Source organism: Anoplopoma fimbria, unplaced genomic scaffold (genome assembly GCF_027596085.1).
Source record: "Anoplopoma fimbria isolate UVic2021 breed Golden Eagle Sablefish unplaced genomic scaffold, Afim_UVic_2022 Un_contig_9152_pilon_pilon, whole genome shotgun sequence".
NCBI lineage: Eukaryota > Metazoa > Chordata > Actinopteri > Perciformes > Anoplopomatidae > Anoplopoma > Anoplopoma fimbria.
The window spans coordinates 15-72103 of NW_026553805.1; the positions used below are offsets into that span (position 1 = coordinate 15).

Here is a 72089-nt window from a genome sequence, read left to right on the forward strand (position 1 = left end):
ATATGCACACATACGCCACATCAACTTCCAACTTTGACTGCTTTTGATCACCAAGCATCATGGATGCCCCACACTTTTGGCCTGCCGGTCCAGGTTTACACTAGACTGTTTTTTTTTACTTACGGTCAATATAGCTGTTAATATTCCCAAATTCTGGTCATGAAGAACACTACTGGACATATGTTTTAAATGGCCATATACTAGTCTGATTCAAAGAGCAATAAAACATAAACACTATCTAAGTTCCAACAAATATATTTCATTAAAGAAAGTCTGAACATAAAATAATAATAAAACATAGCAAAAAGCCCTACTCTTCTGAATTAAAGAAATTTTGCCTGTTGCAGGTTTAATTATCCTCAATTATATGGATCATCACTGTTTATCCTGCTTTTATAGCCTATTATTTCCAGTGTCAGATTTGTCAGCTGTTTATTCTAAACATTGCCGCACACATTTATGTTTCCAGTTATAGATATATAGTTTAAAAGGACATATCAGTTAAACATTTCTTTTTGACTGCTTTAGAAAATGGACGGTGGGTGAGAGCATGAAACGTGTTAATTGCGTGAGTCACAGAGAGAAAAGCGTGAGAGTTGGCAGGCCTCCATGGCATTCTGCTGCATTTAATCCAAACCTCACACTTCATTTTCAAAGACACAGTACTTCTGGACCTAATGCCAGGCGATTGATCGTCACCTCATTACCTCTTTCAAACGATTTATATCCCAAATTACTGAACACTTAATATCATTAGTGACTAAGACAAGTACAACTGATCCAGACATGCTTTTCATGACTATTCACAGTTTAAATCATATCTCTTTAATTGTGTTTATTTTAGTTTACTTTAAATGGACAATTTCCAGTTGGTTACTACAGTGATAACATTGTACCCAGGTTTTAAATCCAGATTATCTCAACTACATTATCAGGAGATCAAACCAAAAGTGGAACGCATAATAAATATCAGAAATAAACCCATCATTGCAGGAAATCTGTAAACACAATTACAAAAGTTCAAACTCAAGTTCAACAGACAATTTGTATAATAATTTTACTGTTTGTCACCGTTTTCTCTCAAACATGGAGTTTTAGTGATGTTACTTTGTTTCCAAATCTCAGCTTTCAAACTGTAACCAATCTTTTTTTTTCTAATAAATGGTATAAGATTGAGATTAAAGTTGTAAAAATCATGTTTCAAATGTTTAAAATAATCTTCATTAGAATGACTGGCAGTGCCTTGATCAGAGATTTTGTCTCGACTGTCTTTGATAATAAATCCACTGACCCCGCCCGCATTTGACCTCACACCCAAATCCTTTTAATAATTAACTACCCAATGGTAATGGGATGGCACTAATGGTTCCACTCAAATCTTTATTGTAATCTGTGTCAGATTGGGCTACATACATTTGTATGCATGTCTAAGAATAAGCTGGTCAATGAATGCTCTCAGGTTATAAAAATGCAGTATAAACAGAGGATTTTCTTACACTGTCAATGAACAGGTTATAAAAACAGTATAAAAATGTTGTACACACACACTTTCTTTTTTGTTATTTATAATGTATTGTATATCATATCTTGTGTATATTCTTTATGTATTCGTTATAGTATTGTGACATTTTTATATTATATACGTAGGTCAGTGGTTCTCAAATGGGGGTACGTGTACCCCTGGGGGTACGTGAAGGCACTCCAGGGGGTACGTGAGATTTTTAAAAAATATATTTAAAATTAGCATCCATTCAGAAATCCTTTAAAAATTGTTATTTAATAAATATTCAATAAAATATAAGTGTAAGTTCATAAACTGAATTTAATGCAACAATGCAATCGTCAGTGTTGACAGTTTAATAAATCAGACACTGATGGCAGAGAGCTGTGTATTACATCTTTTTTTCAACCAACAAATGCTTTGCGCTGGTTAGGGGTACTTGGCTAAAAAAGTATTTCACAGGGGGTGCATCACTGAAAAAAGGTTGAGAACCACTGATATAGGTGGAGGCTTCAAATAAGCCCAGAGAGCTTTCTGCCTCTTCCTGCACTGTAATATGATTTATCTATGTTATGTTTTTATATAATAAAATATACTAAAATATATATATATAATAGGAGAAGTGTCCACGGCAGACAACATTTGAAAACTAGTTGTCTATCCCGTCTTGTTTTAAGAATAGAAGGGTCTTAATCGGAGATAAATACTTAAGAAAAATATATATTTGTGTTGCACAATGTATATCGATCCTGATCAGAGCCTACAATCTGGATAAATGAATTTACAGCACTAACTCTATATAGAAGAGTGAGAGTTGAAATCATACACATTAAATATACAGTACCAGTCAAAAGTTTGGACACACCTTCTCATTCAATGGTTTTTCTTTATTTTTTTATTATTTTTTTCTACATTGTAGATTAATATTGAAGACATCCAAACTATGAAGGAACACATTTGGAATTATGTGGTAAACAAACAAATGCTCAACAAACCAGAATATGTTTTATATTTTATATTCTTAAAAGTAGTTGAATGAGAAGGTGTGTCCAAACTTTTGACTGGTACTGTATCAATACTGGTACACGCACATATTAACACAAACACACACACACACACTCACCTTGGCATGTAGAGAACCCTCTCCGCTACAACAAATCCCACCCTGAAGAAAAGGTTACTGGCAGGAATGAAGGGGAAGACCAGAAACAACATTCCAACCAACACCTGTCTGCTCTCCTGTCTCTGCAGAGAGAGAGAGAGAGAGAGAGAGAGAGAGAGAGAGAGAGAGAGAGAGAGAGAGAGAGAGAGAGAGAGAAGAAATACATATTACATTTTTGAATAAATTAATTCCTAGAGAGCCAGTATCTGAGGCTATTCATCTTTCATAGCATACAGTCTCTACCGTACCTCCCTCTGTGTCTATTTTAACAGACATGCCTTAAACAGGCTGAGACAGAAGGCCCTCGCGGGTTCAGAGGTCATGCTCATTATCAGTTATGAGACCAAGAGACGTGTCTCTTACTGTGGACAGGCTCATCGACAGCTAGTTATACCATCCCTGACTGGAGGAGACCATAGACTGTATATAAGAAGTGGACGTAGTTGTTGTAGCGTCACCTATTCAGCATTTTGGCCATCACCATCTTGGATTTTGGCTGTGTTGCAACCAGTGGACCCAGGCGCAGACCACATAGGCGATTTTTCCCTATGCTTATGCAATTTGCCTTACATATTAGGATATAATGGGAAATTAAAGACTTAATCCAACAGCGGAGGAAGAAGAATTAACTAATTTAATAAATTATATTGAAGGGACTGCGTTGATGCGGGGTTGTGTCTTCAGTCCCATTAAGATGATCAAATCAGATCTTCCAATTTTCATCCTGAAGGTTTTGTCCTGAAGGTGTTACTAGAGGAGAGTTCATTGGAACATTAAAAAAAACAATGACTTGGGACCATGAATATCCACTGCAAATTCCATGGATGTCAAGTGGATAGTTATCAGGTAGCACTTACTTGTCAAGAACCACTGTCATGAACAAATTGTTTATCACGTTGAAACTTCGGCCTGATAGTGGTGCCAGACATAAGGTCAGGGAGTTAGTAAGCCTTGTGTTCAAACTGTGAGGCCCTGAATATCCATCTATCTGAATGTCTAATTTCATGGCATTTTGTTCAGAAGCTGTTGGTGTATCTTACCCGGGACTTAAGTGTGGGAGGTAGATAATTAGACTGAAACAATTTAACCCATTTCAAATAAAATGCGAAGCTCAACATTTCCCCAAAATTGATTGATACTTATTCTTCTCTGTGTTCTATAATGTCTAATTTTAGGGTATTTGCAATGACTGATAGATGCACTGCTTGAGATTTAATGGAAAATGCCGAGTTTTTAACTGACACTCCTTTGTGATGTAACCATGGGGTTTTTATGTGAACAATGTTACGAGGTTTACACCTCTTCAAATGATGTAGTTATATTAGTTACATGATGCGAGGAGGACAGAGGGCATCAGGAGGCAACAGAGTTCATGGGAATTGCATTCTTAGGCCCTTCCCATCTACTTATCATTTTCTTTCTCTTACCTGCAGTGAGAAGACGCAGTGGAGGATTAGAGCAACCATCACGACGGCCAGCAGCGGTGGCCCCGAGGCGCATGTCACACAGGGACTCCACCAGGGGAATGCTGCCCACCTGCCAGTCGTAACACAGCATGACGGGGGCCAGCAGCAGCCAAGCATTGAAAGACAGTAGGTAAGAATAGGTCAAAATCCTGAGGGGAGGGGATAGAGATATGGAGGATGAGGAGAAAGAGAGAAGGTGGATGTGAGGCACGTAGAGGGTTGAAAGAAAATAGATAAAAATTGAATCACACAGTGAACAATAATCAAAAACAACTAGAGTTACAATCAATCATTTTAATAATCCTCTTTATCTCAATACTAAACTACCTGAGTTTAAAATGAAAAGGAGGTTGAATATTGATATGGAATAATTCTCTAGCCTGACATTTAGAGCCCAATGTGCCAAGTCAGTGTACTGAATGATAAAAATGTTGCTGAGTCATGTCATCGATCGATATGCTTCTAACTAGTTTGCTTTTCTGTGGCTGTTTTTGTCTTCTCCTTTCTCTACATGTCTCTCAGTGGGTACAAGACCTGCATGGCTGTCTAGAGTATTGATCTGTCTACAGTGTGGCAGCTCCTGTTTAGTTAAGACAGCTGGCACAGGGTCGGATAGAACTGCACCTGGTCGGAGGAAGGAGGTGGAATGAGTAAGGGCAGAAAGAGAAGGAGCATGAGCAAGCCCCTACACACACACAACACACGGACACGGACACACACACACACACACACAACACTTAACCCCAAATTGCTCCCGCAGGAACTGTTCCTGCAGGCTGTTCCTGCGGTGTATGAATGTGTATGAATGTTAGTTAGAGTTAGAGTCATGATGGTCAGGTGACACCTTATCAGTGTATGAATGGGTGTGAATGGGTGAATGATGATATGGAATGTAAAAAGCACTTTGAGTTACCACACACAGACTGCTAAAAGTAACCAACCTGCTTGTAGTGATTACAGCATTATTAAAGTTGTTATGGCTATGTTCAGGCACCAACAGTACTGGGTTAGGTATAGGGATGGTTCTCGGTCTGGTTTAATCCAGAAAGCCTCTTCCCCACCAGATATTCTCTCCTGTAGAGCTCCGTCTTTAGTCTGAGAAACAACAACACCCAGAGTGTAGGTGTGGTTTGAGTTACCTTCCCTGAAATCCATAACTGCCATTGTCAGTAGGCCTGTGCACCAAAAGGGTTCACCCCACAAACCCCAATTAAAAAAACAAAAACCTAACCAAAGTGCTTTCGGTGCCTAAACCTAACCCTAAGTAAGGATGTGAACCCAGGACTCTGAAGTCATAGTCCATCACTCTGTACACTCCCAGTCCGTCCCTACCCCTTTCCTGTGCCCCGGCGTGTTTCATAATTGCAGAGCTTCATTCGCTCTAAAAAAACATTGCTTCTTGATATGATCCAGCCAGCGATTCCTTTTTTTATCATAATGTAAATGGGAAAATAATTTAATTCTAAATGGTAAGGCTGTGAAGACCTGCTGCAGGCTAGGTATTGATTTCCTCCACGACAATTTAGCAGAAGAGCATGAAGCTCAACAAGGCTGAGAAACCACCTGCTGACGGGCTGGAACCAGAGGGCATAATGATTAAAACATGTCAGACAGACAAAAAGGAGTGCTGCTCCTCCCTCTTCCCGATCCCTCGGCCGTCTCCCTGTGCTCCTCTAACTTCTGTTCAGATTGGCTATTAAACAGATTGATGGGGGCGAATGTGTCTAGACTAGACTGTGTCTAGTCCATGTGAAATAGGCAAGACTTGTGCCATCGGTGTATGAATGGGTATGAATACTTAGATAATCATGGCACCTTGCATTGTAGCCCCTGTCATCAGTGTATGAATGGGTGTTAATGAGTGAATGATGACATGAAGTGATAAAGTGCTTTGAGTGGTCGGAGACAAAAAGCGCTATACATGTACAGTCCATTTACCATTTATTATTTACGGTTGGAGAGAATAATAATGTGAAATAAACACAGGCTTGTGTCAATAGGCATAAAGAGACTTGCAGAGTTTGTCTTGCGCTCTCACGCACACACAAACGCACACACCCCAAGGCAGCCCTCCAAGGTGCCGCTGACAGCAGAATGTTCTCCACCAGCAGTCCTTCTGATGGGTCTAGGCCTTTTAACCACAAATAATCACACACCTACACACACGAGCGCCTGCATACATACACTCTCACACTGACCGAGGCTCACATACAAGAGAAGAAACAGAGGGTAGAGGGGAAAAAGGAGTGAGGGATCAAGAAGCAGGAGAAAATTAATCAGTTGTCTGGTGGCGCCAGGCTGTTCTGCTCTCCTGAGCCTCATGTGATGGGAAGAGGATCTAGGCTTCAGGTGGGAGGCAGCGCTCTCAGCTGTTCAATACCTCTTCACACACACATGCTTGCAGCAATACAATGAAGCAAATATGTCAAATGAGCAAAATGGCTTGGAGGAGTTTTTTAAATTTATTTAAATAAAAAGCATCAACATTTTTGTCTTGTTTGAGTCTCCAAGGATGAGTGTTTTATACTGTGAGGGTTTGAATCCGACCCACACCCCTTTGCTGCATGTCTTACCCTCCCCCTACCCCTGTACTGGCTATCAAATAAAGCCACAAAAGACCAAAAAATATTCTTAAAACCTGACTGATTTTAGTCACAACTAGACAACAGGAAACAGAGTTGTAGGATAAAAAAGTCTGCTCTTTTCAAAAATGCAACCAGGGTGCCTGGTCTGATACATTTAGACCATAAACATGTTCTGTTAAGCTCATTTATCTAGAGGGGAAACCAACATCGGAACCAGAATAAGCATAAGATAGAGCATAGCCAGAAAACGGCTACAGGTGCTTGATTAAAAATAAACTGAAGGCAAAAAGATGAGCAAACTGATTTCTTCCAGGATATCTAATTCAACTGAAAATTGTTCCATCTCACAGGTACTTTTGTCATGCGTTATCAAATAGACATCTCAAAGCAGAACAAGCAATATCATTATTTTGCACAAACACATTTATCAGTTAAGTGGTTGTAATGGGGGGCGGCTGTGGCACATGAGGTAGAGCGCTTGTCCCGTAACCACAAGGTTGGTGGTTCAAACCCCTCTACCGGCAACATGCCGAGGTGTCCTTGAGCAAGACACCTAACCCCAAGTTGCTCCCCGGGCGCTTCATTGCAGCCCACTGCTCCTCCGGGATGGGTTAAATGCAGAGAAATAATTTCCCCATTGTGGGACTAATAAAGGATTGATTATTATTATTATTATTATTATTAATCTGCATCATAGAGAGTCCATCTGCTCTTAGACTAGGCCAATCAGAGCAGAGCTGGATAACACTAACTGATACTCCCATATATGGGACAGAATGTGGCTCTATAAAGTGTAAAAATCGTAAAAAGGAAATTGAGAAACATAATATTAATGAAAATAAACATTAAATCGAATACATCAAAGATTCAGGGGTAAATGTAACACATGAATCAAATAAATCATCCGGAAATAAAACAATGATTATACACTGATTTAAGTCACAGATCTTATCGTACCAGAACTAAAGAAAAAAGAGAGCAAATTAAGTTTTTAGATGTGTCCTGATCCCATTTTTGCCGCAGATACCAACTGCCGATCGTCAATGATCCCTATTGGCACATACAAATTGTTTTTGTTGTGTTGTTTTTTTGTTTTGTTAATGCAGCTGGTATATCAGGCTACACATTTATTTTTCCCACCAGGGTCCCAAATATCTATACAAGCTATGAAGATAGCAAACCATCGAAAACCTAAGTAGATAGAATTTAATTTTAATGATGTATTATAGGCTGCTTGAACTAAGGTTGAAAGGTCATAATTCCTTCTCTAATATTAATTTAAATTACTGTTAAAACATCTCCGCCAAACAACTGTATTTCTCACCAAATTTACAGATGACAAGATTACATTTGAACACTTCATGATAACATTATGATTTACCTTCGCCCAAAACAATTTTTTACTGAAAAGTGCCTGAACAGGTCATAATGTAACTGAATGGAACCTCTCTACTTTAGCCATTACATTAGCCATTAGCAGTGCTGCAACCGTTAACAGCTCTCCTCCTGTAAACACGGATTTGTTGTTCACTTTCTACATTATTAGGGATCGGCTACTAGAGAGCATTAATGCACATTTCTGATCGCATATTTTCTCACTAGTGTTAGCGGATAACGATTTTCATTAAAACTTACTTCACACTATGGTGGTTAAACTGTGTGATTAATCCACAGTTCAAATGCGTTCTGAACCGCGAGGAGGGATCCGTACAAATCACAGATCTAGAGCGGTCTGTAAAAAAAGAATGTGCCATAATGGCTATATTTTCTGTATTGTCTTTAATTGTTGACTTGTTCTAAGCAGGCTAATGGCACAGTGGGCATCATGACAATTCAGTGAGAGAGCTAAGTAAATCTGTGTCATCTGCAAAGTTATATGAATCTTACTGTCTTGAATGATCTAGCATATAAAAAGTATACAGGTTGAATAGTAGAGGCCCCAGAACAAGTCCTGGAGAAAGCTGGGACCTCATGATCAACATTAAAAAGCCATTTCATTTTTTTACCTGCACACTGTAAATGTCGAACGGCCAGGACTAGAGCAGGATGGATGGAGCAAGGACACACTGACAGACAGACACACAGAGAGGTGATGAGGGAATACTGGAGGCTCAGCCAGACAACAGGGAGTTGAAATAATGAGACAAAAATGAAGGTGAGCTGCAGGGACAGAGAGAGGCTTATGAGAATCCGTTATAAATTTCCCAGGTGGCCGAGGGAGAAAAGAGCTTTTTTATCTGATGCTGTGCTATTGACTGATTCAATGATATGCTGTCTCACAGACGATGGCGAAGCGGTATACCAGTTGATTACTGTCACCGGTGTCACGTCAGGCCACATGGATTTTAGAAAACAGTTTCACCGTAATTAACACACACATTTTGGTTTAGCACACACACACACACACACACACACACACACACACACACACACACACACACACACACACACACACACACACACACACACACACACACACACACACACACACACACACACACACACACACACACACACCTCATTTTCATTCTTATTTGGATCCAATAAACACATCTGGTAAAGAAAAGGAAGAAATATATACATATCTTCAGAAAATCTTTCTTTCCCTAACAGTGCCAAAAAAGTGAAAATTGTTAAAATGATGTTTCGATTGGAGAATCCCTTTAATATGGTTCAAACCTCCAACCTTTTGATTAGTGGTTAATCTGTCTAACTCGTGAGCCATAGCCACCTTTAGGTACAAATGTGACTGGAACAACAACACAGAAACACAAGACTAAAGAGTCTACAGCTATCCTAGTGGCTATGCCAGGCTGTATTGTAGTGGCATAGCACATTGTGCTTACCATATTAGTTCAGCGGGACAGCATGCTAATATATGCTAATTATTAGTAAAAACACAGTACAGCTGATAGGAAATTTCATTTGTTTAGCAGGAATTTAAATTAAATTTATTTGTGTAGCCCAAAATCACAAATTTGCCTTAGAGGGCTTTACAAACTATACAAATGCATACAACATCCTTTGTACCAGGACCCTCCCATCGGAACAGGAAAAACAAAAGGCATTTGAAAATCATGTATACACTGATCGCTTAACTTGTATATGGTTTGCTTGGCCTCCCAAATTAATACAATATACATTATATATACAGAAACAGAATGCATGAAACAGCTGCACAATGTAAACAAATATTATTGTGCAAAATGCAACATAACAAAAAAAACTGATCATCAAAATAAAAAAGTTAGATATGCTAAACAACTTTGTTTTAAACTAAATATTTTAAGATAGTTGTATAAGCACTATAAACTGACCACAGGTCTGTCTGTTGAAAAGCGGACGACTGTAAGACGGCATTGTTGGTATAATGTTGGGGAACCAGTTTGGCGAAAGTATTTTTGCACCTGTAAGATCTTGAATGTAGTTTTTACGGATTTTGCAGTTTTCACAGATAAAGCAAGTCAGCACAGGGGCCGCCTACCTCATAGGGCGGGACACATTGGAAACACAATCGCATCTTAGCAGCCTCAATCTGGCAACAGCCTCGACAAGAGCACTCCTCTTCAAGATAGGTTGTAAAGCATGACGTGTTCATCTTCCTCAGAAGATCATCATCACGATCCGTTATGTGAACGTCATTGAAAGTGCTCGCTTTGTAATTGGCACAATTGCACAGATTCTCTATAAATGTGCATATGATGTGCTGGTGGTGTTTCGGCTGCAGGGCTACCCGCTGTTCACTCCTCCCTCTGAATTGATCTGGTCTTCTGGTCATAGCAACCATGGCATTCAATCATGTCATCCGGATCATCTCAATTCATTCAGATCTTGCCAGCAATTTTCATATTCCTTTGTTTTTTATTATTTTATATTGCTCCGGAGGGTGATTCATTTTCATCTTAATCTGATAGATACTTGCATATTTGTCATCTGCTAATGACTACATTTTCATTGCCCTGCATTTGCTTCATATTTGCTATATTCTGCTCAATTCACTAAATATTTGCTAGAAATCCTGACACTTACTATGAACTGCTCTTGAAGTCACACGAACTCTTTATTAATGGAGAAAGTTCAGTTATTTGCAATAATTGCATAAGTTATCAATATTAGTGTAAGCATGATTGTCAGCTAATAACATTTCCAAATCTGCCATGTCTATTATTAAATTATTATTGACACTTCCGGTGTAAAAACAACAAAATTAGATAGTAATCTGTAATAATAAATTCTTAGTTGTTTAAGGCAAAACTCCATCTTCTTACTTACTCCTGAAAGCCAAATACACTTAAAGGCCGATGGTAAAGTGTCATTGATTATGTATGGCTCAGTATATAATAATTAATAAGCAAAGATATCTCAAAAAGAGGTGAATTTGAATTCAGTTAAAATATAAGCTGTCTTCTCATCCGTTGCTTTGCTTTTTTTTGTGTGTGTGTGTGTGTGTGTGTGTGTTTGTTTTGTGTGTGTGTGTGTGTGTGTGTGTGTGTGTGTGTGTGTTTATGTGTCACTGACCTGGTGAGCAGGTGTGGTGAGAAGGAGGCAGGGTTGTCCTGTTCAGAGAAGAGGGGCATGGATCCCCCCATCAGCCACAGCCTAACTGACATGATGATCACCACCTGGAGGAGGAAGGGGGAACATATGAGTACAGTTACAAGGACAAGTTCTGTGCCTGAAATTTATTCTAGAATGGGGAGAAGAGGAGTTCACATTTAATTAGTCGAAAATTGTCTATTATGTGTTTTTTGACAACTGATACAAATAAAAAACAATAACAAATTCAGGGCTTGACAGTAAGGGTTGCCAGCTTGCCATTGTCAACCATTTTGAGAAATTTGCAACCAATTCTTTGCTTTGGCAGCCATCGATTGCAACTACTTTTTTAAATGTTATAAGTATTGATTACAAACAGCAAAACGTTCCACCAAAATAATACATTTTTAACATTAGTGATATTGAAATATTGGAAAAAGAACCAGATCCTGACAATGCTGCACGTGACAACACTGCACCTGCGCTGGTGCATCTATTTTACTGAAAATGTCTGTGTTCAAAATTACAAATTATAATGCCATTTCCCCATTTGTGCTGATGTCCGAATGTATAGTTAGAATTATTTTACCCTTTATATTAGAGTCAAATATCCCACACGTCAAAGTTACGATTAGGGGGAAACGAGGAAGAGTACGCTAGATTTAGAAAAAATCATCCCGTGGCAGTTGGCATGGTCTGTGCTCAGTTGCAGGGGAGCGATGTGTGGGAGTGAATCAGGGAAACAGTGCCATGGTGAGTTTAATTGGCACAGCTGTAACGTGTTGCTAATTATCCCTAATCCTTTTAAGCAGTAGCAGGCTGGAGTTCTGGTGGGTGGGACACACGAGGAAGACAGAGACGGGAACACAAGCTAATATTGACAATTCTTTTTTCATTGAAAGTAGCTGCAGCACTAGCTTTAAAGTCACTTTTAGCAAGAGATTCGCCAAGTCAACAACACTGACAGCACGTCCATTCAGGTCTCGCTTTAAAGCCACCACCCCAGAATTATCATTATGAACGACCTGCATGGCTACTATTAGTACTTATTATTAGTACAGCTATCAAGTTAGCAGGTTGTGGAAGACTCCAGTGATGGGTGATGAGTGCACAGGCGGGTAACCAGTCAAATGGTTTGATTCAGGCCCAATGAAATTATTGGACAGGCTATTATAAACAGCCACAGATACCTGTTCTTTTGTTGTTTTTGTCAGAGCATTCTAATTATTGATTGCGGTCAGGATTTAGACAGACATAACAAAAAATGTTTACCCACCCCAGCTTTAATTTGAAAGCATTATCTGCTCACTCTTTCCTTAGTTGGAAACCGTAGTCTGGTCATTGTATCCATGTTGAAGTATAACTTTCAAAGCCATATAGAATATCCAATACCCCCATCTTTCAAACTTTTCAATACTCTTTCCTCAACTTGTCTCTAAACAGGCAACATAGGCCCACAATTGCCAAATTAGCTGTCCACAGCGGTATATTACTTTGCTCTCCTCTTGGTAGTCCTTCCCGTTTCTCTAAACTAGTCTATCATCTACATTCAGTAATACATTGACTATGGAAAAGTACCTCATACAACCCCACTTCAAACACACTAAGAGGAGCTATGTTTATGACAGCTAAATGGCCTCGAGTTGACTATTTACAGTGTACCAATACAATAAACAACGAAAAATGGAAGCAAATATAAGTATTATTATACATAAGATGAAAAGAGTAATACAACATTTCAATGTAATAATTAGCAAACGTTTTTTTCTAACCAGTCAGAATTTTCAACTGTATTCACATGCAATAATAATGCAACTCCCCAAAAAGTATAAACCAAACTGTAGAAAAACCATATACCACTATGTATCAATCTTAACATCTGTGTTTTACTTTGGAAATTGCCAACAGTCATGGTAAGTTTTACAATTGGTAGGCAATTGACTTGCATGCGGAGCCACCAGTATGGTACTTTTAATGTTAATGTTTTAAAAAACTCACATAGCCAGAGATGAGGCAGGCTCGTTTGATGAAGGGGCTGCAGATGTGGTGGAGGTCCCTGAATCTGGAGCCAGACAGGTGACTGAGGGACACAGAGACATACAGAAGATCAGTCAGACTTTTTCTCTGGGCTTAAGTCAACGCTGTCCTCCAGTCAGAAGTGCTTTATGCACAAATTAGCTGTCTTTTGTGGCCTTTTAAATGCTCACCTCCTTCATTGTTACTGTGAACACACAAAATTCTATTTTAAATATTGTATAACAGAGCAGAGCCCTCACAGATATGAAAGGGTTGGAGACTGAATATGAGACAGAGTTGTGCCGATGCTGAGCAGGTAGCGGAGGTAGTCACAGAGCAGAGGCCGCCGTCTGAGTGAAATGGGTTGACGTTGTAATGACTTGTGTGCCTCAACCACGAGAAAAACACAAGCAGCAGTAAACAGCTTATCCTCCGAGCATAGGACGGCTTCCAGCAGCATATAACAGTTAGCAGAGAGCCACGAACAGGAAGTCAGAATGTTTTGATGAACACATTTTGGTCTTTTCATGGGATTTGTTGACAACCATAGTCTTATTCTTTAAAAATACCTGGCTGCACTATATTAGAAAACACCAATTATTCTTACTGGTTTAAAATTTATTTTTTCACAAGTCTGTCCAGGCCATCAAAATTCTCTTACGTTGACGAATCAGGCCATAGATCCTTCCACATCTTGAGTTTCGCATTTTAAATTTGTGAATTTGTGTCATTAATTAACATCCAGTTTAACTGATACATTCCTACAGTTTTTGTAACAAAGTCTTCAAAGTCACCATCCATTCACCAATTTAATTGATCCAGCCATTCAGAAAATGTCATATATGAACTCTCCTCCCAGACCACACAGTCCCATTCATTAGCCTGAGGTAGAAACTAAAGAAGCTCAAGAGAATAAGAGGGATGGGATCAGACAGCAGGTAGTGAAAGGAAAGCATGGATAATCCATTCAACAGCCCATTACGTTGAGATGTTTCCCTTGTGCAGAGCTTTCAAAGCATCGTAGAAACGGTGAAGGATGAAATCTCACAGGAATTCTACACACATTCTGTCTGTCTCGCTTTTTCTCGTTGCTTTCATCTCTGCATCTCTGTCCTTTTGCTCTCTACTCCCTTTCCCTTTTTCTATATTTGCTGTCTGTTCTGCTGAGGATTGAGGAGCAGAGAGACAGAATGACAAAGAGGAGTCAGACTCTGCAGACGCTGCATTTGCCTGACTTACCATGAAAGAGTTTGGTCCCAGAAAAGCAACGCTTTTGTCCCTGCTGATTACCATTGCACTTATTTCTAGAGAGGCGCGATGCATTTAGTACATTTAATGGGCTTGAAACTCACACAAACGTCCTCTCAATAAAATCCCCAAAGGTCAAACAGCAACGTGCACCTGGGAGAGAATCCAGGTAAAATAAATGATCCCTTAAAGATTTGAGGTACTCAAGTCATAAGGATGAGATATTTATTATTATTATACTATTATAGTGATATTGAAGAGTATGAGTAGGATTTATGAGTTTTGTGATCATGTATTTTCAAAATTCCCCACTATTTTGTATTTTCAGTGTTATGTTCATGACACTTTGAAATATTTTCAAAGCTGTGTTTGAAGATTCAACTACCTCTAGTGCCACACACACACACACACACACACACACACACACACACACACACACCACACACCACACACACACACACACAGCGGGTTAAATAAGTTTTGAACACGTCACCATTTTTCTCAGTAAATATATTTCTAAAGGTGCTATTGACATGAAATCTTCACCAGATGTCGGTAACAACCCAAGTAATCCATACATACAAAGAAAAACAAATAACAAAACAAATAAGTTGCATACAGGCCACGGTGGTTGAGTGCATTACTTATTGTTTTCTGCTACGATAAACGTTTGCCAAATCTTAATTGACAGTGTATCTGTTACTGGTAGTGTACCTTAGCTGCTCTAGCTTAACTCAGTGTAAAATTTATCATTACAGCGTCTAATTACCAGCTATACATTTAAACCTTAGCTAGTTCTACCAAAGCATTCATAGCTCTCTCCCTCTTTTAGCAACTCTCTCACTAAATCCCACAGTCATTTACAAGTTTTGCTAACGTCAGCTACTGTACTTACGCTTGCTAGTTAGCGATGGCTTCCATCTCTCCCTCTCCTGCTCGGTGTATGACATGTATAGCTAGTCCTCTGTCTCCTTTAGTGATAATGGTACATGTAATAAATGTAGTTTATCTGCTGTGTTTGAGGTGAGACTTAGTTAATTGAGTAAATTGTGAATCGCACCATGGAAGCTCAGTCGTTGGCTACTGTAGTTAGCGATTACTCATCGTTAATAGAAAGAATATAGAACAACCCTAGGTTTCCTTAAGCACTGTAGCCAGGGAGTCACAGCTCTGTTGAAACATGTATTATTATAGCCCTCAGTGGTAGCAACTTTATGAGCTTCTTTAATGTGTCTCTAAAACTATTAGAGACACAATTGATCACCACCTGCCCTCAACCTATACAGATTTATCCTCAAGTACAGTAACTTTAAAGCAGCGGTAAAACCTGATATTTAGACTGCTTTTCTCCCATCTACCTTCACCAATTGTCTTCTATGATTTTTACATCTTAGCCATCTGTCACTTAGACCACATCTGGACTAGGCTGCTAAAGGAAACTTTACCGTTAGTTAGCCAGCTTTACTAGATATGATGAATATGTTTAAACTAACAGGCCAGGTACCACAGTCCTTCAAATTAGCTGTAAATAAACCTTTTTTCTTTAAAAGCCCACTCTTGATCCAGAGGTGTTGGCTAACTATCCTTCATACATGAAAAATATAGTCACAGAGTTCCCTAAGGTTATGTGCTTGGACCAATTTTATTAAACTTATGCATGCTTCCTTTGCAATATTATTCTAAGCAACTCCATAAACTGGGGTTGTTTTGCAGATGATACCCAATTATGCCTTATTAACCTAAACATTTTTACTTTACTCCAGTAAAAATGAAGAAACCTCTCCCTGAAGTTTCTTCCCCACCCCCTTAAAGTTTGGGAGTTTTTCTTATCCGATGCAGGGTCCAAGGTCAGAGCATGATGTACATATTGTAAAGCCGCTTGAGGCAAAAGAAAATATCAGTGATATGTTAAATGTTAAATGGACTTGTACTTGTATAGCGCCCTTCTAGTCTTTGGACCACTCAAAAATCTTTAACTCTACATGTCATTCACCTAGTCCTACACTGATAGCAAAGCCTTGGGGAGCAACTTGTGGTTAAGTGTCTTGCCGAAGATAAAAAAATAAAATTGAATTTAATTGAAGTGAACAAGAAAGACAAAAGTAATGCTTTGGAACTGAACTCCAGCTCTTTTCAGCAGTATTGAGAACTTTGCCCCTTAAATAGAAAATTTGGCTTCCTAGTGATACTGCAAACTGATTATAAAATCAGAAACCTAAGGCAAAATCAATAGAAGGGCAACCATTTGGAAATGTTATACAATTTACCTTCACTCTCTGAACCACCTATAATCTAAAATCAGAAATAGAAAAGAATCAAGTCCAAACAAAAGGTTTTAAATTCACGATGAAAGGCTCAGTTTAAATGCACTGCAGTTTTCCTGATTAAAATGTTCTGCTGTTGCAATGGTTTGAAATGCACATTTCAATCTTTTTATAATCATCTCCTACCCACAGTTCCCATATTTTGTGTGGAGATCAGGGTTGTGTGCATTAGAGCATGCACAGATTAGGTCAAATCTGCATTGCATAAAACCCAGGAGAGGATTACTATCAAGCATCATTACTGGCTCACAACCTCAGAGCTTTGGCACCCTGAGAAAAGGCAATATTATGCTGTGGAGAGCTTGGCAGAGAAATAATTTCCCCATTGTGGGACTAATTTGTGCATGTGTGTGTGTGTGTGTGTGCTCCTCCCTGGAAGATACAGCCTGAAGTACCCAAAGAACCTTCTCATTAATCACAGAGACACAAATATATTCTCTAGCACAAAACACTCCCACACACATCCACACAAAGTTGTGTTTTCATGACTTTTGGTGACATTATATTGACTTACATTAAGACTTACTCAACTGCTACCAGCCTAATGCTAACCCTTTCCCTGACCATAAACCAAGTCTTCACTCTTTAACATGTAATGATGTATATTATTGGTACGTGCATTTTGTCCCCATAAGGAAGGAATTATAAAGTAGAAAACGTGCCATGGAAAATATGCATGATATATCAGTTTTAAATGAAAGAGCTGTATAGTTTTGTGCAGGAAAGTGCAAAATATTAACCAGAGAACCTGCAAATGCAATGTACAGAGATAAAAGTCCAAAAGATTTAATGTGTAGCAGTGTAGTGTAGAGACTGAGCTAACTCTCTTCACTCCTTTAAAAACAAAACACCTCTCACATCTTCCTGATGTCCTCATTACGGCTGCTCCTGAGCCAGCAGGAAATCTCCTCACATTCCAGGGAAACGTAAAGATAGGTGTCAAGGAAAGAAAGGTTGGAGTTATACCCCATGTTAGAGAGGTGAAGAGGGAAGGAGAAGAATGAGGCAACAAGGTGGAAGGAATGCAGAGGGGAAAGACTGCTGCATAACGCATGTTGGAGATACCAGTCAGAGAGACAGAAAAAAGATGGGAAGTTAAGCAGAACAACTGATAGTTGAGAGAAATTTTCATGTAAAAAAGGCCTTTGTTTTCAAATATTTTCACATTCTTCGTGTCAGGAAAATCCCGGCTGTCATTTTATGTCTCATTCAATAACTGAAAACTAAAGTAGACTCAAAAGCTCAGGTAATTCAACAGAAGTTGACCTATCAAGAGTGTAAGTCAATGAAGACTTGAGAGCTGTTGTTTATGATTTGTTGAACCATGAGTCCAAGGCCCCTGGACACCTGATCAGAACAGCACAGTGTGGTGCAGTAACTTTCACCAAACAACTACCAGGAAAGTGTTTGTTTATCATCTGCCTATTCATAAACCATCCAGCCCTGTCTGACTGCTGGCATTCTACCATGAGAGCCTCCCTGCCAAGACCCTGGCAGGATCTTAAGGTCGTAGTGTACTGTAAAGAAATCAGAAACAGACAACATCAGCTGTCCGTAAACGATAGACCAAAACCACTCACAGCATCCACTGTGAAGAGATCAAAGGTCATCGAACAGGAGTCAGTGAACAACCGGAGAAAGATCAAAAAGGAAATCCACATTTGACACCAAAGACCACCTTTGAAGAGAGACTGGATCCAGAAAAGACTGGTGAGTTGAACCTTTTCAACATACTATTCTAAAAGATGATTCTATTCTAAAAATGATTTGGGCACATAAGTGCAATCGCCTCTGAGATTGGTAAAATACATAGATTCACTAAACTCTGAAGCTAATGAATCTGCGACCTCTCCTCTCTCTTTCTTACTAGCAAAGATCAGTGGAAAACACATTCAGGCATCAGCATTTCATTCTAAATTTATTTTTATTGCTAGTGACAAATGATAAATGATGGCGGGTCATATTGGCTGATGCCAATTATTGCTAATTCTGTGGTCGACTTGATGGCAGGCCAAAAGTAAACTTGTCTGTTTAATGTGTTCTCTGCAGCTTGTACTTAGGCAAAGATAATTTGTGAGGGAAAAGCTCGAATCAGAAGCATCCCTGTACAATTGCTAGTGGCGTGCTTGTAGTTGAACTTTCAGGCATATCAATAATTCAAGTTTAAGAATAAGGTGTACAAAAAGGCTAGACCTGTTATTCCAATATGTCGCCTACATATTTAATCAACACTAAGGTAAATATAACTATTAAACCAACTAGACTCATTATTGGAAAATACCAAATATTAAAGGACTTGGATCAGGATCAGGTCTAAAGAGCATGATTGGGATGTGCCTACTTTTCGTCAATCATGGAACACATTGAGGTTACGTGATTGACAGCTATCATCTAAACTCTCAAGTCTTTGAAACTCCAAGGCCCAAGTTTGTTTAGTCTGTTCCCTGTTAAAAAAAAAGGTAAAAATAATAATAAAAAAGGTAGTTGGAGACTACAAATTTGTGTGACTCCAGATCCACAAAAAGAACATTATTGACTAATAAACTGACTATGATAAGTAGTGTGTCTTTAAATGCGTTGTGATCCAGTAGTATGCTTCAGATTTGCAGTGGCATCACACTGTTATGTGGAGCTCAGCTGGAGAGCACTACATATCCCCAAAGACGTCCTTGTGACAGGGCATAGCTAATTAAACACCCAGAATGTCTGGATGGTGATGGATAATGGGACGAGATTAACTGGGAAATTGAAAGCAAGATGTGAGCTGTGCATCACAACTGAGGTGTCTTTTCTTTCAATCTACTCGGACTCACTTGAAACCAGCTGTCGGCGGCTTAAACACAGCAGAGCAGGGACTGCATCATTTGACACAGGAACTTTTCCCAGCCAGGCTCCTCTACCACCGATGGAGCCGCTGGCTAACAAAGGAACAGCTTTTCCTTCATGGACTTAGTTGCCCAGCCCTAGTACAGCAATGGCAAATGGCTAAGCAAAAAACATCTGTCAATGTATTGAATTGATTTAATATTATCCAAACTTTGTTGTTGTACTGTCAGTTTATAGGCGGCTGTGCGTAGTGGAGAGTAAGGTAGTTCTCCAATCAGAGGGTCGGTGGTTCGATACCCGGCTTCAGCAGTCGATGTGTCCTTGGGCAAGACACTTAACCCCAAGTTGCTCCCGAAGGCTTGCCATCGGTGTGGACTGGATGTTGCATGAATGTTAGTTAGAGTCTGATGGTGGCACCTTGCATGGTCATCAGTGTGTGAATGGGTGAATGATATGTAATATACTACTGATTGTAAGTCGCTTTGGATAAAAGCGTCTGCTAAATGACTGTAATGTAATGTATAGTCAGGATATGGAAAAGCAAGTTGAGGTTAGGTTGCATACAAGCTAACCATCCTTTTTCCTCACCTGCTGCACAAATCAACAATATAAACGGTGAATTGGCCTTTAAACATAGACATATAGATTCAGAGATAAATCTCAAAAATCATATAGATTGACATGTGTTTCTACCATTATTAGTTGCAAATTGATAGTTTATTATACTTTGAGGAAATTCTATGAGACTACATAATGCCCCAAGGTAATTTCATTTAAATTATATCATATTGTTCAATATAGTTAATCATCATTTTGATTATTACATATAATTTTTTTACTCTTACATTTTGGTGAATGTTTGAGCTACTGTGCATACATCATTTTTGCGAACCATTATCATCATAGATATTTGCTATTAAAAAGACCAGCTCATGCCCGTTCCAAACTTTAGAAAACATTTAAAAAGATTTTTAGATACAGCAGTTCGATCCCAGGGAATTACCACTCTTCATTGACTTGATGTCATCAATTATTTCATTTACATTTAGCGATACCTTCAGTTAGGTAAATTGAGGCCAATGAAGAATCTTAAAGTGGCCCTATTATGCTTTTCCACTTTTCCCCTCTCCTTTAGTGTGTTATATATATTTTTGAGTGTTAAACCTGAAGTCCACACCTAAAAGGAGTTACCCTCCTCAAAATCATTGCTCCTTAGCTGCCTGAAATGGCTCCATTGAATTATCTCTGTCACTTCTGTAACTTTATGAGGTCACAATGTTACAGAAGTGACGTAAAACTCCTTCAAGCTAGTTTGGCCCTCAAACAACAAAAGAGAGACACGGAGGTAAAGTTCACATCTACCATGGTATAGTGGTTATGAAAACAGTTTCTCACCCAGGCAGCCCGAGTCCAAATCCCGTTTTTACCCGTCGTTCAGTTGTCAAGCTCTGGAGGAAGTGTTTTTTGAAATGTGAAACGTTGACCAATCACAACAGAGCGGGATAGCTGACCAATCAGAGCAGACTTTGCTTTCTGGAGGGAGGAGCAAGCACCACAATGAGCATTTCAGAGAGAGGGTGAGAAGAGGTGCTGCAGGACAGCCAGGATGAGGAAAAACAAGGAGGATTATGAGCATTAACGCATGTAAACATGTTGTAAGTGTAACTTGAGATAAAAAATATGCACCCGGAAAATAGCATAATAGGGCCTGTTTAACATCCAAACATCATCAGGCAAGTCAGATTTGTATAGAATAGTAAGTAAGATCTTAAAGTCTCATCATTTTCAGTGGGGTTAGCGTCTTTCTTCTGCTTGCTCCACCTTTTTTTGGGACGCTCAGCGCACTTCAAGATGAAGATCTCTATACTGATGGCCCAAAGTATCCAAAAAGATAGTGAAAGACAAAAAAAATGCATACTAGTCTATCATACAATGGTGGTTAGAGTGGTGATATGTTGTCAAAATATCAACATACCAGCGCTTCAGCTGCCAGAAAATGACATTATGTGAACACAGGCCCTAGATCAGCTATGCTTTTAGAAGCTTGTGTTGTTGTGTCTTCCGTGCCTTGTTAGTATGAGCAGTGTTCGAGATTATCTCACCCCTGAGGAAGGCCTTACAGCTTTCCCATAACATAGAAAGAGCCGAATCTTCATTTTTATTAGTCTCCAGAAAAAGCCAAATAGACTCAGAGATAAAATTGCTAAATTCGACATCAGACAGGAGGACAGAATCCAGTATCCAGGAACAACTCGCTCTATGTTGAGCTTCAAAATTTAGGTCAAGTAAAGAGTGACTTTTCTATAAAATAATTAATCTATACAGGAGTACATACTTGTGAATATAAGAGAATAGAGCCTATCAGTTGGTTGGGAGAATCTCCATGGGTCAAAAGAGCCACACTGATCCATAGAGGTAGCCAGAGCTTGCCACATCATGGAAGGTATGTGATAGTTCTAGAGCTTGATATGCTTAGACCAGGATCCATCACTCAATTAATTTCTCTTTCAAATATTAGATTGTGAGTCTGATGTGATGGACGGTATCTTTATAAAATCTTCATCATTAATGTTTGGGGCATACACACACATACCAATGGGGTTTAGTAGAATGAGCCAGATACTACAACATATATAAGCCCATTAGAGTCACTGATGCTACTGCAGATCTCATTATAAAGTTGAATTTGTAATAAAAGATTTGGACTATGCAGGCCTGCCAAGTCGTAGCTGACTTTTGTGCACGTGTGTTTCCTTTAAATGGTAAATGGTCTGTACTTGTATAGCGCTTTTCAAGCCTTCCGACCACTCAAAGCTCTTTAACACTACATGTCATCATTCACCCATTCATACACTGAGGGGCTACCATGCAAGGTGACACCTGCCCATCAGGACTAATTCATACCCTTTTGTACACCGCAGGCACAGCCTACAGGAGCAATTTGAGGTTAAGTGTCTAGCTTAAGGACACAACATGGACTAGTAGAGCCGGGGATCATACCGCCGATCCTCTGATTGAAGGACGACCGTGCTCTACCACTAAGCCACAGTCACCTATAGAATGTAAGAATGTGATATCTTGATATCTGTATTTAAGTGTTTCAAGTGAGATAATAGTCTTGCAAGCTTCACAAGCCCATTCAGCCCCCTTACATTCCGTAAAATAAATTAAAAAGAGTCTCTCACTCTCAAAAATTATTTCAGGTTATTTGTCATAATCTCTGATATTCAAACAGTTGTAGAATACAGTATCTGGTCCATCTGATGGATATTCCTGTAAACCTAGAACAGTACTGCAGCAATAAGAAAGTGACGAGTGTCTCAGCTTTGTGACATAACCATTAACAACCAGAACACACCATTAACCTAGCTTTCAAAGAAAGATTTTCTCCTGCCACGCCATTTTAATGCTCAGCATTCAGAGACCAACAAAGACATGAGACTAGACTTGGTTGTGCCCTTAAGGGCGCGAGACTTGCTTTCGCAAGCGTTCAGAGTAAGTTATAAACAAAACTTTCAGAAACACTACATCAGTTAAGTCTTTACTAGTTGTATTTGTGTTTGTATTGAGCTGCATCTTAGTAGTCATTCACTCATCCTAGTCAACACTTAGTTGTTTAGTAAAATCGGGAGGACACTATTTTTTTTATTTACTTTTAGGCAGTGTCAACATATTTTTAAATCTTGAATCAGTAATTATCCTGAAACTTAAAACTTGATTGTTTGTCAAGTCCAGTTAAAGAGCCGTCAGATGAGAGCAGTTAAGTCCATTTTCCTTCGGTAAAATAGTGGATCACATCCTTCGGATTGGGAGTGAGTGACTGTGAATGACCCAGATAAGCAAAAAGAAGATGGATGGATGAATGAATGGATGGATGGAAGTCCAAATTGAGTCTATAGTTGTTATTTGCAAATAATTGTGTCTCGAGTCCAAATAACCAGTCTACAGCTCTGGATGGCTAATGTTGTAGATTATTGAGATTCTCTGCATTTTCTGTTTTCAAGGCTTTTGGGGCAATTGAACGAACAGATCAGTCATCTTCTTTCAACCTCAGTTAGAAACTATAATCTGCTAAACCTGTGGTCAAGGCTGTGAGGAGATGTACCAGTAAGGCCAAACTGGAATTACAGGGCTGTTTTGACTGCACTACAGACCTGGGTGAACTCTATGACACTGTGACATCCTCTAATAGTTTTTGTGAGGACATGTGTGAACATGCCTCAGGAGCTGCTGATCCAGTTCTAAACTGCAATTATCCAGTCTGTTCTCAGCCTGACCATCACTGTGTGATTTGGATCAGCCACCAAAACAGTATACAAACAGTCTACAACAGACCGCAGAGCAAAACACTGGTCAGCCTGCCCTCCATCCAGCACTTACACCTCCAGAGTCAAGAAACAACCGGTTTGAAGAGGATACGCCGAAACAACCAGGAGCAAGAAGAGTTTCTTTCCACAGGACGTCACTCTGATACACACTTGAGTCATACACTGTTATAAAACCTCTTACACCAAACTATCTTATTGATTAGAAATGTACAATTTTTAATGCACCATTTTTTTATATTTACATCATCTGTCACAGTCAATATAAATACTGTTGATAATCATCCTGTCTGTCTATATCCACAGTATTTATTTCAATGCACTTTTTATTTGTTTTGTTCACAGCTACCCAACGCACAATTGACGGGTATAAAGAGGTTTTATTCTTATTTATTGTTGGGCCATTCACAGTGACTCACTCCCAATCCGAAGGATGTGATCCACGTCATTGGTGCTTTTTATATTCATGAAACATGTATGTATACACCTATTATTTCACTACTTATGTACATAACAGTCCCGTTGCAAGATCTCATTAGTTATTCCATCTTGTACGCAAATTACTTAAAACTATCCAGCAAATGTTAGTCGGAACACATTTGCTGGATAGTTTTAAGTATACTAAGGCATCTTCCCCCTGTCCATATAATGTCCATGGAAAAAATCCATCTGCAATGCATGCATGAAAAAATCCACCAAAAAAGTTTGTTTAATATAAGTCCATATGCTTGCTTTGATATCTCTGCCAGGACATTATGTATTTGTCTATCTGTCCATGGCTAATCTCCAATATTACTGGACCTATCAGCCTACAATAGTTTGTGCTCATTTATGAGAAAAACCACTTGTGCTTACAGTGATTCAAACCTTTTGAAAACATTTCATTGATTTTATGCGTTCATTGACAGCTGACAGCTTCTCACTCCTCTTAACCGGCCGCAAGTGATCTACAACTGCTTCAGTTTGTACGCATTATTGTGTGTTGTATGTACTGTAGTAATGATGATAAACCACCAAATATGAAAAACTGTCCAATAAATCAGAAGCATATTAGTCTTGTAAAAATGTTTGGGTTAAACTCTTCATTATCATCTCAACAAGCATGAATTAAACCTAAACCCAAAACTCTATTGAGTCCAATTATGCTGCAGACTAAAGTGTTTTAGTATCAAAAGTCTAAAACTGGATTCCACATGGATCAAAGTACACAAACAGCAACATTGACAATACAAATGCTGAAGAGTGCTCCTTATCCCAGCTATTTATGCACAGAAAAAATACTAATTGTCTATTGTGGCGTTGGGCAGCTCCCAGGTGTACAGAAGTTATAGAAATAAAGCCAAACATTTCTTAAAGCTGTGCAACCTCAGTGAACCATTGCCACATAAATGAAGATAAGAAAAAAACAATCAAAATAATAAACAGAGTAAAACTGTGTGCTTACTTGACAAGAGGCTTGCGGCACAGCACCAGGGCGTCGTAGAGGACGCACACTCCGAACACGGTGATGCCCGTCTCCTTGACCAGCATGGCACAGGTGCCCAGCAACAAACTGACGAGCAGGAACCAAGCAGACACCGTGGAGGGCAGAGAGTCCTCAGAGACACACACACCAACACTCCTGAGACACAGAAAGAGACAGATGACGGATGAACAGGTCACAGCCCAGATTCCCACATTCAAATGTTTATTTATTTTCAGGGACACATTAACCGTAACAGTAACCTAATCACAGACACAAGCAGTGCCCATATTAGGCTGAATGACAATCCGCAGCATTTGTCAGAAATAAGTAGTTTCTGATTACATAATTAGGGCTGTAACTTACTATCAAAACTATTAACCTTATCAGTGCAACTGGAATTCCAGCGTTCTCTGGATTAGTCGATCAGAGGGAGTATTGGTTTTTATAGAGAGATATAACAGGTATCATTCCTGTAACAATGGAATGCAAATCAAATTATGCATTTGATGTGACCAAGGGAAGAACAACAACAATAAGATTGATTCATAAGATAAGATATTTACAGTGAATGCACTTCCAAACTCTTCTTAACATAAACAAAAGACAGGTACCATTACAGAAATACAAAAACACAAGCAGGGTGGAATGCGCGTTGTTCATGCAGGTCTGCGTGCGTGAAGGAAAGACTTGAGCAGTTAGAGGGAGGGAGGACAAACCCCCAAAGATGAACATTTTTCAACTCTCGGCAACCAGAAAAAAACTCCAAACGTGCCGAGCTGAGTGCATAGTAGATGCTTGCCCCATTATCACGCCGCTGACGTTTGTAGCATATTGCAAATGCAAATATATGAAACATGACCATAGCTTTTATCCCAGTTGCTTGCCAACCCCTGCCGTTAGCTTGTCAATAGCGCATATTGAAATATAGCGTTCATGTATACAAGTTCAGCTTGTATACATTACTACACTATGAAATAATAATAATTTTTCTAATTATAGTTTCTATCATTTATATATTGGGGCAGGGAGCACTATGACATTGCTAAAAAAAAGTGTGTAAAAAGCGTGTACCCTGTTAGTATGGCTGTTTTTTAAAATATTTTTTGCACATGTCTGAACATTTAACTGTTCATGTTTCTAAATCCGTCAAAAATATGTATAGCAATGTCACTGTGCTCCCAGATCTCAGTTTTTGCTTTTTTGAGTAATCTGTTCATTATTACAGATACAAAGGATGGCCAAAACTATGGAATAAGACCCAGGTAGTAATAAACCAGAATTATCACTTAATACAGAGCAGACAGGGTCATTGTAAAAAGTCTCATGTTAGCCTAGGAGTCAAAGTTTGTCCTGTGATCACATAATCTGAACATGGCATCTTTTATGGTAGGGGCTTTGTTAAATAGCTTAATTTGAAAAACCACATCAGCAAATAAGAACATAGTCACAAGTTATGCTGCTAACTAGCACACAACCTCATATGCTCATCCTTTTAGCAGTTAAAGTCATGTTCATAAAAAGTTGTCTTTAACAAGTGTACATGTACAGTGGGGCAAAAAAGTATTTAGTCAGCCACCAATTGTGCAAGTTCTCCCACTTAAAAAGATGAGAGATTTCTGAAAATCACATTGTCTGATTTTTAAAGAATATATTTGCAAATTATGGTGGAAAATAAGTATTTGGTCAATAACAAAAGTTCATCTCAATACTTTGTTATATACCCTTTGTTGGCAATGACAGAGGTCAAACGTTTTCTGTAAGTCTTCACAAGCTTTTCACACACTGTTGCTGGTATTTTGGCCCATTCCTCCATGCAGATCTCCTCTAGAGCAGTGATGTTTTGGGGCTGTCGCTGGGCAACACGGACTTTCAACTCCCTCCACAGATTTTCTATGGGGTTGAGATCTGGAGACTGGCTAGGCCACTCCAGGACCTTGAAATGCTTCTTACGAAGCCACTCCTTCGTTGCCCGGGCGGTGTGTTTGGGATCATTGTCATGCTGAAAGACCCAGCCACGTTTCATCTTCAATGCCCTTGCTGATGGAAGGAGGTTTTCACTCAAAATCTCACGATACATGGCCCCATTCATTCTTTCCTTTACACGGATCAGTCGTCCTGGTCCCCTTGCAGAAAAACAGCCCCAAAGCATGATGTTTCCACCCCCATGCTTCACAGTAGGTATGGTGTTCTTTGGATGCAACTCGGCATTCTCTCTCCTCCAAACACGACGAGTTGAGTTTTTACCAAAAAGTTCTATTTTGGTTTCATCTGACCATATGACATTCTCCCAATCCTCTTCTGGATCATCCAAATGCTCTCTAGCAAACTTCAGACGGGCCTGGACATGTACTGGCTTAAGCAGGGGACACGTCTGGCACTGCAGGATTTGAGTCCCTGGCGGCGTAGTGTGTTACTGATGGTAGCCTTTGTTACTTTGGTCCCAGCTCTCTGCAGGTCATTCACTAGGTCCCCCGTGTGGTTCTGGGATTTTTGTTCACCGTTCTTGTGATCATTTTGGCCCCACGGGGTGAGATCTTGCGTGGAGCCCCAGATCGAGGGAGATTATCAGTGGTCTTGTATGTCTTCCATTTTCTAATAATTGCTCCCACAGTTGATTTCTTCACACCAAGCTGCTTACCTATTGCAGATTCAGTCTTCCCAGCCTGGTGCAGGTCTACAATTTTGTTTCTGGTGTCCTTTGACAGCTCTTTGGTCTTGGCCATAGTGGAGTTTGGAGTGTGACTGTTTGAGGTTGTGGACAGGTGTCTTTTATACTGATAACAAGTTCAAACAGGTGCCATTAATACAGGTAACGAGTGGAGGACAGAGGAGCCTCTTAAAGAAGAAGTTACAGGTCTGTGAGAGCCAGAAATCTTGCTTGTTTGTAGGTGACCAAATACTTATTTTACCGAGGAATTTACCAATTAATTCATTAAAAATCCTACAATGTGCTTTCCTGGATTCTTTCCCCACATTCTGTCTCTCATAGTTGAAGTGTACCTATGATGAAAATTACAGGCGTCTCTCATCTTTTTAAGTGGGAGAACTTGCACAATTGGTGGCTGACTAAATACTTTTTTGCCCCACTGTATATGTGCATGTTAGTGTGTGTGTGTGCGTGTGTGTGCGCGTGCGTGCGTGCACACAAGTTCTGGGAGTGCTACAGAGTCATCTTACCTGATGTAGGAGAGGAACGTCAGCAAGAACAGCAGACAGGCCAAGACATCAGCCCTGCCCACAATACCAGACACCTACAACACACATACACACAGATTTTAGAGATAGCGCGTACGTCTGACAGCTCTGGTGAGGAGACAGTGCTGAATGTCTGTGAGGAGCCTGTTATGTTGCTACAAGAACATAAGATGCACAACGTGACCTTCTGCACAAGGCTGTTTCTTTGGAATCTGGCTCTGTTCATACTGAAACCTGTGAGCAGAATTACTGTGATCATGCCTCAGACAGCAGCCCGTTACCAAGCCACTAATGAGTGCCTATGATGTAGGGCTGTAATCAACCAAAGAAATTCTTGGTCGACTGAAACCCTGAAATTTCGACTAAAAAATCGACTAATGGGGGGGGGCATCACGTGCATCTGCGCAATATAATAGCACATGATTACCGAAAATATATACTGATATCAGCACAAGAAGGCAATTAAACAACAAAATTATCTTTATTAAACATCCCAGATCATGTACCAAAAATAAAGCAAAGGTTCAAAACAATAGCCTACAAACAGTGGGCACGGCGCAATTGCGCATTAGGCAAAAAAAAAAAAAACAAATCCAATAAATAGAAATAAATGTGCACAATAATAAAGGGAACCATAAAAGTTCGTTATTTAGCAATAAACTGAAACGAAATAAAGTGCATAACAATAACAAGGAAGGCTCACTCAGAACAAATACAAAAATAAAATAATAAAATGCCTCATATCCTGAGCAATAAAATTGACAATTCCTTCTGTGATATCATGTTTGCGTTTGGATGATAGAGGAGGCTTAACATCCAGCGTGGTCTGGGTGTATCGGAGGGATCCTGCAGTTATAAAACGAATAAACGATTATTAGACTAAAATATTGAAATATGTTTAATATGATATTAATAGGCTATAATATTGAAATATTACCGTTTTTAGATGATACGCCATGTTTGTAGTCGAGCTGTGATATGCAAACTGTTGTTTGCAAATTTTACATTCGACTTTTTTTCCCGCCATCTATTTTGGAAAAATTCTGCCACACTGCCGATGTCTTTGACATGGATGGTAGAGGAGGAGGACTCAAATGAAACTTAAATGAAACGCTCAAAATAAAAATAAATATTCAGCAATTAAACCACCGGACGTTGAATAACATGGACCTTCTTCAGTCTACCTGTCTCTAGTGGGTTGGGCTAATCCAAAATAGTGAAAACAAGGGGGGTGTTCTCTGAAGACAGGCTGTTTTCTGTGAAACAGGGCTCTGAAAACACCCCCATTAGCACTTGGTACTTTCCTCCTGATGACGACTTTATGAAATTAACACGGCAAAAAATCGACCAATCAGAATTTTGGTCGACCCAGAACGTATCGACCAATAAGTCGACCAGTCGACTAGGACTTTACAGCCCTTACTATGATGACTGCCCATGCACGGGTGCTGTTTATGTTGGATTTTTTCTGTAACAGTAATAAGTGACAACGAACATAAATGATTGTCATCAAGCTTGTCTTCCCAACAGTTCTTAGAGCATCTGCCCCTAACGGAGAAAACCCCCCAACATATTCTATTATTTATCATTTTTGATAACCATTCCCAACATTAGCTACAATGTTTTATAACAACTTTTGGCAAAAGCCCTCACACTCGCTTGCAATGTCCTTCTGATTGAATATGTCCTGCATTCAAAATGCTGCATGTGTGCAGCATTTTGCAACAGCCTTTGATAAACACTTGGTGGATGTGTTAGGGCTACAACACGAACAGCCTTTAACATTCCAAAGGAGGAATACTACACCATTACATTCGAATCCTGAGGTCCCCAATCAGGAAGCTGTTTTTTTTTCATATCTGTGGTACTAGGGGTTTCTGATAGGGGTGGAAATGCCTGAGTGGTTAAGATGGTGATGGGGCTGTCCTGAGGTCTTTAATATCAAATAATATTACTCATGCGTTCAGAATAAAGACTAGGGACTAAGGAGTGAACAAAAAGAGGCAAGACATGAACCTTTCATGCCAAGCAAGACTAAAAGTCCACAGCCATGGTAGCAGCTCTCTTAGGCAATACTTTGAGCCAGGTCAACAGGCTAACGTGGTCACAAAGGCAATGGAAACATGCTAATGTTTAGGTCGTATGGTCACCATCTTATTTAGTTAGTCAACAACATTTGCTATTGGAATTATCATTAATTTGCATTAATTATGGCTGTTGAGCAAACTACCTATGACCGTTAAAAGTTCCCAAAAAAAAGGGAAGTTCCCAAATTGATTACAATTCATCATGAGGGGAACATGAATGTCACAACCAAATTGCAAGGCAATCCAATAGTTTTTGAGACATCTTAATCTTACCCAATATTTTAGAAAACACTCATGGTGGCACTAGATGAAAAGTCAGAGGATCAGCAAAGTCATTAGGACTATCCTTAGAAACCATGAATGTCATTACATAATGTTGCTCGAACCCATGTGGAGATACTTTACTAGGTCATGAAAAACGTTGACCTTCTGGTTGTGTTGGATGAAAATTCAGGGGATGACCATAGGACTTTAGATTTGTTCTACCAAACCATCTGTACAAAATTTGATAATGCTCCAGCCAGCAGGAGACATTTCCCTTTCAAACTGCATCAGCAACGCTGTCTGTGTTGACTCCACACGCATGCATGCTGCAGCTGATCAGCAGTCTGTCACACATTATTGAGAAAAAATTATTTCACTGGATGGAAATTTCCCCATTATCTTGTAAAAGGGAATATATCACAGTACAGTGCAAGTTAACACAAAGCAGGATGATTTGCGCACTTAGCAGTTTATCGAGTTTAGTCTTTTTACTCAGAAGAATCCCAGAGTGAAGACGGTTCGTAAGAAATGAGTGAACTGCCAGTTAACCTTATTTAATGTCTTTGGGTACTGCTGCTGTATTACAAAAATACATCAATCTGTATAAAGTGCATTGGTGCGTCACAGGAATGGCTGCGCCTGGTCACTTTTCAAGACAGCAGCGTTGGCAAGACAGCACCGGAGTAGTTCTATTTTTAGGGACTGATCCGTATGAAATAAATAATAATAAAAGCTTTTACATATTTCTATGAAAGTCTGTAGAGGTCAGACAATGATGATTACCCTGAATTACTCTGTTTTAGAAAACATGCATTGGAACAGCCAACAATGATATTTGAAATAAAATAAAGCCATTCATTTATTTTCCCAAAATAAATATGGAGGGTCTGATAGTAATAATGCAGTGTACTAACAAGTAGTTTATTCTGGACATATCCCCTTTTGCAGGCATATCAACCATCACTTGAAAATGGAAGTTTTCCACCTGTTTTATTATTTCAATATTACTTTAATTCGTTAAAAGGATAAAGACCCTTGAATTTAAAAAAAACTTCATCCAATATCATTAGCAAATTTTTAATAAAATCCTGGCCAAAATTCTTGCAGCAAGATTACTTTACCCGAATGGAAAGGTGATACACACTGACCAAATTGGTTCCATGAAAAATCATAATTCATCTGTGAACGAAAGGAAATTATTCAATATGCAAAAATGTTCCCTCATCCAGCAGCAATGTGTAATATAGGTGCTAAGAAGAGTAAGATCAAACAGGATGTCCCTTTATGTTCAGTACCCTGCAGAAATACGAGTATGGAGACAATTCTACTGTTATATGGTATAGATAGGATGGATGTTGAAACTAAAGAATGTGTAGTTCAAACAAGAAAGGTACCCATTTGTTTCACTATTATTTATCCTTTGGTTGTCAGCAGTTATTTGTTCGCTCTGGAAGCAAAGATTTGAAACACACTAAAGAAAATACTTTACCAAGTTTAAATAATGTAAGGAAATGTTAAATTATATGTAAACACTTCCAAAAGATATCATGCAAAGCCCAATTGAAGTGTCATTCATAATTTTGAATACTATTTTGAATACTCACTCAACAACATTCTAGTCAAAAAAATATTTAAGCCATCGACTAAGTGAACACACATCAATTTCAAAACGTACTTCGTTCTTTGCATCAATGACAAATTTAAGACTTGTTAAATAAAATGAATAAGGGACATCTGCAAAAAGAAGAGGACATTTCCAAGAACAATATATGAAATACTTCAAGGCAGCCTCTCTGTTGTATAATAAACAAACTAAAGTCATTTAATGAAATAACATACTATATAACACCTTGTCACAGCTAAATGAAATGGGCATAAGGGATGACAGCCAGTATATTAATGGTGGTGCTGCTGAAGGAACTCCATTTGTTGTGAGACTGCAAAATAATTATAAATATATAAAGGAAGGGAGAGTAGAAAAAAGAAGTGGAATGGAAAGAAAACTGATTTAAACTAAAGTGTCTTCTTTTTTGTCAGTGCTTTTCCACAGTGGTAACATTGCATGTTACCTGTACTGTTTTATTTATATATTGGTTCTGTATGTTAATACGTTGTGCACATTTTGTTTTTCTGTTTGTATTTTGTTGCTCAATATAATAAATAATTTCATTTAAACAGATGAAAAAAAAATCAGGTTTGTACATAAACAGACTAACAGTCACTATTGTCACACAGACCATTCACAAAAGAATGTCTTCACAGGAAAATGAAGATGTAACCATCAAACAAAATGGAGTAAGAAATCAGAACCACTTTGCCAGTAGATCATTTTCAAGTATTCTCGTCCTAAGTATTAGGTGATGTCTCCAAGGGACTTCTATTGGAGGCAGCTGCTGCCTTCTGGAACATGTGGGTTTAACACTTACACACTAACTCACAACTATGTACAGACACTGGTTTTGAGCTTGGACTTTGGTGTTCGCTGCTTTGAATGGGGAATTTTGCAAAATGTACAGAACCTGTGTGTAGGTCGATCAGGAAAAGTGTCTCTCTAAGACACAAACACACACACACGCGCACACACAAACCTGTTGGAAGCAGTGAGCTGAAAGGAGATTATTTACATCAGTAAGTCGTTGATTTCTGTGTGTAAAAACACATTGCTTAGTCACCAACAAATACTTTGAGGGGCCAGGACGGCTGGAGATGAAAGGGAAGAGAACGGAGTAGGAAGTGAGGGATGAGGAGTGATCAAATGAGAGGTAGAGGTTCAAGATGAAAGGAGGAGTCTGGGATGACAGAGGACAGGGAAGACTGGTCTTTCTCTGCATGCATACAATATCAGTGTAGAGCCTAATCTCTCTTGATAAACATATACACATTCATATACATAATGAATAACATGTTGCTCTTCTTAAAGAGGGGCGGCTGTGGCACATGAGGTAGAGCTCTTGTCCCGTAACCACAAGGTTGGTGGTTCAAACCCCTCTACCAGCAACATGCCGAGGTGTCCTTGAGCAAGACACCTAACCCCAAGTTGCTCCCCGGGCGCTTCATTGCAGCCCACTGCTCCTCCGGGATGGGTTAAATGCAGAGAAATAATTTCCCCATTGTGGGACTAATAAAGGCTTAATTAATTAAAGCAGAGGAAGAAGAGCTGCCGTCAGAGTTGCTTTGTCAATGTAGATACTACACACACGCACGGACACTCACATACCCCTTTTTACTACCCGGTGGGGACGCATGACAAGAAGCAGCCAGGTGGGATCAACCCTTTCTGAAGGGTCTAGAGACATGGTTTTAACTGCTAAAATCACTATATTTTTTTGTTAACTCGAAAATGACTTGAAACATTCAAAACTCTAGTCCCCATGGGGCTCAAAAGTCAGGTTACTTCTATTGGCAAACAATAAAGATCACTGTTAGGCACTACAAAGTTCATAACAAGCATTTAAACAAACCATTGTTGGATTGAAACCTTAATATTATATAACTTAAACACTGAAACTAACAATCCAGACTGCCAGATGCCACATTGTTCTTCAAAAACAGATAAGATTCTCACTTCAAAATATAACATTTGATAAACATGAGGGATTTACCCGGGCTCTTTAACAAATGAGGCTTGCTGCTCCACCTGAACAGCCTTACTGGTTCAACATTAAAATGCTATCTCCATCCCAGCACACTGTAACCCATAACACCATGCAAACCATGACCACATCACAGTACCGTCCACTTTTAGGAGTCGTTCAGTGGCCAAAAGTTGAGCAAGATGATTTCACTTTCATATTTTATTTATTGTGACTCAGTATGAATAAACATGTTGCAAATAAATTGTTTTGACATAGAATACTTGTTTTTCTCCAACAGATATAAGAATAACCAAACTTACATTATGAGGTTTTTAGTGAATCTTATGATCTAAACTACCAGATATAATGTGGTGGGGACGAACTGACCACGTTATATTTTGAACAGGTTGTGCTTAGAGGAAGCAGCAGAGAAGTTATTCTCAAGAGCCTGAGTAACAAATACATCCATACATGTGAGAACTACAGCCTCAGTTTATATGATTATCATAGAACCGGCTAACTTATAGCCTTAGTTTGAATGGATATCAGTTTGTTGATTGTTTATACTACTATATTTATTCATTTATATATTCATTAACTATGCTTCAGTTCAACAAAAACATTATAATCAGTTTCTTACAAAGAATAAAACTATTTTGAAAGGAAGTTTAATGTATATATGGGTTCCGTCATTGATTTAATGAAAACTTATTTGATAGCATAAAAGTCTGATACATTAATGTGCAAAAACTGCAATAATATCTATGAAAATTAAGTTTATTTGACATACAGATTTTCACACACTAAACACTGTCAGGAAAATGTCCCCACCAGTGCAATGACACAAACTGCAATACCACCTATGACCACTAGGTCAAACACAAAGTACTGAAAATCCACCCTGTGGGGTCCATTTTGTTTTCTTCATAAAAACTGCAACAGGCAGTGATATGTCAGGCCATGGACCCCACCAGGATAGACACACACACACACACACGCACGCACACACACACACACACGCATACGCACGCACCGATTTTAATACACTCACTATTAGTGACCTGATGTTCAGAGTGTATAACCAAACTGTTGCAGACGATTACTGAAAGGTGAAGAATACTGAAATATGATAATAACGATGATGATAAAGAATCTTTAACCTTAAAATAATAAATGAAAAACTTCAACCAGAATCAGTTTTTATTATTTTCCAATGCGAGGATCAAAGGACATAGGATGTTGTTTGTGATTTTTGGCTAATCAAATTAATTTAATTTAATTATATAATTACGCTAATAAATTAATTGTTTACCTCACATGTCAAGATAAGATTGTCATTAGTTGTGTAATTGTTTCATTCATTCTAATTCAACTGATCAGGTTAGTGAGCACATCTGTCAGTCTGCAAGCTCAAAGACCCACTGTGAGCCCAGACATCCAACATGCTGAAAGGACGTCCAATCAACCTGAGAAGCAAGAACCTAAAGAATCACCTGTTTTCACTTGGGTCCTAATATTCTACAAGACGAGAGAATCTTGAATCCAGCACACCAGATCTTTCTCTGCCTTGTGTTCCTTACCAGTCCACTGTTGCTATCCTGTGGAGCCCTGCAGCTCAAACCAGAGATGCACTAATGTGCTGAAGTTCTGCTCCAGCAACTAGAGAAACAGACTTTGGGACAAAGGGGTTGATGAGATGATTCAGCATCCCGCTGAGAGAAAGAGAGTGAGTTAGAGACAAAGAAAAATGGTTCAAGCCAAGATGAGGCAACCAGGTCTGAAGATACCAGAGAAAGCCGAACGTGTCACCAGAACAAGAGATGGAAGTGTAAGATCCAAACAAACTACGGTCATCTACCAAGATCCAAGATGCCAAGTTGCACGAACAGAAACTTTGGCCACTCCATACAGCTTAAACCCTTCTGCCCATTAGAACCGCCAGGTGAAAACAATACTTTTCCAGATGTGAACGACTTTGATGTTACTGAACAGAAACCAATTGGATGTCAGTTAATAAGAAATGTTAGTTAATAAGTAAACTTCAGATACTAGATGCTAGACTAATCAAGGAATTAATAAACCTTAATAAACCTTACTACTAAATCAATAAGCTTTAGTAGTAAAGTAGGATCTCTCAACTGGTTACGGGGTATTGATCTTTTGAACTAGAAAATTGAATTTATAATCATTCAGCATTAAATAGGTCACTGATTCAACCTGGTCACATGATAACAGACTGCACTTGTAAAGCTCAAAGTGCTTTCATACTACATGTCATCATTCACCCATTCATACACTGACAGGGGCTACCACACAAGGTGCCACCTGACCATCAGGACTATCTAACATTCATACATCCTGCAACCGAATGGACAGGTTAAGTCTTTTGCCCAAGGACACATCGTCATGGACTAACGGAGCTGGGGATCGAACCACTGATCCTCTGATTAGAGGACAACCTACTCTACCACTAACAGTCGCCTCCGTATTAATCAGTGGTGGAGTGCATTTACAAATATACACATTTGATGCTACTTTTTTACTCTCCACTACATTTCATAGGAAAATATTGTATTTTTAACATCACCACATTCATTTATAATGAGTATATGACATGCAATGCGATGTTTTACAGGCATGCAAACTCATCAGGTGTGAAAGAGGTGACAAAGACGCCAGAACGCATCATGCCCAAGATATTTATCTCTGTCAAAGGCTACAATTTATGCATAAAAAGTATAGAACAAAACATTGTCCTTCAAAAAATATGCTTATAGTGCAAAGGATACACATTTCTATCCTTACTGTGCCAGACCCGCCATGTTGGAAAGAGACAACAGTTGACTGAAACTCGAGACACACTCATCCTGAACTTTATTTATCCCCTTGTGGAACATTTTTTTGAATACCGTATTTTCCGCACTATAGGGCGCACTGGATTATAAGGCGCACTGTCAATGAATGGTCTATTTTCTATATTTTTTCATATATAAAGCGCACCAGACTATAAGGCGCATTAAGCGAAACAAAAACAGTCAGTCAGTCAAACTTTGAAGTCCGCGTCGTAAGCGTGTCTCTTGACAGGAGCCATTTTGGGGTCCTTATACACACACAGTGTAATATTATGGTGAAGCACAGTATGTATTACTCCGCGACGCTCCTGACTACGGTAGCCGTAATGCTGCAAGCGGTGCGGCTTTGTAGTTTACCAAAGTCGTACTAAAACATTTTGACAGAGCGCCATGTACCACACAAAACCGCTTCGAGGTCAGTAAGCACAACCAGAATTAATCCATATATAAAGCGCTCCGGATTATAAGGCGCACTGTCGTTTTTTGAGAAAATGAAAGGCTTTTAAGTGCGCCTTATAGTGCGGAAAATACGGTACATTGCTATCTTCTTTTAGACTCAAAATACACACTTGCAGACACATGACCTAAACACTCATTTGCAGCCCAGTCCTCCCAAGACAAATATTTTGAGTAACTTTGGTGACCTAGATACACCAGATGGGAATCGCTGTTTGAATGCATTGTATTGCATACATTGTTTATCACAGAATTTTGTGAGACTGTGGGTTGACCTTCAGACCCTTCCTCTGGTAGAATGCATCTATCTGCTGCACATTGAGAGCAATATGAAGAGGCTTCAACTATGATGCTCTATTGAACGGTTTTGTGCTCGAGCAGTGATGGAATCTAACTAAATCTAAAACTTGTCAGAGGGAAATAAATTATTTTTACATCACTACATCTGACAATAGTAGTTACAAACTATTCTGCAGAATTCCTAATACAAAATATAAATCAACTAAAAAACTATGATGTATTATGAAGTAGTATTTAATTATTAAGTATAAAGTAGATAGCTCCACCTTGACCAGCGACATTGAAGTGATTATAATTCAATGATTTAAAAGAATATACACACATATAGGTTGTTGATGTGACATGGCATTTTCACTTTCACACAAGATCTAAATGAACATAATTAGTATTGTAATCATTTATAATGCTTGGATGGTTAAACATGACTGTTTTACATGGTCTTGTTGTTATAAATATTATTATATTGCTTGTTATGAGTGTTATTTTTTCGGGACCACAGACCCATGGTGTGACTGTCTCAAGGATGGTTCAATAATTTACAACTTTTGTAAAATACAGTAGTTTATTTACATTTTAACATCATTGATAATACCAACTAATTGCATACGGCTTAGATTGAAGCCCAAAATGTAAACTTGCATCTGCCCGTCAGGCTGATGTGATGAACATCTCCGTGCTGAACATTCTGCTGTTCATCTCCGTGAATGAACCAGAGGTTGCATCTCTTTGAGGAGATTTGGGTAAAGGAGGGGTGACACGCCAAAGATGACCCTCCACTTGATGAACTAAATTTCAAAAAGTGCTTAAAATATTCCTGAAAATACAGTGGTTAGGTCACGTTCTAAAATGTATTTATTAAAGTCTACAATTATTTTATAAACGGGACATTAACAGCTGCAAGACATTGTCTATATAGGCCCATTGTGGTTTGTGATTTATTTTGAAGACATTAAAACGTTTCAAAAACATTTCCCCCTGATTTCTTTCCCTAATCACACCCTGTATATTATATTATTACATTTTTTTAATACATTAGCTTGGATATGGAATGTTGCGTGAACGTAACTAGCTGTACATCAAACCCTTTTCATAGCACACATCCAGATGCGCCACTAATTTTGTCTACCATAGAGAATGCTACATACAGTATGCTAGCAAAATAAATATGGAAAGAACCAGCCAGAGGAGAGAGAAGACCATTGAGAAGGTTGAAGGTTTATAAAGTAGCTTTTGTAAACATAAGTGTGTATAAATGCTAAGCGTTTTCCTGATCAGTTTATTAAAAAAAGGTTTAGTTTTCATAAAACTTTGATGGATTTGAAGTTGCCAATTAACAGAAACGTGTTCATTAAAAAAAGTACTTTATATTATTTTGTATCATTTGCTGCTCATCTTAGATTGCAGCTAAATAATGAGTAAGGACAAACTTTTGATAGTTGATTAATCTTTCAATTTTTATTCTAATTCAATTAATTGATATTCTGTAAACCATCAATAAACAATGAAAAGTCCCTTTTACATTTACTTTGAGCCCAAGGTACAGTCCCCAGGGAAACCCAAAGTTATTCATTTTACTATAATGTAAGGACAAGGAGAAGTTGCAACATTTCACATTTGGGAGGCCGGAGCCAACAATTACGCGAAAAATATTTTCTGATTGATTTGCTGTTGATAGACTAATAGATGAATAGTCAAATGTTTGCTGTTCTACACGGATTAGAGGTGTCCTTGCTTTCTCAAGGCGGGGACATGCTTTTTTGGGGAGCATATTAAAGGTTTGTGGGGGCCAGAGATGTTTGCCTGGCTTCCTTTACACTTCAATGCAATTTTGCTTTTTCTGTTTCGCTAGTCAGCCTGTTTGACGGTCAAAGGGTGAGTGTTGGGATGTCCATAACACCCTTATTTGTGTAGATTTGCATGGATATACTGTATACATTTCACAAAAGTGAAACTGAATCTTTAAGTTTTAGTTGAGACAGTTTGAGAGTTGGTACACAGAACCAGTCGCTAGCTCTCCCTCCTCTCTCCCAGTCACATTCACTCCCAAGTGTTTTCGCCTCTTCTGGCAGTTTGACTGGCATGCTGGGAGAGGAGCAAGGAAATCAAATTCTCTCCTTCTCCAGCCTGGAGACTTAGACACCTCATATCTGACTCCTTCACGCTCTCTGCTCTCACTTTTTTTTCTGTCTCTTGTCTTGCTTTCCTCACTGCCAACTAGCCCTCTCTCCCTCCCCTCTGAACCTTCCCTTTGCTCTTTCCTCTCTTCTTTGTGTCTTGGCATCTCTCTGTACAGGAGTCAGGAGACCTGTCCTGCTACAACCCCTGCCACTCTCCATTCATCTCTCCCTTGCTTGCTCTCCTCCTCCCTCTCCTGGGAGGAAGGGAGCAAGCCTTGCCTCTCGTTTTCCTTTCATCATCGTCCTCTGCCATTTTTCATGCATTTCTCCTTCTTCGCTCAACTCTTTCTCCATGCTGCACATACTCCTCTGCTCTATTTATCACCCTTCCCATGAAGCTCATCCCCATTCCAATTTTTCTACAGTGCTTGTGTAGTGAACAACTGAGCCTTTTATTGTCACCTCACCTGTTGGAGTGGGGAAGATAAATAACAAGCTAAGCTGTTAGTTATCTTAGCGCTTACCCAAATACAACATAAAAGTGAGCAACCTGTTACCTTACTGTGTGTCTAAGCGTAGAATAGCGGCTGAGAGGTGGCGGTGCACTCAGCTGTGGGTGTAATGATATTTCTGCCAAACCAAAAACACAATCGTAGAGGATGTAACTTAATTTTGGGGTGAATTAAGGTGAAAGAAGAAAATCTTGCTACTGTACATAACGAACAGCGATGAATTTAACTGCAGGTTTTGTGTCCCAAACAGCTCTTATTAAACCTCTTTGGCAACATAAACACACAAAGACAGCACATAGCACTGACCGCGTGACAGACGCAATGGTAACGGGGACTTCAACCCAAGTCAATGACGTAAGCTTTAATTAATGTTTCCATTACATTCAACTAATGTTTAAATGTTTTATGGTAACAGAATGATAATGTTACAGTTAACTTAGTAGCGGGCAGCCGGTGTACATGTTGTGTAGATGTGCATTTACAGTCAGTCAGCTGACAATAACATTATGTTTGATGATTATGTTATGATGGAGTCAAAAAAATCATCTTACTTATGTTAACCACTTATTTACTTATTTACTGCTCTTCACCCCCTATGGGTAATAAGCCTTAAATGAGATTTCTCCATCACATTTGTCATTGACAACATGCAATGCCTGTAGATTGTACTGACCGATTACTGGAAATGGGCATAAATGCACGAAAAATGTACACAACATTTAAAATGGTACAATGCAGACATTGGGGATGCAGCCATGCACTGAGGATAAAAGGGAAATTTAACAAATATTTATTTGATCAGATATTTCCCAAGTGTGGCTTGTGAATAAATGTAAAAAGGAGTGTAGCAAAAATACATTTACTCAACTGCTGTACTTGAGTATCCAAGCAGGTGTGAGATTGATTTTAGAATGACAAAGATGGCACTGATAAATATGTGCGGTTTGGCCAAGAGGTAGTTAATGATTTAACTTTTTATGAGGTGTTCATGATTTCCTGGTAAGAAACAGCGGCACAGGATTCTCAACTGGGACAAAACCAGCAGACCCCGAGGGCAATGTCTCCTGTGCTTAGGCTCTTAATAGACTCTGAATCAACGCGAGCATAAATTCACCATTCACTCTGCCTCCCCTTTTGGCACTGGGTTACATTTTAAATAGAAAAATAAAGACATTTTAAATCATTAAAATAAAATCATTGAGAGAGTGTCTAAGGGTGATACATTTATCATTTCACAATGCTTTTAACCATCAGCCAACCATGTAGGCTACGTGATACAAATTATGCTCTTGTGAATAACAAAGGGTTTTCTAATGGTTTCCACTGACTCTAGCTGTCCACACACACACAGGGAGCGTAGCAGAGGACACAGGTGAAGATAAGTTTGGTCGAAGTGATGTAATGTGGCCCCATTTAATTTTATGTGGAGTGAGCACTGTGCCAGACTCCTTTCAAAAAGTAGCCTTTTAAATGGTACATTGCTTCTTGTTGTTGTTGTTGCTTGATAGCTAGCTTTCTTCCATGTGATGACAAGGCTACAGATGTAATTCGGTAGAAAAAATGTTTGTTCCTACATGAAACTGCTCACAAGGTCTATGGATTATCTGGAGTAACCGCAGGGCTTGACATTGAGCTTTTTTAGCCCCCTGCCCTTCTAGCAGGTAGCTGAGATGTTTTACTTGCCCAATAGCCAGACTTGCTTGTCCGAAATGGAAAATGAAGGCCTATCAAGAAATAAATAAAATTTTGGGACAAAACATTCTAAAAGGTATCCTTATACTTTGTTATTTTCACACATATTTGTTAGATGATCCAAATGATAAGGAAATACATTATTGTATTTTTATGTAAATATTTGCTTTGATTAAACATTTTTGGGGGGCATAATTAGTTCTAATTCTGCATTTTAAGTTACTTATTGCTAGTTTTAGAAAGTTGATGTTACCTGTTAGGTTTGTTATAATCAGGAATGTGCTAGGGAGAGACCTTAGGCTGCGTGCACTCATAAAAGATCTTAAGGAGAACTGATAGATGAATGTTGCGTTTGTGCACTGTAATCACTCATTTTAAGTTGCAACGACTATTTTGGGGGCTCATCCGCGATGTCTACTTAAGTGTTCCCTAATACTGCCTCTCTGGGTCAACTGTGCTCAGCCAGAGACTGAGCACTGACGACCATACCTCTCTCTGGGCATGGGACACTGACCTCAGTGAGGAGAAGATATCCTGTTGTTGATAGGAGGTCAAAGACTTCTCAATATGGCATCCCAAGGGGATAAAATCATTTAAAAAGGTGAGAGCACAATATTTGTTTACAGAAAAGTAGAGCGTTACTAGAGTTAATGATGATGTCTAATAAACATAATAACTCAATGATGTCAAAATAGTGCTTAACTAGTAATTATGTCTGATACACTTTTGTAAGAGGTAAAGTGGGAGTTCCCCTTTTAGAGAAAAAAATTGAAGGCTGTATGAAGTATGAAGGCTGTGTGAAGATAATGTGTGGTAAGAAAAGTTGAGACGATGTTTAAAAAGAGCAGAATCGCAAAACAGAAAGAGAGAAGTGGGTTGGAATCTATTTGTAATGTGGAGGACAGATGCCTTGGTCTGGATCACCAGACCTCGATTTGATACAGTCCCATTGGGTCAAGCAGAACGTAACCTGGACTGTCCCTATGGTTCTCAAGGCTGGTATCCAGACTCTCCTGAGCAGGTAAATGGACAAAGCCCAGCAATAGGTCTCAATTCTCCTACCCCACACGACGGACAGACCCAAAGAACCAACAACATCAAAGATGTATCAAGAACTACCTTCCCATCCACGCCTATTGTGTCTGCCAAAACCAGAGATCACGCTGAGAGAGCCTTACTAATCACCAGTCCATATGAAAAAGGGTGCCAGACTCCCATGGAGCAACAAACTTCAGCACCTGAGGCCCTTCCTCCGGCTGGGCAACTTTGGGTGTGAATGGGTGAATGATGATATGTAGTGTAAAAGCGCTTTGAGTGGTTGGAAGACTAGAAAAGCGCTAAACAAGTATAAGTCCATTACCATTTACCATTTCTCTTTATTATATCTAAATGGTAGTGTTATAATCCAATAGTTGATGATCTGATTTTGTTCACCAAATCAGGAAAAAGACACAGTTACTTGCATTTGTATAACACTTTACACATTCATACACTGATGGCAGGGGCTACCATGCAAGGTGCCAGCTGCTAAACTAAACTATTTCACATTCACACCCATCCATATGCCCATGGCACAGCCTTCGGGAGCAATTTGGGGTTAAGTGTCTTGCCCAAGGACACATCAACATAGAGTTTTTGCAGAACATGACACAAGAACATGGACTGAGAGAGAATGACCCTTCAACCTTAGCTGCAGAGAAGACTGACAACAACACCAAGTATGGGCTTGCCAGACAAGATTCAACCTTTAATCCAGACAATGTGTGAAATGAATGGAATCAAAGCATCATTGTTGCTGCAGAAACATGGAAGCCAATTACGTTAGTACCTCTCATAACTTTCCTACTGTTTTGGAACAAGGAAAAAAACGTGAGTAACAGGCGAACCAGCTTTAGGAGTGACCTAATTTCTTTAAAAATAGATGGATAGTGCGGTCGATCCAATTCATGCCAATGTGAAGAGTGGTTCATGTGAACTTACATTTTTAAAATTTGGAAATTTTACAAATATTAAAAGACACTTAAAAGTGCTAAAATTAGTGAATGTTGTCTGGCATTAGATCATTTTTTTAAAATAATGTACACTGACTTTAGGACAGTTGAAATTATTTTTAAGAATGGTGGTGAAAAAAGTTAGTCAGGAGCCTTGCTGTAAAGTATAGTTCTTAGAATGAAAATTGGAATCGTTACATCTCTGGCTGAAGAATTATTTTTGAAGTGCTCCTCAGGATCCCAGCTTGCTGGATGAAGTATTAGAGCTGGTTAAATGGGTGGCAGTGTTGGCAAAGGTCACTGCTCTTCAATGCAATGGATTTAAAACGTTTCAAATTGGATTAATAAAAAACGTAAACCATTTCTCCTCTTTTTTTTTTTTACTTGTTTTCGGTAGTAACTTTGTATTGTGTTCCAGATGTGAAGATGGAACATTGAGGGTTCTTGCATGAACTCCTACAGTTGGTGACAGTTTGTGTATACTCACGGCCTCAGTGTGGACGGGATGCACAGCGAAGAGGAGTGCTGTGACGAATGCCAGAAGTGAGTCTTCAAACACAAAGCTTTCACAGGTGTACATAAGCAGGCAGGTTACAGCGCAGTGCAAACACACGTTGACGATGTGGAAGTAGAGAGGCATCATTCCGCCCAGCAGGATGTTCAACCTGGCAGAGAGAGAGAAATATTCAGCATTCTGGGATGAGATGTGAGCTGCATTTGCATTATATCTGACTATGTGAGGGTGTTTATGTTCATGCCTAAATTATTTCAGATATGATTAAAACTCATACTAACAAAACAGCTAAAGACTGATTGATAAATAAGTGCAGTCAGTGTGAGTCAGTTTCCCATAAACACCAACCTTCTAAAGACCAAAAAGTCTAAAAACAACCGTTTCTGATAACTCAGGCCGCTGTGGGTTTAAGGTGGGAATCTTTAAGGTCAAAAACCTTTCCTGGGTGAGGTGATGAAGTGTCTTATTATCCTCAACTGAGTCTCACTCCAGTCAGTGTAGTGCCGTGAATTTAAAAGGAAAAGAACATGATTGCTTTGAGAGAGAATGTCGGATTTGCCAAACCAAACCACACCCTGCCTAAGATCTTCCAGCAGGTAATCCCACAGTGATGAATAACAGTGAGTGACATGTGCATTTTTCACTTGGTTTATCATAATTAGTATTACGCTGTGACACTTCCCTCTCCAACCAACAGAATATCAACAACCTGATACTAGCAAACTCAGAAAGAGTGAAGCATTACAGTAGGTCAGGTTCCATCTGTCATTCCATAATATTATATTTAAATTGTATTATATTTATATTTGAATTTGAATATTTGAATTTATATTTGTGATTTCAATGAAGGACAAGGGGGTCATTACATTTAATCCACAGAGCAGAATTTTTGTTCAAGCTAGCAGCACTTTGTTTAAAACTTTAGTAGTGATCCCAAAGGTTCCCAAATACCCCTTTTAATCAGCCAAAAACATATATGGGATTCTGTCAGTTAGAGTGGAATAAGATTTTCCATAATAATTTATTTTGCTTGATGCTCCTGAAATGGAAAAAGAGTGAAAACGTTATGTTAATGAGTTCATGTTATGTTTAGTAGAACGGCACAAAACCACACCAGGAGAGTAGAACAGAGCACGGGTTCACTTCTTAACTTCTTATCTCAGATTTGAATTAGTTCTAAAGGGGTCTTCTGTGAGCCCTTGTCCAGTCCATAGTTATGGAAAGAAGGAGACTCTGGCCTTCACTATCCCTCTTCTATTCATAATTCAATGAGGAGGGCTGATAACACTTGCTTGAGAGAGCGCATTAACCCTCACCATTATCTCAACCTGACCTTAGCTAATGCTGATCTGCCCTAATAGCTGATGCTGAGATGAGTGTGAAACAAGTTAAGGTCTGTGAAATGAATTTCCCAGAGGGCCAGGCTGGGGTCTCGACCATTCCATGATGTGAAGGCTTCAGAGAAATAGAAATTTCTTTTTTGAGGCATTTAGCGGATGTGCTCATCCAGAGAGACATACAATGAGGGAGCAGGTCAGGGTTCAAGGACATTTTGTGGCTGCTGATGGACACATCCACTGGCTGCTGGAGGATACATAAATAACAATAAGCCCAGCCCTGCGTGATGATAATATATATTATCATGAGATGTGAAGAGTGGTTCATGTGGATTTTGAAAAGTCACTGACAAATATTTTGAAAAGTTTAAAATAAATTTTAAAGATACTTAAAAGTGTTGAATTTGAGAATTGTGTCTTGTATTAGATTATCAGATAGGGTGCTAATTTTTTGTGTCTGTATGCAAATAATCTGTATAAATGACCACATTAAAATAAAAGGAGAACATTTTGAGTTTGACAGTTTTCACTGACTTCATCACAGTTGAAACATTTTTCAGGATCGTGGTAAAAAAATAAATAATTCAGTCCAGAGCCCTGCTGTCAAGTATAGTTCTTAGAATGAAATTGGAAACAGCCGAGAAAATCGCATCGTTGCGTCTATTTCAGTGTTATGGATGGTGATGGATCAGTGTCACGCTCAGTGACGTGTCAGGAAGTGTGGCTGCTGATGGACACATACTGGCTGCTGGAGGAATCTAATCTGTGACCTCTTTGTGATGGGCCTATATGACCACTACTCTTAAACATGAATAACAATGAGCCTAGCCCTGCATGATGATAATATTGGCTTTTGTCTGTAGTTGCTAGTCACTTTGTAAGGTGACTAGTGTCACAATACCGAAATTATCATTCATACAATACCATGCATCCATTTTCTATCGCTTATAAAGGGCTGGGTCTCGGTGACAGCAGGCAGGCTTAGGACGGTATTCCACTGTCTCTAAGGTTGAGCCTAGCCACCCTATGAAGGAAGTTCATTTAAGCCTGTGATCTCATTGTTTCTGTTGCTACCCTAAGTTTATGACCATTGGTGAGGGTCGGAACGTAGATTGACTGGTAGATGAAGAGCCTTGTCTTCAGGCTTAGCTCCATCTTCACCACAACAGCTCGGTTCTACACCTTCATCACTGCTGACACCGCAACTAACATCTATCCATCTCACGATCAATTTTACCCTCAGTCGCGTGTAAGAACGAATGAAAATCAGAAACAGGATAGACAACCCTGGCAGACTTGAAATGTGTTTAACTGTGTGCTGAGTTTACATATACAGCTCTCACTTTGGTTATACAAGCACTGGATGGCTTGTAGCAACGTCCCCGCTACCCGTATTTCTGCAGAACCCGCCACAGGACTCCCCAGAAGGGACACGGTCATAAGCCTTCCCGAAGTCCAGAAAACATATTCAGACTGGCTGGGCAAACTCTCATGACCCCTCTAACAGACCTACAAGGGTAAAGAGCTTGTCCACTAATCCACGGCCAGGACAGAATCCACATTGCTACTCCTGAATCTGTTGTTCAACAACCTGTTGGAGCCTCCTTTCCAACACACTGAAATAAACTTTCATTATGATACCATGATAATTGGAGCATACTGCAGTCCTCCTCTTTAAAAATGGGAACCATTACCCAGTTCTGTCACTCTACTGTCCCCTACCTCTAAGTGACACTGCATGTCAGCCAGCATAGCCCAACAATGTCAGGAGCCTTCAACATCTCAGGGCAAATCTCATTCAACCCCGTGTGTTCATATATTTTAATATCAGGACTGGGAAAACTCTTAATTTGGATGAGTTACACGTTCACATTTCTCCACTTTCACATGGCACACTGCTGCTTATAACGGTTAAATCCTTGTAAGAGTTAGGTACAATCAGTATTGTAAGCTTATTTGTTGAGTTGCCTTTTTGAAAAACGCTCTGAGTGAATTGAAATGCTCTCTCATAAACAGTAATGAAGCATGTCTAGGGTTTTTATTGCGAAAGATAAGAACAGGAAAAGTAAAAACTATTTTTTAAAAGGTATAACTTCAGCTACAGTCAAAACAAATTGGGCATATTTTAAGCAACACGAAATGCAGGAAGGAAAAACCATTATGTAGAAGTTATTTTCTATTTAAATTTTTTTACAATGGGAGTGCTGCATATTTACACTATGCTACAAACTGCAAGGCAATTAGCGCTGCATCTCGGGTGTTTTTCCTGGTCGCCGAGACTTGAAAACACACACACATTGTACAAGACTGGAAGAGTCTATAGGATCTAATAATTCCTTACCAAGTGAATTTTAGGGCAGACATTAATATTTAGATTTCTACAAATATAGGCATTATCAGTGACAAATATACATACATATACAACTCTGAAATAAATACACTACTTGACTTCAATGAGACACACAAATAGTAGAATGATCGTTTAGAGAAAAAGAAAGCACTTTGAACAAGAAATAATCCCATTAACATTATTCATATCATTGACAGCCTCCCTAGGAAAACACCCAAATAGTCTATGAAACAAACACTATTTTTAATGGGAGGTTAAATTTAATGGTGAATGACCATTTGGTCTCTTAACATAAGAAAGATGATCTCATTTGATGATCGGATGTAGTGCAATAATCACAAAGAAAATATTTGTGAATGGGGAAAATTCACATTTTCAGCAGAAGATAGAAGAGGAGCAAAACACTGTTGATGGTATTTCCTATATGGTGGTCTATGATAACGTCCAATCATTTCTCGAGAGATATTTTAAAAAATAAAATTAAAAATTGCTTATTTAGCAGGAGCTAAATGTATTGCTCAATAGATTGACAGCTGAGATAGGCTCTAGCACCCCTGCGACCCTTAACTGGATAAGCAGGTTACGGAAAATGGATGGAATGGATGTTTTATACAGGGTTTATGGTGGCTAACTATATGACCAGGAGTAAAAAGAAGATTAAAAATATTCTTACTCATCTTTTGATGTATAAACTGAAAGCATATATTACTATATGGTTGGCTGCGACCCACAAAATTATACAATTTACAACAAAAAAAAAAAATCAGGATGCATGAAACAGTTGAAGAATGGGAACAATTCTTATTGTACAAACATTGAAAAAAACTTTAAAGTAAATGTTAGATAGGCCAACAGTTCAATTCAATGCAGCTTTATTGAAATTACTTAAATGACTGATGATTTTAAAAAAGTACACAATAAAATTACTATGAATATTAACACAACATTTACATTACACTTCTATTTTAACATAATAATATAAACATCCTTACATATATATATCCTTTCTTGGACATACAGCGGGTAAAATAAGTATTGAACACGTCACCATTTTTCTCAGTAAATATATTTCTAAAGGTGCTATTGACATGACATTTTCACCAGATGTCGGTAACAACCCAAGTAATCCATACATACAAAGAACAAAAACAAATAAGTTCAGAAATTAAGTTATGTGTAATAAAATGGAATGACACAGGGAAAAAGTATTTAACACATGAAGAAAGGGAGGTGCAAAAAGGCATGGAAAGCCACGACACCAGCTGAAATCTATCAGTAATTAGAAAGCAATCCTTCCCCTTGTCAGTACAAATTAATATCAGCTGGTTCAGTCCCAGCTGATGGCCTATAAAAAGGTGTCTCATTACCAAGGTGTCACACAAGAAACATCTCATGATGGGTAAAAGCAAAGAGCTCTCTCAAGACCTTCGCAACCTTATTGTTGCAAAACATACTGATGGCATTGGTTACAGAAGGATTTCTAAACTTCTGAATGTTCCAGTGAGCACTGTTGGGGCCATAATCCAGAAGTGGAAAGAACATAATTTCACCATAAACCGGCCACGACCAGGTGCTCCTCGCAAGATTTCTGACAGAGGAGTGAATAGAATTATCAGAAGAGTTGTCCAAGAGCCAAGGACCACTTGTGGAGAGCTTCAGAAAGACCTGGAATTAGCAGGTACAATTGTTTCAAAGAAAACAATAAGTAACAGCACTCAACCGCTGTGGCCTGTATGCACGCTCACCACGGAAGACTCCATTGCTGAAGAAAAAGCATGAAGCTTCTTGAAGCTGTCATTACCAACAAAGGCTTTTGTATGAAGTATTAAATAAATTTCAGTAAGCGTGTTCAATACTTTTCCCCTGTGTCATTACATTTTGTTACACATAACTTAATTTCTGAACTTATTTGTTTTGTTTTTTGTATGTATGATTACTTGGGTTGTTGCCGACATCTGGTGAAAATATCATGTCAGTAGCACCTTTAAAAATATATTTACTGAGAAAAATGGTGACGTGTTCAATACTTATTTTTTGAAACTAAGCATTAACGACACGAGTACATTGAGTGAGACAGACGCAGTGTCCTCTGTGAGCGTGAGACTGGAGAGGTGAAGGAGAGATAATTAAGCTCTGTCTCTCTGCTGGTTAGTGACCATGCAGCGGTAGTAGCAGCAGCAGCAGCATGCTTTTTTTCCTCTAATATACTTTTTTTCAGTGTACAACCCAATCACTGATGGCATATACAGTGGGTACGGAAAGTATTCAGACCCCTTTAAATTTTTCACCCTTTGTTTCATTGCAGCCATTTGCTAAAATCGAATTTTTTTTCGCATTAATGTACACTCAGCAACCCATCTTGACAGAAAAAAACAGAAATGTAGAATTTTTTGCAAATTTATTAAAAAAGAAAAACTGAAATATCACATGGTCATAAGTATTCAGACCCTTTGCTCAGTATTGAGTAGAAGCACCCTTTTGAGCTAGTACAGCCATGAGTCTTCTTGGGAATGATGCAACAAGTTTCTCACACCTGGATTTGGGGATCCTCTGCCATTCTTCCTTGCAGATCCTCTCCAGTTCTGTCAGGTTGGATGGTGAACGTTGGTGGACAGCCATTTTCAGGTCTCTCCAGAGATGCTCAATTGGGTTTAGGTCAGGGCTCTGGCTGGGCCAGTCAAGAATGGTCACAGACTTGTTCCGAAGCCACTCCTTTGTTATTTTAGCTGTGTGCTTCGGGTCATTGTCTTGTTGGAAGGTGAACCTTCGGCCCAGTCTGAGGTCCTGAGCACTCTGGAGGAGGTTTTCTTCCAGGATATCTCTGTACTTGGCCGCATTCATCTTTCCTTCAATTGCAACCAGTCGTCCTGTCCCTGCAGCTGAAAAACACCCCCATAGCATGATGCTGCCACCACCATGTTTCACTGTTGGGATTGTATTGGGCAGGTGATGAGCAGTGCTTGGTTTTCTCCACACATACCGCTTAGAATTAACGCCAGAAAGTTAAATCTTGGTCTCATCAGACCAGAGAATCTTATTTCTCATAGTTTGGGAGTCCTCCATGTGTTTTTTGGCAAACTCTATGCGGGCTTTCATATGTCTTGCACTGAGGAGAGGCTTCCGTCGGGCCACTCTGCCATAAAGCCCCGACTGGTGGAGGGCTGCAGTGATAGTTGACTTTGTGGAACTTTCTCCCATCTCCCTACTGCATCTCTGGAGCTCAGCCACAGTGATCTTTGGGTTCTTCTTTACCTCTCTCACCAAGGCTCTTCTCCCACGATTGCTCAGTTTGGCTGGACGGCCAGGTCTAGGAAGAGTTCTGGTCATCCCATACTTCTTCCATTTAAGGATTATGGAGGCCACTGTGCTCTTAGGAACCTTGAGTGCTGCAGAAATTATTTTGTAACCTTGGCCAGATCTGTGCCTTGCCACAATTCTGTCTCTGAGCTCCTTGGGCAGTTCCTTCGACCTCATGATTCTCATTTGTTCTGACATGCACTGTGAGCTGTAAGGTCTTATATAGACAGGTGTGTGCCTTTCCTAATCAAGTCCAATCAGTTTAATTAAACACAGCTGGACTCCAATGAAGGAGTAGAACCATCTCAGGGAGGATCAGAAGAAATGGACAGCATGTGAGTTAAATATGAGTGTCACAGCAAAGGGTCTGAATACTTATGACCATGTGATATTTCAGTTTTTCTTTTTTAATAAATTTGCAAAAATTTCTACATTTCTGTTTTTTTCTGTCAAGATGGGTTGCTGAGTGTACATTAATGCGAAAAAAAATGAACTTTTTTGATTTTAGCAAATGGCTGCAATGAAACAAAGAGTGAAAAATTTAAAGGGGTCTGAATACTTTCCGTACCCACTGTATATTCTCCTGTGCCAGAGACTGGGCCATGACCCAAAGGAAGGTCGCAAGAATACTAAAAATAAGTTATTCTTCTGGAGAGTATTGCATCAGCTCCAGTAATCAAATCCCTGCAATGTAAAAACTGCTGAATAAAAAACTGCAGGCAAGAGGGGCAGACAACTGAAAAACAGGTTGAAAATACTTTACTTAAGCTTTAAATATATGATAAACAAAGACCTCTTTCTGAAATAGAGAGCAGATAATTAAATGTCCTGGCTGGAAAAATGACATGATGTCCCTGACTTGATACTTGAACTTGAGGTAATAACTTATTTTATTCTGAAACTTCAAACAATCATCCATCACTTTCTTAACCTTCTTTGTCATTTCTTTTTTTTTACTCTTCATCTCTTGCTTGTCTCTTTGTATTATCTGCTGTGTCCCACTCCTCCTCCACCTCTCCTCATTTATCAGAGAAGCATCCATCACCCCTTCTTCCCTCCCTGTCTTGTGACATCTGTCCTTGTGTTTCTATTTTAATCGCATGGCCTCTTGCTATCTCTATCTTTCCCCATTCCTTTATTTCTCTCGGCCTATCTCCTTTGATTTCTCACAGCAACCATTGCTCAGTTTGTGGTGCACATCAGGTCTCAGTTAGAAAAAGTGCCTATAGGCTGTGTTGTGTGTGTGTGTGTGTGTGTGTGTGTGTGTGTGTGTGTGTGTGTGTGTGTGTGTGTGTGTGTGTGTGTGTGTGTGTGTGTGTGTGTGTGTGTGTGTGTGTGTGTGTGTTTACACATTTTGTGTGTGTCCTTCACCTTGACAGCATCCCAAAAGCCCTGCAGTGTTCAGTGGCAGAGAAAAGATAATGCGGGACTGAATGCACATTCTCCAAGGTTTAGCGAAGGGGTGCACCAATCCATCCTCATTCCTGGCATTTTTTGCATGCCATGTACATTTGAGACAAGAGGTTGTCATACTGTGAGGCACAGCTCCCAGTTTAAGTGTGCAGAGGGAGAGGCATGAGGACACTGTTTAGCCTGCTGTCTGCATCCATTTTGAAGTACATTAGCGCCTCAAGTGATTAAATTGTCACTCTAATCTGTGATACCAAAGCAACAATCTAATTTATTTCTGTTTGGAAAATAATCATAACTCATGCGGAAACATCTGCATCATAGAAAATGCCTGTGAGGTCATTTTGCTGAAATCTGGTATTCAAAAAGATTTGCAGACATGCTCATACTGGCAAAACTTGTCCCTGAATGTGTCAGATGCAAAATATCCCACTTGAACACAGTCATGTTGTCTGCCTTCAATTTTGGCCTTCTGATTGAATCGTTGTGGTACCTGGACCGTAGTCGTGCCTCCTGCTGTGAGCCGACTGACACCCACTGCTACTTCGATTATTATTATTAATCACATTACTATCCCTATTTTCTACTGTAATAATTGCTGCTGTTATTATAAGTAGTCTTATTATATGAATCATTTATGTCATATACATTGAATGTGTTGTATCTCTGTTATGCTGTTCATTCTGTACACATGACATCTATTGCATTCTGTCCATCCTGGGAGAAGGATCCCTCCTCTGTCGTTCTCCCATAGGTTTCTTCCTTTTTTCTCCCTGTTAAAGGGGTTTTTTAGGGGAGTTTTTCCTGTGCTGATGTGAGGGAAGGACAGAGGATGTCGCATGTGTACAGATTGTAAAGCCCTCTGAGGCAAATTTGTAATTTGTGATTCTGGGCTATACAAAATAAACTGAATTGAATTGAATTGAATTGATTAACTTTCACATTTTGCATTTACTAAATGGTTTAATGTTAATACTTGTAGTAAGCAAAGTCTTGATAGCTTTTTGAGTTGAACAAATGCTGGTAAATGTCTACAGGGAGAGAAAGAGCAGAGACATTCACAGTGACCTGAATCACCCTTAAATCATTATTTCTCTCCAGAGAAAAATGTGCATGTTGTTTTCAGCTACATGGCAGCTGTAGCAGGTGTGGGTTAATGATCGAGGTAAAGGCTATCTAACCAGATGAAGAAATGTTTGTAGTTACACATTAAATCCCCAGGAGGGTCTCCCATGTGAACCAGCATCCTTCACCTGAAAGAGTAATGAAGATGTTGTGGAGAAGCTGACCGCCAGCTTCCCAAAGCATGGAGCATCTCCCTGAGTGAGCAATAAGGCAACACCTGTCACTCCACAAAGATCCTCCACCCTCCACTGACAATGGACTAAGGCTTGCAGGGAAATGTCTGTTGGTCATGTGAGCTTGAATGTCCTCATTAGTGCATTATTGAATGAATCTTATTTCCCTATTGATTAATCTGCTGATTATTTTCTTAGGTAATTTATTGATCATTTCTTCTGTGAAATATCTTTTAATGCGTGTATGCGCATTATGGAAACGGGAAATTGGGTCGCAAATTGTGAGGTGGTGAACTGAAGACACACTGTAGAGATGAAGTGTGAGAGGCATCATTATATGTAAAATGATACCTCTAACACATCAAACTTAACTTCATACTTATAGATCCATTTCATCGTAATCGTCCAAACTAGCAGTGTTATTTGTGCTTGTGCTAATGAGCCGTAGCTATTTCTTAAGCACATTTAATAGGAAATGATTCAAATCAACTCAAATCTCCGCTCAGTATTTTGTCAGCACTGTCTGCCCCCTGGAGCACAGAGGGCCGGGCTATCGACACTCATGGTCAGCTATGGAGCCCACCGCAGCTGTATAACTATCATCATCTGTTGCAGAATTTTTCTAATGCACATAGATCACAGAGTATGACTTTAGTTTTTTAATAAATTCAGCTTTTAAATTGCTGCAGTGAACACGACTTTATCAGTCTATTAATCTATGTGTATTCGATAGGGGGGACAGATAGAGTATACTCTATACAAACAAACTGAAAACAGCTATCCGATGCAGGCATCAGAGCTCACTGGAGACCCCGTGGTGACTGCCACACACCCATCTGAGCCGATTGTGTAAATCAGCAAAGTCCGGAAATAAAGACTGTATAGAAAACATGGAGGGGTATGTGAATGTGTGTTCAAGGACCACCTCAGCCACAAGCAACTTGATTTCAGTGTCAGAAAAATTCCTTCTTTTAGTCTTCCGCTCACTAGCTGCTGTGATTCACCGTAAAGATATATTGATCAGCAGTCTCATTTCTATGCATCAAGGGATTCATTTGTTAATCTGTGGGACCGGACCTTGAGACGATCACTGCCCATGGCCCACTACCCAGCCGCCTGCTGGACCTAACACCACTAAAAGCTGTGTTGAATGCCCCCAGGAGGAGAAGGAGGACAGCCAGGTTGAAAGCTAAACGAGTCTGCTCCTGGCTTATTAATGTCCAATCACAGGAAAAATCTGGCCAACCCAGCAACAAGAGGCTGGTGACTGTTGTGCCCACGTCTTTAAAGTGACCTGACTCCATCGTGGCATACAGGATCACTTGACGGGCGGCCACGGTCGAGGGGAGTACTCCAGTGGGGCGAGAAGAGGCCGAAACTGTTTACATTCATGATGCTGATGACAATTATTTCATGTTAACATCTCGCCTATGATATCTGTCCAGAGAATTGTTTTGTTACTACTGTTTACATTCCCCCTGATGCAACTAATTGCAATAAATTAATGAAAAACGAAAAAAAAAAAAAAAAAAAAAAGATACAGTCCGTGTAAAAATAAGAACTAAAACTGAAACCTGAAGAATCTGAATATCGTCATTGAAAAACCCATGGGAATTCCAAAAATATCAAAATAACAACAATTTTTTATTTTTTTATTTTAATTTTTCAGTTGAACTTTCTGTGAGGTTCCTTTTTCATTGCCTAATAATATTTTCAATGCCGAAAATTATTGTTACTGTTTAAGCTCCATAGGATCGTAATTTTTTCAAAAACTTTTTCTTCATACAATTCCTTAGGACTTTTTTTTCTCTCATTCAAAACAAATTGTTTTTGTTTTTGTTCCAATTAGTGAGAGGTTGGCCCACTAGTTAGTTGGACTAATGTTGGTCACAATATGAGTTTAAGTTTTCAACCGCACGCTGTCTCTTTTGTAAAAATAAATTCGTAACTCTGCCTCCAGAAGAACTCATTAGTCTGGGTGTGTATGTCTGTGTGCGTTTGTGTGTGTCAGTGTGCGCGCATGTTCTAGCCATAGGCCATAGCTATGGCCTGTGTCAGCAGTTCTTTTTAACCATTCCTGCTTTCTCTTTGCTGCTGCTTTCACTCTCTGCTCTGTGTTTTGATCTGTGAACAGTCTCTGATCAAATTAGCACCATGAACCACGACTGTATATTTCTCTCACACTGGCAGTCTGATGCTGCTTGCCTCACTCAAGAGTTTTCTCCAACAGTCTGTTAGTTGTCAATAACCTCTAGTCTTGGATGATTAAAGGTAAATGTTCACAGACACGCACCTTTCAAACCTCCTTGTTGTTACTGCTGAAGTGCTGTTGAGCAGTGCACTGAATCCCTACCAGCTCTGCCGTCCACCCTTAACCTCTAAACTGTCTGTGATGGCAGAAGGCCGAAACACTGCCTTGTGGACATTATAATGAATTGCTGGTTACAACATATTGTAAGCCATCAAACTGTTGAAGTAGTAGTGTACTATGATTAATCATGAATCTGGCATAAGAAGATTATAATACTGGTAAAATGCAGAGAATTAGGAAATAAGGTAGCAGCAGGAGAGTTCACTACTGAAAATGAATAACAATCAGTCACAGTAATTAGAGGGAAAAACGAAATATTTCATTAAGAGCCAGCCTCCCTAATTTGATGTTTTGCAATTTATATTGTAGCTTACAAGAGGCCCACGCGAGGCCAAATAGGCATCTTTAGTCTGAAAGTTTATAACTGCTTGCAACTCTGTGAGGCTGTACTTAGTCGTGTGACTTGTACTTGTGACTTCTATGTGTACTCAGTCACAGCGATGCAATTAAGCTTACTGCAAAACATCGACATGCTAGCATGCTAACGATAATGGTAGCATGAGGATATAGGAGGTAGGCCTATACGATAAGATGTTGCTCAGTTATGAGGAGACTGAATAGTATCAACAATATTCTGATATCTGGCCTATGTGTGCAGCATTACACTCTAACACTACACCATTTACTGCATTATATATTATGAAAGAAAACATAAACTAACAATAGTGTTTTTTGTCTGTTTCACTCTCTTGTGCAAAAGCATGGCTCGGTTTGGCTCATTTATGAAATCTGTGCAGGCCTGCCTCTATTTTCTCATTAAATCACTGCAGCATTAGATCAGTTAGAACACAAATCCACTGTTGTGGATGCTTGCCTGGCTCGAAACCGAGCGGAGCAGATCCTACATTACATTACATTACAGTCATTTAGCAGATGCCTTTATCCAAAGCGACTTACAATAAGTGTATTCAACGTAGGTATTCAAGAGAACTACTAGTCACCAGAAGTCATAAGTGCATCTCCTTTCTTAAACAAGCATCTAAGAGCATAAACCAGAGCAAAAGTACAGTGCAGAAACAAACTAATACAAATACAGCACATACATTCCTGAACATCACCTTCTGACATCCAAACCACCGTACTCCTCCAACTCCACCACTATGAAAGTCCTACATAAGTCCAAAAAAGGGGCTGACTACATGAGGAGTGGGATGTGCTGGGCCAAGCTCAAGAAGGCGAGCTACTCTCTCTGCTCCCACTCATTAAAGTCATCATAGAACTATTTCCAATGAGACGATGGGGAGATCTCTAGTTCCTATCTTACCCTCATAGTAAATGATGTCAGAGCATATGTAGTGAGTGTATAGCAACCACAGCACACAAGGTGAGCTTTCCATTTCATATGCCAATACAATGAGGCGTAAAGCACAATGATCCCGCTTGTATTATTGTAAAGTTCACTGTGAGACTGCAACAGCTTCTTTCCACAAGGGGAGAGCTGTATGACGTCAGCTTTTCCAGCGTGTTTAAAGCTTCCCTGCTCTAGTTGGCTACAGGACTCCCCCTCGGGTTAACGTCAACAACACTGCTGTTAACTGGCACAAAGTGTCGTTAAGCGGCTCCAGGTGAGCTGAACACAGCGCTGTTTGGAAATCGGGGAGAACTTACTTGAAGGTGAGGATACACAGCGGTCTGTAGGACTTGTGGCTCGTATTGTCCGCCATCCTTTTCCCCCAGAAGTCGTTGCTGAATATGTTTCTGAGGCTGGAGCCCGGTCGGACGTCCGGATTGTTGATGATAGCCCACACATCGTCGTGCACCAACTCCCCGCGGAGGGAGTTACTGTAGCACAGGGCGCACAGGGCGGCCAGCACGGCGTAGCGACCCGCAGCCCACACCGCCTCGGACCGGACGGTCAACCGCGGCTGCTGGCGAGCTTTCCTTTCCCGTCCCAGCGCTGTCATGTCGGGCCTGGCTTCTCCCGCGGCTCCGCTGAGCGAAGAGTGAAACCAGGAGCGCTGGAGTGTACGTCCATTCCGCCTGGCAGGTAGCGGTTGTGTCTGCTGTGGAGTGCGGAGAGACTGTGTTGCTGTAGTGCTGCCTTAAAGTGCAGTCTGTGAACGTCAGACTCGAGGCTTTGTGAGCACCGGTGTTTGATACTCCACTGTCATTTTTTTTCCTTTCTATGCAAATTGCAAAAATGTATATTCTACTTTACTTTATTTTAATTCATTTTGTCTAATAATTGTTTAATACAAGATTAAATGTATGCGATAGCTCAGTCTTAAGTAATTTAGCTAGAAAAACTTGGCTTAACTCACTTTACTTGATTTGTTAGCATTCAATCACATTTCATAATCTTCCTCAGCAGGTGGAAGAGCCAGAGTAAAGAAAACAGTACTATTTCTTTCCTTTTGATAAAACCTAATGGAATGGAGCTAGGTTCCACTTAATTTGACACAGTGGCTGACAAAAACACCCATGAGTATTAAGTTTGATAGCCCACATTGACTTATTTCTCTCTATGGGTGTCAGTCGGTGGATGGGAAGTAAAGTCTTTCCTATTAGCATTGACATATTGACATTCAAAATAAGTTACTTCCCATACAGTAAGAATAAATAGCTGCACAAATATTTTTCTGAAGACAGATTACTAAGCCTGGATATGGCCATTTAGCATATGCTGTTTGTGTGTTGACACTTGACAGAAAAAGTCCAATAAAACGCCCACTTATGATAGGCACAACTATCAATACACTGGTATTAAATATGACTGGGAAGATTCTAGTTATGACAAGCCCGTTGGAGTTTGTTTGAGAATAATGAAAGGAAGGGAAGGACGAATAGTATACTAATTCTAGTAGCTGGCAAATACAATTAGTATGAACATTGAAAAAAAGCACATCTGAGCCACAACTATGGAATGTACGAGCTTATGTGGAGTACAAGAACGCAACATCAGCACTCGAGAACCCGCCTTCGGACGCATGCGCAAGAGGACGTTGCCTCTGTAGGCCGAAAGAAACTGCAGAAAATCAATGGAGCTCGGCGGAAACTGCAGGAGCGCATGATTGTAATGCACACTGACCCTTTCCTCCGCACAGCGAGTCAGTAGACCTTTAAAGTAACGTAACGTAAGGGGATGGGGGGGGTGATAGTGACCGCAGAGCAGCTAGAAACATTAGGCCCCATATTAGAAAACTCCTGCAGGAGAGGTGCATATTATGTAGGCCATGTAGGTATGGTCATTTCTTTGAGGTTGATACCCATCCAGACATGTTTCAATACATGTTGAAGTAAGATGTCTCCTGCTTCCACTCTCTGTGAATGTGCATCAGAGATTTCAAGTTTCCACCTTACATTTCATGAGCATACTTGATACTTGACGCTCATACATCCAATGGAGATTTAAGGTGAGCACAGACAAAACTATGCCCATTCAGCAGATGAATGTGAAAACAGCATCCAGCAACACACTCTGTTTGCCTACATACATAACTCTGAACTATGAAGCTCAAACATCAAGTCAAGTTACAAGACGCAAAACCTCCTCTGGTTGCATTGAAGTCTATGAGAAAATGACTCTACTTCTCAGTAAACATTGTGATGATGAGTTTATGTACTCAACCTCTAGTTTCAAGTCTTCTACAGCATGATCTCATTTTTTTTAGACTGAGTCAAATAACCAAAAAGCAAGGTATGCTTTGGGGCGTGGCTAACTTGTGATTGACAGGTTTCTACCATCTAGTAGTTGGCATCTCTACCAAGGTGTCGCTCCTCCGCAGTTCAAATATGGTCACTTCTGTTCACTCATTGGACCCTCATGCATATCTGTCTGCTGGGTCTGCATACTGCAAAAATGCGACCGGATTTAATAGAACATCCTGGTATTTCTGGCATTCTGCATTTGACACACTTTGGGACATACTAAATCTGTTTCTGGCATAATAAATAATAATATTATAATTGTTAATTTCCTTGCATCTTAGTCCCTCCGACCAGGGATTCATGAAAAGACGCATGAATAGGAAATGTGTTTTAAGAGAAATGGGACCTCCTTACCTCTTAAACATCATGTGAAGCAACGTCTGTTTGCGGCAGCTGATCACAGCTAGATCAGCTGTCAGTCGGCTTTAACAGCGGAGACTTTTAATGGAGTTTATGCATGCATGTGCATTCTGCTGATAATACAAATAAAGGCACACAGTTATCACTGTCAGAGTGGCATGAAAAGACAGATCTTTCTGACAAATTAAGAAAGTTGTTTGTGATCCTTTTGTTATTCAGACCTACAACTAACATATATTTTAACCAGATGATGAATCAGAAAACAAATAAAATATTAAGCTTGGGAGTGATGGACTTGAGTTTAATTGGTGATCTGTCTTCACTCTGGTATGAAACTTCAGTGATTTTGACTACTTGATACTTGATATCCAAGAGGCGGGCGTATTGGCCGTTAAAAGACTCCCGTGAAAGCTGCTCTCGGTATTCTCTCATGGCCCATGAGAGATCCCACCTCGCTCTTCAGAGCAGACAGAAGAGCTTTCAGACGGCCTTCAAGATGGCAGATCAGAACGATTACCGGTTCAAGTGAGGAACTAGGAGCAGGAAATATAAAAGATACTTGTACCCATGATAGGGATGGGCCGATAGTCGATTCTATCGACTATCGCCGATAGATGGATTCCATCGTCGATCGTCTCAAGTTGCCGATAAAAAGGCGATAATTTTTTTAATAATAAAAAAATAAAAAAATTAAAAATTGAAATATGGCGCTGTGGTGGCTTTTTTTTACAACTTAAAAAGCCCCGCAAATTGTAATTGAAGTTATCTGGCACAGGTGGAAACACACTATGTAGCGCTGACCTGCCGTATTCACTCACTGCTACGAGGAGAGGGGAGGGGCTCGAAACCTACCGCTCTGCTCGCACGGCGAAATGACATCACATTTGTTGTCTGGGAATCCTTCACCGGAATCATCCTTCTACAAAGCCGACATATCGGCTGGTTGACGTCTTTAGGTTCACCTTTCTCATTTGGCTTGAATCCAAAAAACTTCCATATGGGCGAAATTGCTGTCGTCTTACTAACTAAGATAGCCTCCATTTTTGTGTAACATGACGTATCGAAACTTAAATCAGCGGAGGCTCACGCTGATTTTTTTATTAAAAAAAAAAGTTGCGTGCGCTCGCACCCCCACTATCGGCTAGCATCGACTATCGGCGATCGCTAGGGGGCACTATCGGACGATGGAAGCTTGTAGGCGATTGCCCAACCCTAACCCATGATGTCTACTGTCATATATGGTCTGGGTGGAACAAAATAATCCAAATTGGCTTGATAATGTCATATGATATGCATTTAATGGGAGCTCTATTAGACCTACAGAAACAATTATTATATTGTTATAATTATTATCATCATATTATTGGTGTTACATTTTCATGTAAAAAATATAATAATAGGCTAGTGAAATAATAAAAATTATCATATTACAAATTTTAAAGGCAGAAATGTATTATGTCTGTGGTTGAAGAAATTATGTTGATACAGCGTACTGAATTTAATCTTGATTTGTTAGCATTTTGTTAACCTTTTTACAACCATTTAGCATTAAACGTTTTTTCAAATGTTTTTCAAACTTGAAACAACAACGGCATTTCAATGTTGAAGGTTGGTCATGTGCATGCTGGGTAGATTTCTTTGGCCCCCTGCGGAATCTGATCATCAAGGAAATGTTTAGCCACATGTCATCATTACACCGGAACAGTGCAACAAAATAGAGGAATTAAATGTTTGGAATAATCGCAAAAATGTGTTCCCGACTGGTAAACCCCCAATCCTTCATGCCCCCTCAAGTCAGAGAAACAACTCAAGAACAGCTACCATGCTGTTTGAGTAGTAAAATCCAACACATCTTCTTTGTAGCATAAACGTTTTTTACACATTAAGGCTTAAAGCTCATGAACACACAGAAGGCGGAAGAGCTTCACAACTTGCAAAAGAGACAATTCGAGGAGCACCTGAATGCACCATAATCTGAGCTGTTCATGCGCTCTCCCAGTGGGGATGTAATTGTAGTTTTCACATAAATTGCTTCTAATTTGTTCCAGTGTCAGTGTGTTTGTGTCCAGCACAGATCTGCAGCTTTTTAATCCGTGCTAGCTACCTTTCCAAAACTGTTAAGTAGGCCTTCTGGTGTCAAACGGCACCTTCTGCTGCAGATCACTGTCTGAGATCGAGTGCTGTGGCTTTTTGGCGTTTCTTGCAAAAATCTCCCAAATTAAAATGAAAAGAAAATAAGTTGGGAGGTTTAATGTTTTCAGTTCCAACGGACAGCAGCATAACATTGTGCGTGCACATTTTTACTTCCTTGCTTAACAAGTATTCTACTGTTGTCGATTAATTTAGTTGTAATTTTCTTCTGATTAACAACAAAACAAACTAATGATTTTTTAAATTTTCTTCTTGTTTTATTGTGTAAAATAAAAACACAGGTAGTGTGCCATACATTGACTTAGGGCCCGTGGCAAAACATTTGATTTGTTTTATCTTCTCAACTTTACCCATTAAAACTGCAAAGGCTGAAGCTGGAGATGGGAGGAGAACAATATAAAGTGATGAAGGTTGTGGTAATATGGCCGGCAACACTTAAATCTACTTTCACCCCTTGCTGTAGCTAAATTTAATGAAGCGGTTCCATCTGCATTTAGTTCAATGCCATGTCTCAATGTCACAGAGGAATCCTACATTAACTTTAGTCCCTCCCAGATTGATCGATTGCTACAGGCTCACTGCAAATTATACTCCACTCCATTGTCCCTCTTAAAAAGAAGACAATGAAACAAAGCTTGAAACTTGAAAATATAAAACGGTGCACCAATTTGAAAGAATCTTGTCCCTTCGTAATGCCAGAGCAGTTATTTATTCATCATCAATAGAGAAAAATAAGAACAACCCCAGGTTTCTCTTCAGCACTGTAGCCAGACTGACAGAGAGTCACAGCTCTGTTGAGCCGTGTATTCCTATAAACCTCAGTAGTAGTGACTTCATGAACTTCTATAATGATAAAATTGTAACTATTAGAGACAAAGATAATCAGCTCCTGCCCTCCACCGGTACAAATGTATCCTCAGAAAACAGGAAACTTAGAAACAGCTATAAAACCTGATTTATATTTAGACTGCTTTTTTCCCATTGCCCTTCACTTCTGCATCTAAGCCATCCAACCATCTCTTAGACCCCATCCTTGTTGTAGTCTCGGCCATACCAGCCTCTCTGTGTTTCTTCAGTGAGTTCCTGCTCTAGCTATGCTTCAAGAATGGAGTTAAAAAGCACTGTCTCTCCAGTCGTTCCTCGTCAAATTGTTAACGCTATCAGTACGGTAAATATCTGTGTTCCTTGTGTAGGCCTCCTTCCGTGTGAAATGTTTTCCTAATTTTAATATAATAATTGCTGCAATTATTAGCACTAATACTGCTGTTATCACTCTTATTATATATATTACATTTTTGTTCTTTATTCTGTACACAAAACATCTATTACACTTCTGCACATCCTTGGCAAAGGGTCCCTCCTCTGTTGCTTTCCTGACATTTCTTCATTTTATTTCCCCTTTAAAGTTTTTTTTGTGGGAGTTTTTTTTTAAAGTATGGTTTCGTTGCAGAAAAGACACTTTTGGGGTATTTTAAGGCTGAAACGTCTTTTTGCAGCAGAAAAGCTGTAAATGCATCTAAAAGTGATGAAAGTATCATGTTTTCATGAAATTACAACGAAAATTGTTATTGTGAGTCCAGAGGCCCTTACTTTAAGAAACTCATGTAAAACGATTTCATGTCAGAAAATAAACTTTTGGGGTATTTTAAGGCTGAAACGTCTTTTTGCAGCAGAAAAGCTGTAAATGCATCTAAAAGTGATGAAAGTATCATGTTTTCATGAAATTACATAAGGAAACTTGTTATTATGAGTCCAGAGGCCCTTACTTGAAGAAACTCATGTAAAGTATGAATTCCTATCAGAAAAGACACTTTTGGGGTATTTTACCTGACAGGGAACAGGACTTAAAACCTCATTGTATGATAGGATGTTTCTGACCGTTTTTAAAAAAAATATAAGCAAATATTATTTAAGCAATCCAATAAGTGTATATAGTACTATAAAGAGGATGTCGCATGTGTACAGATTGTAAAGCCGTCTGAGGCAAATTTGTAATTTGTGATTCTGGGCTATACAAAATAAACTGAATTGAATTGAATTGAATTGAATTGAATTGAATTGAATTGAATTGAATACACTTTTTAATTGAATTTGACTCCCCTTCTTGTGCAGTGTTTGGGGGTGCATTTCTCTCTGTGTGTCCCACCGGAAGTCCCAGCCGTCTCTTCTTTGGTTCCATTTGCGTTTCCTTGCGGGATATGTCGCGCCTGTTTTCCAGCACAGGTCTCATATTTTTGTTCTGTTCCCCCATCACCTTTGTGGACTTGTTGCATGAAAAATGGGGATGTTCGTTTTGGATACATTTTTGCACTACAGTTATTCGACATGCATCTTTACCAGTTACTGTACAAATTGACGTTTTTGCAAACAAAACATGGAAAAAGTTAAAGTGACGTGTATTTTGACTCTGGAGGGATACTGAACTACTTGATTCTGCTAGGATAGACTAAGTATATTGTCTTCTGCTTTCTTAAAATTGATCTTAAACTGTACCAAGCCTGCTTAAAAAAGGGTTAGTGACTGATGCTGATTCTGTTGATTCTACTGTTCTGATATTCTCTAATCAGGAAGTGTTTGATGCTCTGTTGTGTTTGATGCTCCTGTGCCTTTAATCAGGAACTGCTCTGAGAGGTGTGCTTTAGCTTCAATAGGTCAATTGTCCTCTTAACTGCTAGGGGGAGTGGCTTACACTTCTTTAAGCAATCCAATAAGTGTATATAGTACTATAAAGAGGATGTCGCATGTGTACAGATTGTAAAGCCATCCATCCATCCATCCATCCATCCATTTCCTTCCCCTTATCTGGGGCCGGGTCGCGGGGGCAGCAAGCTAAGGAGGGTCCTCCAGACGTCCTTCTCCCCAGCAACACTTTCCACCTCCTGGGGAACCCCGAGGCATTCCCAGGCCAGACGAGATATATAATCTCTCCAGCGTGTTCTGGGTCTACCCCGGGGCCTCTTACCAGTTGGACGTGCCTGGAAAACCTCTAAAGGGAGGCGTCCAGGAGGCATCCTGATCAGATGCCCGAGCCACCTCAGCTGGCCCCTTTCGACACGAAGGAGCAGCGGCTCTACTCCGAGCTCCCTCCGGATGTCTGAGCTCCTCACCCTATCTCTAAGGCTGAGCCCAGCCACCCTACGAAGGAAGCTCATTACGGCCGCTTGTATTCGCGATCTCATTCTTTTGGTCACTACCCAAAGCTCATGACCATAGGTGAGGGTTGGAACGTAGATGGACTGGTAAATCGAGAGCTTTGCCTTACGGCTCAGCTTCTTCTTCACCAAAACGGTCCGGTACAACGCCCGCATCACTGCTGACGCTGCACCGAACCGCCTGTCCATCTCCCGCTCCATTTTACCCTCACTCGTGAATAAGATCCCGAGATACTTGAACTCCCTCGCTTGGGGCAGTGACTCACTCCCAACCCAGAGGGTGCAATCCAGCGTTTTCCGGAAGAGAACCATGGCCTCAGACTTGGAGGTACTGACTCTCATCCCGACCGCTTCATACTCGGCTGTGAACCGCCCCAGTGCGTGCTGAAGGTCACGTTCTGAAGAAGCCAACAGAACCACATCATCTGCAAAAAGCCGGTTCGTCGGAGGTGAAGAGGGTGAAGTTGAGGGTTCACGGACCTGTGGCTCTCTGCTGGCTCTCCGCTGTCTCCGGGGTTCTCCCTCAGTCAGCAGGCAAAAGTCTCTGAATTCTTTGGGTCTTGCTTCAAGACGGGTGTTGGATCCGGTCCGGTGTTTGGAGAGGGATATAGCTCTGAATAGTTCGATAACTGAGGCTAATATACTGTAAGCATCTCATTTCGATAAACACTAAATCCATAACTGGATTTGGATTTCTTCTGCTCTGCGGAAACTGAGAACCTCAGAATATGACTGTCTCATATGACACGTTAATGCTGTAGTAGTAGGCTTGTTCTGGACAGACTTGGTAAATGCTCTTATTGTATGACGGCAGTGCTGACCAGTTTTCTGGCATCATGGATGCTTTCGCATTGATTAAAACAGTTGAGCAGCTTTTAGATTTGGGCAGCAAATATGTCATTTGGAGTAGATGCTTTCATAGATCACTTTAAGACCAGAAAGGATTCATAAAGAAGTGGTTCCACCTAAATCTAACATGTGCATCTGCTGTCAAGTTTGGTTTAATTTTCTCAATGCAAAGTCTTTTATTAAACTTGAGTCAAACTGTTCCATGACTAGAGACCTAAAGCGAGCCGGGCTGATTAAATTCCCTCTCCTCCGTTAGCATTTCACCCAGGTTCAAATGCCTCCCGAGTGCCTGAAATGGTTCATTTGTTGAAGCTGTCCCCTGCATCCATTTCTACAGGTGCTGCACTCAAAGTTGCTCATTTCCTTTTGCTCCTTATTTCTCCCTTTATTCTGAAAGTACTACTTGCTTTGTTTGATTGAACTCAATAGGATTACAACAGAGTTAATTGCTCCCGGGTTTGTCCACTTATTACCATGTGAACCCCACCCCCCTGCCTACTGGCTCCCATTGTTTCCAGCCCTTCCATAAAGATTACCTGCTATGGCTGCAGAATTGCTCTATTGTCTCCTTTAGAGCTTGGGCTCCGAATGAAAGGTGAATGGCAAACAGTACAATAGCAGGGCCGCTGTGGCAAAGGGTGGCTGTATATGCACTAATGAAAGTATAGGTGCAGCCTTTTAAAATAGGACTTCTGGCAGCTCCTGGGTGGAGCTATTAGACCCAAGTGATTGGATGTGCTACTTTATTTACCAGCAGGTGAGAAAAACCCATAAAAAGGCAACATGGCTCTGGAAATGGTGGTCGCTTTGGCTCATACTAGAATATCTCAACAACTTTCGGATAGATTGTCATGGAATTTCCAGTGGATGAATCTCACTGACCTCTGGGATCCCTTTCACATTTCCTTTAGCAGCAACAGCAGGTCAAGTTTTTGTGTGGCCGTTCGGAACCGGAAGATTGCTCGTCACCCAGTTTTGCTGCTTGCCGCGTTGTCGGGGGGGTGTACCCATCCGGATGTGGCCAATTGCTTTCCCCCCCCGGAGGTCCTGGGTTCTCCACAGCTTGCTTTACATTTAGATTCTGTGAAATATCTCAGTATCTCATTTCAGTTATCGAATAACTGTTCGTCAAGTACCATCATCAAGTTGACATGTTTTTTTTCTCATACTTTGGTTTACTTTCGGTGCCCATAGAACCCAGTTGGCCTGTTCACACAGGATACGCCTGAAAACTTGGTCAACTGGTCTATTTTCATAGCATTCTGCAAGCAAATCTGGCAAGACACTGAAAATCTACTCTTCTTTTATGGTAGAATATCAGTATCTTATAAATGTTACATATAATATAAATGATCCCATTCTGATAAATGATAAAACATGCACCTCATGCTTTTCCCTCTCCTCCCCTCTCTCCCTACCGCTCTCGAAGTTTCAATTTCTCCGATTCCCCTCCCAACTCAAAATCCATTCACTATATTTATTAGAGAGAGCCTAGTAAAAGCGTGGGTGTAGTCCCTAAACTGACGTGCACAAGGTTCAGTTTAAACTACATTGTGTGTCTGCATAGGCAGCATGTACAGTCCACATGTAGTACACTATGGGCTGCAGGTGGAAGGACCATGCAGTCATGAATAAGGTCAATGATAAAATGTATGTCACACGGATCTGTTGCAATTCTTTATTTTCATAGCTTTAGTACAGGAATATGATGTCCCCATTCTTAATCCTGCCCAGAAAGCTCAGGATGTTTCTCCTGAAACAACTTTTTAACTAATTACTGAACCTCTTTAAATTGCAGAACAGATGTGAGATGTGGGCAGTGGTTCAGAGGTCTCATACTAGACTACACCAAAATGTACCTCTTCCCAGAGAAGAAATTCACTCTATCCGTCTAATAGCAATAACTTGATTTTGCTCTGAAATATATAAATATAAACGCTGATGTGACGGGCCTAGTGGTTAAGGCACATACCAGCGACATCAGGTCTTTGATTTTTGGGCATTTTATCTTATTTAATCAAGATTTTGGACAGAGAGAGAGGGAGACAGGAAATATTGGGGAAAGACAGTAGGGGGGTGACATGTTGTCAATCTAATGTAAACATGTTGGTTCCGAGAGTTGTTTTAATTCCGTGGCAACAATTCCAGCAGCTGTCTTTATAGTTCCTTTTAGTCTTTTACTCTCCTGTGCAGTCATCCTTCTGATCCAAACAGGAATTAAAAACTGTGAACAATCTCAATAGATGAATGGAATGGAAGATGAATTGATGTGTATGGAAGCAGGAATACAATCCCCTCTGTTTTTACTAAAGTCAACAATGATTCATTTTGTCCTATTGACATTAACTTGTTGTCATGACAACATCGAGCTCCTATGGGCCCTCTCATCACTGTCGCTGTTCAGGCTGTACAGTAGCTGCCTGTCAAAAATAAAGTAGCCAGTTGTAGATGGAGTTACCAAGACCTCTGAGCTTAGAGACCAGTTTGGATCATTTTTTCAGTTGCCTGGCTCATCTTTTAAAAGTCTTAACATCCTCTAAACTAGGAGTTGAGGCACTAAGGTTGCCTTAACCAATGGCACACAAGAAACATGTGTGGATGAGAGATTTAGGGACATTTTGGAGTTCTCTCTCACCTGCATGCCAAATGACCTCACCCATTGCCAGTGGCAGTCTTCTTGTGTAGTGCTCTAAAATATAATTACAATTTATTGATTATTGTGTCAGTGAATTGGGCGGAAAAAAACCTGAAAAACATGTGGTAGTTGAGTTAAAATGAAATCCTCTCAAGCCAACAAGCAAGAAATCTTGGTGTGGTCTATGACTCAGAGATCTCAGCTGAATGTTTACAGTGAGGGTTGCAAGGTTGACTGGTTGCCATTGGCAACCACTTTGAGAAATCAGCCACCAACTCTTGGAGCAGTGACATTCAGAACCTCAGCTTTTGCCTGCATTGTTTCAAAGATAGATTACTTTTTCCGCCCATAGCTTTAGTTCTGCTCATTTCACCAAACAGAAGCTGAGGAATAAAGATCTGAAATGATTTATTCTCCTTCTTGCCTGTACTTTGTCTCTTCTTTTAGGTGGTTGTCCCTACCGCCCCAGCAGGACCAGTCCACCATGACCCTGTCCAGTTCAGCATGTCCCATGATGCTGTGTGTGAGGGACAGATTGTTGAACCTTCATCAGGTCCTGAGTCTTCCTCTGTTCCAACTGGCCTGGCAGGGCCTTGCAGAGAGACTCGACAACGTCCTCTACCAGGATGTAAGAGACGAATACGCAGGAGAACCTCATCGGACTGTTTGTGTTTAGGGCCCATTTTGGACAGAGCATATGAAACACAACATAAAGTAGAAATCACACAGTCAGGCTGACTGAGGGCGCTTTAGATACCCCAACATTTACACTGGCACTCATTTAAAAGAGAATAGAAGGTGCAGAAGGTATTTTGGGGTAAATTAACCCCCCGAAAAGGCCCTGGTTGGGGGGTAGTACTTTCTGAAAGTACAGGGATGAGAGTCGCTGATTGGCCAAAGTGACGCACCACAACTGCTTCAACTGGCGTTCATTCATAAAACAAGGAAGTATTTATATTCTAGGATTCTCTATTCTAGTATATCCAGTATTGATTCAAGAACATTTCAGGACGAGGGGACAGCATTTCTTAACATATGGTGGTTTGTTTTACCATGTAGTTCATATGAAACGTGCTGAAGGTGTCCTTGTGTCTGTCTGTCAGGTGATCCTGTCCAATCATTTCAGTGAAGGTGGAGCAGCTCAGCTTCAGTTCGACATGACCAGAAATCTATTTCCTCTGTTTGGTCACTACTGCAAAAGACCTGAAAACTTCTTTAAGCAGTAAGAATGTGTGTGTGTGTGTGTGTGTGTGTGTGTGTGTGTGTGTGTGTGTGTGTGTGTGTGTGTGTGTGTGTGTGTGTGTGTGTGTGTGTGTGTGTGTGTGTGTGTGTGTGTGTGTGTGTGTGTGTGTTTTGAACCTCTGTTGAAGAGGGAATGTTGACCTGCTCTTCCTTAACCCTTGTGCCTCACTTTTTAAAAAGAACTGCCATTAACATATTATATATTAATGTTATTTTCACTTTCACCAAGTTTAATCTGTTATCTGACATCAGTCCTATCATCACTACAAAATGTTCATTTATTTTTTAGAATTTTAACCCTTTAAATGTCAGTTTTTACAGCGTTTACGTAATGCCATTGTGAAAGGGAGAACTTCTGTTCTACCATTCTAATTAGTTTTGTCTCCATACGCTCTCCCTCTCTCTCCCTCCCTCCCTCCCTCCCTCTCCACAGTGTGAAGGAGGCGTGCATCATCTTGTGTCTTAATGTGGGCTCTGCCATTCTGCTGAGGAATCTCCTCAAAGATTCTGAGGGTGAAGGGACCGGTTGGGCGGGTGCAGGCGATCCTCCACCAGAGTCTGCTCTGAACGAGTTGGGGGTTTACTGCCTGGCTGCCTCTGACGTGTTGATTCTCCTCAACCTCAGAGCCTCCTGGCCCGGACAGTAACGACCCTCCCTGGATGGAGTTCGTCAAATGTTTGTCATTAGCTTTAACATTCTTTTGTAAATACGATAAGTTAGGACTGATCACCTAGTGTTCAGTAAGTTAGTCATTGTAACAACTTATTATTGTGTTGCACTATATTTCAGGGACCCACTAACCTGTCACCTCAGTTGACTGAAGTATACCACGACAAAATAGTTATGACAATTGTTATGTCAAAATGGATTATGTAATAAAACGCCAATGGTTCCCTAACAGACTTTCTGTTTTGCTGTTTGCAGTGTTGTTATTGCTCTGCCTTAAACCTGATTTCTCTCTACTGTCCAGCAGGGGGCG

The 72089-nt window shown here is 39.8% G+C and overlaps 2 protein-coding genes across 2 annotated transcripts; one reads left to right on the forward strand and one right to left on the reverse strand.

Moving 5' to 3' along the window:
- Window positions 1–2624: 2624 nt before the first annotated feature.
- LOC129116843 (protein O-mannosyl-transferase TMTC1-like) lies at window positions 2625–59040 on the reverse strand (the record flags this gene model as incomplete). Its single annotated transcript, XM_054627537.1, is given in 9 exon segments — window positions 2625–2746; window positions 4091–4145; window positions 4147–4278; window positions 11233–11336; window positions 13249–13330; window positions 25434–25610; window positions 28632–28705; window positions 44983–45160; window positions 58681–59040. Coding segments are annotated over 9 exon segments (1220 nt in total), but the record flags the coding sequence as incomplete, so codon positions are not given.
- A 2470-nt stretch (window positions 59041–61510) lies between these two features.
- On the forward strand, window positions 61511–72007 carry LOC129116844 (RAD50-interacting protein 1-like). Its single transcript, XM_054627538.1, has 4 exons — window positions 61511–61605; window positions 70315–70495; window positions 70971–71089; window positions 71543–72007. The coding sequence occupies exons 1-4, from the start codon at window positions 61511–61513 to the stop codon at window positions 71754–71756; spliced, it is 609 nt and encodes a 202-aa protein (XP_054483513.1). The 3' UTR covers window positions 71757–72007.
- Window positions 72008–72089: the final 82 nt, after the last annotated feature.

What these genes read in the sequence shown, in the direction of transcription:
- LOC129116844 (XM_054627538.1), top strand. Translation starts at nt 61,511, where the DNA reads ATGGCCCATGAGAGATCCCACCTCGCTCTTCAGAGCAGACAGAAGAGC. An exon ending in CAGAACGATTACCGGTTCAA is followed by an intron (nt 61,606 to 70,314) that starts GTGAGGAACTAG and finishes CTCTTCTTTTAG; the next exon opens with GTGGTTGTCCCTACCGCCCC. An exon ending in ACAACGTCCTCTACCAGGAT is followed by an intron (nt 70,496 to 70,970) that starts GTAAGAGACGAA and finishes TCTGTCTGTCAG; the next exon opens with GTGATCCTGTCCAATCATTT.